Consider the following 72089-nt stretch of genomic DNA (forward strand, 5'->3'; position numbering starts at 1 on the left):
TGTTGTTTCGTATGGATTCCTACTGTGTCCTGCCCATGATTTAAGGGAAAAAAAGGGGGGAAAACTCTTTAATAAAAATATTAAAAAAAAAAAAAAAAACTATAATTCAGACTTGAAAGAAAGTGAAGAAACGGCGCACAACCCCTATTAACTTCACACAACTTCAGCCCCCTCCCTCACGTCTGCTGTAGAAGCCCAAGATAACACACATCCCAGATACACACAGAGCCGCACCTGAACGTTTCACATCTCTATAAAGAACCATTTCAATATTAATTAGGCCTCGCACTTGTTTTACCCATTGTAAGAGCCCCCCCACCTTTACTCTACCTACTGATTACACGTTCATGTCCCCCTACAAAAAATCATTTTTTTTCGTCCTTCCCCCCCAAATTTCGTTGCAGATCCATCTCTAAGTGACATTTAATTCATAGACCTAATAGTAGCTGATAACTTAAAAACATGACTGAACTTCACTATCCTTAATCAAATTAATTAATCATAATTTTAAACTAATAATTACAAAGAAACAATGTTCCAAAACATTGATGTAATAAAATGGAACATTAGTTGAAAACATATAAAACTGTATCAAAGTCAAAAAAGTGGTTCCTTAGACACAGTAAGTCAAATAATCAAATATAGTGATCAAACCACATTACATCATAAAACAAACAGTTATACACTCACCTTTACCAATGCTTTATCAGATGTAGAACAATGATAGTAGCAAAACGATAGCCGTTTGACGGAGCTCTCAATAATACTTCTATCACTGCAACCAAAGAATAATGGCATAGATTTTCTGTCAATACACACTCATATATGTCTCTTCAACCCATCATATTTGTTCCCGCACAATTTCATAATCAAATTAACATTTCATTTGGTTATCCTTTCAATATTTTCAAAGTCACATAATGGTCACCCTTCACCCTCTGCCTTCTCTGGCTGTTACCATGGTAACAGCTCAATCTGCACCTGGCTTAAGGCACAGGTCAAAAGTTCATATCTCAACGTTCTAAATCCAAGCAAAAAGGATAATTTCCCTCCAAACACACCTGCCTATCCACTGTTGTTTTACATTTCTTTTTTTTCCACGACCAATAGAAGATTTGTTTGTAATAAAACTGTAACATACAGCGTAGTCTTGAATCTTGAGGTATATCAATTAACCAATCATGTTCAGTTTTTCATCAACACCAAACCTCACACACTTTTTTATCGTGACTTTTACCATCTACTTACCATTCCACTTCCAGAACCCATTGGAGTACTACTGCATCTACCTTGAAAATGAAGGTTTGGCTTGTAGGACACAGTTATATTCACTGGAGTGAAAAATATGCTGCAAACAGACGAATTTCTAACCTTGATTTACCAAATGTGCAGATTACGTGGATTGGCCAAAGAGGATTAAGAAGTCACCAATTGATACCATTGGTGAAAACTTTTACGCATCTCCCTGAACCTAACCTGATAATTGTGCACTGTGGTGGGAATGATCTAGGCACATTAACAGGTGTAGGTCTAGAAATGCTTCTAAAAGACATCTTTCGTCAATTGATGTCACTTTTTTCTCGAACTGTCATTGTCATTTGAGATGTCATCAGTGATGTCATCAGTGATGTCACTGACCATGTCATGAATGATGTAATATGTGACATGATCAGCAGTGGATTGCGGGTGCGCGATATATAGTTAGTGCAACTAACTATATATGGAATTTCAATGGTTTTGTGTGAGTAAAATAAGGTTTTCTAAATGCTAATTCCTAACTATATATGGTCTATAACCTATGGTTTTTTCAGTGAATTTTCAAGGTTTTGTAAATGCTAATTCCTAACTATATATGGTCTATAACCTCTGGTTTTTTCTGTGAATTTCATTGGTTTTTTAACAGCTAATATCTGTAGCTGTAAAATGTATTCTTCTTTAAATCCAAAAATATATTTTATATGTTTATGAATAATTTTTTTTTTAAATATTTTTTTTTCTTCGTTCCCGCTTCGCGAATCGGGAAGCTTCCCGTTAGCTGACCTTGATGCCGCGAAATAGACCGCGAGCCGGTAAACGTTTCTTTACCGCAAGTGCCGCGTTAGAAAACAACATCGTGACGCCTCCCGTCCGCATGACGTTTCACGTTCTCGCGTGATACGTCATATGACGTGCTACGTTAGCGAACTGGTACGCGAAGCGAGTCGCAAAGCGCAGGTTTCTGGAAGCAAACCGGGAGGCCCTGCAAAGCGCTTAACGTAAACACAGCAAGTCATGTGACTTGGTAATAACACTTTTCATTGGTTCATTTCACTTTTGGTTTCCTAATGATGTAAGACTAGGTCATATAATCTAAAATGAACACTTTTGATTGGTTGAGAACTCTTGTTTTTCCCAAATGATGAAAATCCCTCCTTCTTTCCTCACTCTGACTTTCATCATTGTGAGAGAAAGACCCTTTGTGATCACTGAGCAATGGCTTCTTTAGTAGCTTCAGCTGGTGCTTCCCCACCACCTCCACCACATCCAAGGAAGAGTGGACCACCTGCTCAAGTTATAATTCAACAAGAAGAGGAAGAAGAAGAACAGGACGACGAGCACGAAGAGAGGCAGTTTTTGCCTGAGCAGCCCAGGACGTCTCACCGGAAAGAAAACTTCATTTGGCAATTTTTTAAAATTCCCAAAGGTCAGAAAAAAGTAAATGCAAGATACTTAACTTGCCTTATATGTCAAGATAGACTGTCCAGAGGAACCGAGAAAAAATACAGTTTCGGAAACTACACAATGCATCGCCATATGACTAGGTGGCATCCTAACAACTAAAGTGCTGCACAGTTTCGGAACGACCTAGATAATCTCCCTATTATGGCCAGAAGATCTGTTGTACCGGAAGTAACGGGACCAGAGGGCAGGGAGATGGTGCCAAATATACAAATGAGATTTGGTGAAGTAAAACACATCTGCGTATTTTGCGATGGATTCATTTGCTACGGAGAAAGAAGCATCACTCTGATCAACAGAGCTATTGACTATCATATGCAAGTTTGTACGAAACGCCCAAAATAATAAATACTTCTTTTTTTGTTTTGTTGCTCCTGTTGAGCCCTTTACAATGAATCGTTTTCATTGCCCCCTCCAAGAAAAACCCAAAAGAATATAAAACTGTTCAGAAAAATTCAAAAACAGTAAAAAAATGTTCCGAAAAATAATAAAAAAAATATAAAACAACAAAAACAATAAAAAAAAAAGTTCTTTTCAGAACTACCTCCCCGTTATTAAAAAATTGGTACAATATTTGGAACTGTGCCAACCTCTATTTCTCTTAGTTCGCTTCCCAGTTCGCTCGCCGGTACGCGAACCGAAAGCGAACCAAAAACAGTAAGTATAAGGGAAGGAAACAGACACTTATGTTAAAAGAAAGACAGCTATAGGGGAGTAAACTAGAGATACTATTACCCGTAATCCACTGCTGATGATGTCACATATTACATCATTCATGACATGCTCAGTGACATCATCAGCAGAGGATTGCGGGTTTTTTGGCAACGTGCCTTATCCACGGTTTAATAACGCTGCCTTTTGCTTTATATAAGTTTTCAAATTGTATGAAATATATACCAATAGGTCGTTATGAACCTTTAGGTAGTGCTTTTCTTCATGAGGTCTGGTCGCTTCCATACACATACAGATGTTTCAAAGATGATCAAGAAGTTTATCTGAATGGAGAGGAATGCACTGAGACGCCAGATCATTCACTAATGTGTAGGCACATACAGTTACACGGTTCATGCAACAAACACCGACCAAATATGGCTTGCGTGTTGCAAGGCACGCCAGTTGCTGCTATCATCCCCACGTTCAAGTTGTTGGAAAATGGTAGTTATTTGATGCTCAATAATGAAGATTGTTCTGAGTTAATTAAAAGTATTCCTTTTATCGTAACAGTAAGTGAACGGGTTATTTGCTGCAGAAATGTTCTATTTCCTCCCACACATGAACATAGGGAGTTTTCAATCTGGCCACAAATACCAACCTTGGGACAGATATCAACGGCATGGCAAGAATAAGAGCTCTTTTGTCTCAGAGAGAGGTGGCCTTGAGTTCGGCCCGTGAAACTTTCGTGCTTCACATAGCGAACACCCGTACAGAGGTGCACACCCTTTTCAATTCAGATTTGCCTTTCAATTTCAGCAAGATGGTTCCGACTATCTTTAACGCATCCTCCACAAAGACCCTGGCGCACTTTTTTAAAGTTGTTACCAGTGGTCTCGTGACTTCATTTGAGAAAATCTTTGGAGTCATCCCTGCTTCCTTTCATTCTATTTTCTCCACTCTGGTTCGTGGATTGGCATTTTTACTTGCATTACCAGCGGACGCTCTTGTGCTTTTTTACATTTTTAAATATGGATGTCCCTCCTATGCAACCTCCCACCCTGCAGCTGCTGACACTGTTCCGCAATCGCATGCTAGAATATTATGGCACAATGCCGTTGGCGATATTAAGCACGGCATATGGATTATCTTTTCGATTCTCCTACTTCACCTGTGTCCAGCCTGTATTTCACTGCCTGACCTGTGATTTCGATTGGGCCATTGATTTGTGTCTCTGCGGACCGGTTTCTCCTGACGTCGACTTTAATCAGCTGATGACTCCTATCATTACTCACGAGTTGGTTTGTCCTGGCGAAAGGATTATGGCTGTGGCATTGATGCATGGACTACTTGGTCCCTGGAATTTACTGGCGGCAGCACAGTCTTTCTTGGAACAGAGCTTTCTTGAAAACCCACAGAGCTGTCCTCTGATGGTGATAGAGGATCCGGTGCTGGGAGAGCACATATGTTCTTTTCCGCTTTTAAATTGGATGGCTGAACTGTTTTCGGATGAAGACGTTGACTTCCTATTGGAGGCTGTTGCAGCTTATTTTGCATACACAGTTATGTCATAGACCTTTTTCCTGTTTGATATGCTGAGTACTAGCATTTCATTGACAATTCATTGACTTATTTGTCAAGTTTTTATTATTTACCTTGCCTATTGGCTTAAGACTCGATAAACTACTTGGCTGTTTTATTTTTCTTTAGCATTACATTTTCCTAGTTTTTAATGCTTTACCTTGCGGACCGTCCACATATAAACTTGCAATCTGCTCTCATGAGATGGCACTTCTATTATCTTATTCAGTTCGTTTCCGGATCATGGGGAGGTGTCATCTAGGTCCTGGATATCTTTACACCGTGTTAAGGTAGCATGGGCTCATTACCGGTTTAAACGCCATTTTTCCTTTTTTGCAACTTCTGCACACGACACTTAGTTGTTGCTTTAGCTTTCCACCTAGTAGTTCATCGTGGTTTACATGAGAATAATATGTTATTGCTCTACTATCTGCTTTGCTTGTTAAACTATATCTGTACAGCGAGTGCTAAAGTTTCAAGAACAACACGATACAGAATTGTTATGAGGTCTGATCTCCACGACTTCATACTCATAACATAAGTGCAACTTCTGCCAATTCTGGGCATGAGGCGGGTTTTATATTGCTTTGCCGAACACACATACACAACAGTTGATGCGGTTCACATGAAGAGAGAGCTGGTGTATGCTGATGTGATTCCTTCAAATCTAAGACACTAAAGTATGGGCACGCCCTAAACCAACACAAAGAGACCTTCTTAGCAAATAATATAATATGTGTATTAGGGAGGGTGAGATATAAGCAGCCGCGGGCCGTGGAGGGAGTTACGGTGAGGCAGGGAGGCGGGGAGGGGGAGAAGCAGGGTGGAGCCCTCTCTACCTTGCCCCTCCCCCTCCCCGCCTCCCTGCCCCACCGTAACTCCCTCCACGGCCCGCGGCTGCTTATAAGTGTTGCTAACTCTTATTCATTTACAGCATGTTAACATACTGTCACCATTCGCTTTTTATGTACTAGTAACTATGCTGGTAATTTTGCTACTGATAATATGTGTACTTGTATTCTCCACCCTGCTTCTCCCCCTCCCCGCCTCCCTGCCTCACCGTAACTCCCTCCATTGCCCGCGGCTGCTTATAAGTGTTGCTAACTCTTATTCATTTACAGAATGTTAACATACTATCACCATTCGCTTTTTATGTACTAGTAACTATGCTGGTAATTTTGCTACTGATAATATGTGTACTTGTATTATCTAAGATACTACGCCTGAGAAGACGGCATTAGTAAATAAACATTTCAAATACACATGTGTTCTTCTTAACTCCATGTTCTGGTTTCTAAGAAATATATAACGACCGACTGTTCATGAGTTCCACGTATCCTGAGGTACTATAAGTTCATCTTCTGGATTGTCTAAACATTGAGAGTTTGTTATATCCAATGTGACACTGTACCTAGCTTGCTAAGGAGTTTTTGATTACTAACGTGAGTTTTGGGACACCCTAATTCGCCGAGGTTCCAATCCTCTGTCCACAGTTCTGTGTGAGAACAGAAACCCTGCGACAGGGGCACCCCCGACCCTTGCTGGAGCTTCATCACACTTGCGATACAACTCCAGCAATGCGCCACCTTTACGGCACAGATACATCACGCATCTGTGCTGTTTTTGCCCCATGATGCGCCGCATTGTAAATGCAGCACACCATAGGTGACGGAACAGCGGCACAGAATGACTAACACATCCCTGGTGATGCGCCAGTCATCATAAATGTATCCCTATGCTTCTTATCTTGTTAGAGATGAACCGCCATATGTATCATCAAAGTTTTTGCATTTCCTAAATAGCGAACTTTAAGGAATAAATAGCGATTCTTTACCATTCCTAGTTTGCGATTAGCTATTTGCTAATTACAAATTACCCATTCATTTCCTTCATTTCCATAGGGCGGTTGGACTCACTTTTAGCTCGAACGGCTGAATGGATTTCCACGAAACTTGGCAAAATTGTAGGGACTGGTAGCCCGATGTGCCTTTGCTATGTTTCAAGATATATGCTCCAGTGGTTTTTACGAAAATTAACTTTGAAAAATATATATTGGGCTACATTGGCCTATATATATGTTGGAGCCCAAATGTAGCCCAATGTAGCCCAATGAAGCCCAATGTAGCCCAATGTAGCCCAAAGATGGCCACCAGACACACAAAAAAACAAATGTAGCCCAAATATCAGCCAGATGTAGCCCAACTATAGCCCAGTGACAGAATGACCAATCAGCTTCGCAAACCTCCGTTACGCGAAGCGGAGCGCTGTTACAGATATATATCTTTTTTTGAACGTTAATTTCTCAAAATCTACTGGAGCACATATATTGAGACCTAGCAAAGGCACATCGGGCTACCAGTCCCTAATATTTTGCCAAGTTTCGTGCAAATCCATTCAGCCGTTCGATTATTATTATTATTATTTTTTTTTGCCCGCGGGGCCCTTTTAAAACCTCCACATCAAACCTAGGGGGTCAGCGACAATGTTCTATGCCCCCTTATGGTCATTTGCCCCTTCGCTTTGGCCTCCTCTTGTCTCTCGATCCTACCGAGAGACAAGATGGCGGCCGCTACGGACTGTTTGGAATGTTGACAGACGCCGGAGAACCAATCAGCTTCGCTTCACAAAGCTCCGTTGCGCGAAAAGTACGCGTCCTGGGCCGCTGCCTGGTCCGCTGTTATAGATATATATCTTTTTTTAAACGTTAATTTCTCAAAATCCACTGGAGCACATATATTGAGACCTACAAAAGGCACATCGGGCTACCAGTCCCTACAATTTTGCCAAGTTTCGTGCAAATCCATTCAGCCGTTCGGGCTAAAAGTGAGGCCAACCGCCCTATGGAAATTAACATGGTAAAAACGCGTTTTGGGACCCCCCTTTTTTCTTGGCCCCCCCTTGACAAACCCCCCCCAAAATTTTCAGGGGCTGCTCAGAAACAAAATGTGCCATTTTCCTGAAAATTTCAGCCAATTCCGTCCGCAAACGCCAAAGTTATTAGACATAGAATTTTCAAAAATCCCATAGGGAAAAAATCCTAACTATATATACCTACTGGCGACCGCCAGTAGGTAATATATATATATATATATATATATATATATATATATATATATATATATATTACCTACTGGCGGTCGCCAGTAGGTATATATAGTTAGGATTTTTTCTCTATGGGTTTTTTGAAAATTCTATGTCTAATAACTTTGGCGTTTGTGGACGGAATTGGCTGAAATTTTCAGGAAAATGGCACATTTTGTTTCTGAGCAGCCCCTGAAAATTTTGGGGGGGGTTCGTCAAGGGGGGGCCGAGAAAAAAGGGGGGTCCCAAAACGCGTTTTTACCATGTTAATTTCCATAGGGCGGTTGGCCTCACTTTTAGCCCGAACGGCTGAATGGATTTGCACGAAACTTGGCAAAATTGTAGGGACTGGTAGCCCGATGTGCCTTTTGTAGGTCTCAATATATGTGCTCCAGTGGATTTTGAGAAATTAACGTTTAAAAAAAGATATATATCTGTAACAGCGGACCGGGCAGCGCTCTGGTTCGCGGACTTTTCGCGCAACGGAGCTTTGTGAAGCGAAGCTGATTGGTTCTCCGGCGTCTGTCAACATTCCAAACAGTCCGTAGCGGCCGCCATCTTGTCTCTCGGTAGGATCGAGAGACAAGAGGAGGTCAAAACAAAGGGCGAAATAACTATAAGGGGGCATAGTAGATCCTCGCTGACCCCCTAGGTTTGATGTGGAGGTTTTAAAAGGGCCCCGCGGGGCAAACAAAAATAATAATAATAATAATCGAACGGCTGAATGGATTTGCACGAAACTTGGCAAAATATTAGGGACTGGTAGCCCGATGTGCCTTTGCTAGGTCTCAATATATGTGCTCCAGTGGATTTTGAGAAATTAACGTTCAAAAAAAGATATATATCTGTAACAGCGCTCCGCTTCGCGTAACGGAGGTTTGCGAAGCTGATTGGTCATTCTGTCACTGGGCTATAGTTGGGCTACATCTGGCTGATATTTGGGCTACATTTGTTTTTTTGTGTGTCTGGCGGCCATCTTTGGGCTACATTGGGCTACATTGGGCTTCATTGGGCTACATTCGGCTAATTAGCAAATAGCTCATCGCAAACTAGGAATGGTAAAGAATCGCTATTTATTCCTATTTAGGAAATGCAAAAAACTTTGATGATACATATGGCGGTTCATCTCTAACAAGATAAGAAGCATAGGGATACATTTATGATGACTGGCGCATCACCAGGGATGTGTTAGTCATTCTGTGCCGCTGTTCCGTCACCTATGGTGTGCTGCATTTACAATGCGGCGCATCATGGGGCAAAAACAGCACAGATGCGTGATGTATCTGTGCCGTAAAGGTGGCGCATTGCTGGAGTTGTATCGCAAGTGTGATGAAGCTCCAGCAAGGGTCGGGGGTGCCCCTGTCGCAGGGTTTCTGTTCTCACACAGAACTGTGGACAGAGGATTGGAACCTCGGCGAATGCATTGCTGGAGTTGTATCGCAAGTGTGATGAAGCTCCAGCAAGGGTCGGGGGTGCCCCTGTCGCAGGGTTTCTGTTCTCACACAGAACTGTGGACAGAGGATTGGAACCTCGGCGAATTAGGGTGTCCCAAAACTCACGTTAGTAATCAAAAACTCCTTAGCAAGCTAGGTACAGTGTCACATTGGATATAACAAACTCTCAATGTTTAGACAATCCAGAATATGAACTTATAGTACCTCAGGATACGTGGAACTCATGAACAGTCGGTCGTTATAGATTTCTTAGAAACCAGAACATGGAGTTAAGAAGAACAGATGTGTATTTGAAATGTTTATTTACTAATGCCGTCTTCTCAGGCGTAGTACCTTAGATAATAAAAGTACACATATTATCAGTAGCAAAATTACCAGCATAGTTACTAGTACATAAAAAGCGAATGGTGACAGTATGTTAACATGCTGTAAATGAATAAGAGTTAGCAACACTTATAAGCAGCCGCGGGCCGTGGAGGGAGTTACGGTGGGGCAGGGAGGCGGGGAGGGGGAGGGGCAAGGTAGAGAGGGCTCCACCCTGCTTCTCCCCCTCCCCGCCTCCCTGCCCCATCGTAACTCCCTCCACGGCCCGCGGCTGCTTATATCTCACCCTCCCTAATACACATATTATATTATTTGCTAAGAAGGTCTCTTTGTGTTGGTTTAGGGCGTGCCCATACTTTAGTGTCTTAGATTTGAAGGAATCACATCAGCATACACCAGCTCTCTCTTCATGTGAACCGCATCAACTGTTGTGTATGTGTGTTCGGCAAAGCAATATAAAACCCGCCTCATGCCCAGAATTGGCAGAAGTTGCACTTATGTTATGAGTATGAAGTCGTGGAGATCAGACCTCATAACAATTCTGTATCGTGTTGTTCTTGAAACTTTAGCACTCGCTGTACAGATATAGTTTAACAAGTAAAGCAGATAGTAGACCAATAACATATTATTCTCATGTAAACCACGATGAACTACTAGGTGGAAAGCTAAAGCAACAACTAAGTGTCGTGTGCAGAAGTTGCAAAAAAGGAAAAATGGCGTTTAAACCGGTAATGAGCCCATGCTAACTTAACACGGTGTAAAGATATCCAGGACCTAGATGACACCTCCTCATGATCCGGAAACGAACTGAATAAGATAATAGAAGTGCCATCTCATGAGAGCAGATTGCAAGTTTATATGTGGACGGTCCGCAAGGTAAAGCATTAAAAACTAGGAAAATTTAATGCTAAAGAAAAATAAAACAGCCAAGTACTTTATCGAGTCTTAAGCCAATAGGCAAGGTAAATAATAAAAACTTGACAAATAAGTCAATGAATTGTCAATGAAATGCTAGTACTCAGCATATCAAACATGAAAAAGGTCTATGACATAACTGTGTATGCAAAATAAGCTGCAACAGCCTCCAATAGGAAGTCACCGTCTTCATCCGAAAACAGTTCAGCCATCCAATTTAAAAGCGGAAAAGAACATACGTGCTCTCCCAGCACCGGATCCTCTATCACCATCAGAGGACAGCTCGGTGGGTTTTCAAGAAAGCTCTGTTCCAAGAAAGACTGTGCTGCCGCCAGTAAATTCCAGGGACCAAGTAGTCCATGCATCAATGCCACAGCCATAATCCTTTCGCCAGGACAAACCAACTCGTGAGTAATGATAGGAGTCATCAGCTGATTAAAGTCGACGTCAGGAGAAACCGGTCCGCAGAGACACAAATCAATGGCCCAATCGAAATCACAGGTCAGGCAGTGAAATACAGGCTGGACACAGGTGAAGTAGGAGAATCGAAAAGATAATCCATATGCCGTGCTTAATATCGCCAACGGCATTGTGCCATAATATTCTAGCATGCGATTGCGGAACAGTGTCAGCAGCTGCAGGGTGGGAGGTTGCATAGGAGGGACATCCATATTTAAAAATGTAAAAAAGCACAAGAGCGTCCGCTGGTAATGCAAGTAAAAATGCCAATCCACGAACCAGAGTGCAGAAAATAGAATGAAAGGAAGCAGGGATGACTCCAAAGATTTTCTCAAATGAAGTCACGAGACCACTGGTAACAACTTTAAAAAAGTGCGCCAGGGACTTTGTGGAGGATGCGTTAAAGATAGTCGGAAACATGTTGCTGAAATTGAAAGGCAAATGTTAATTGAAAAAGGTTTTGCACCTCTGTATGGGTGTTCGCTATGTGAAGTACGAAAGTTTCACGGGCCGAACTCAAGGCCACCTCTCTCTGAGACAAAAGAGCTCTTATTCTTGCCATGCCGTTGAAACGTGTCTCAAGGTTGGTATTTGTGGCCAGATTGAAAACTCCCTATGTTCATGTGTGGGAGGAAATAGAACATTTCTGCAGCAAATAACCCGTTCACTTACTGTTACGATAAAAGGAATACTTTTAATTAACTCAGAACAATCTTCATTATTGAGCATCAAATAACTACCATTTTCCAACAACTTGAACGTGGGGATGATAGCAGGAACTGGCGTGCCTTGCAACACGCAAGCCATATTTGGTCGGTGTTTGTTGCATGAACCGTGTAACTGTATGTGCCTACACATTAGTGAATGATCTGGCGTCTCAGTGCATTCCTCTCCATTCAGATAAACTTCTTGATCATCTTTGAAACATCTGTATGTGTATGGAAGCGACCAGACCTCATGAAGAAAAGCACTACCTAAAGGTTCATAACGACCTATTGGTATATATTTCATACAATTTGAAAACTTATATAAAGCAAAAGGCAGCGTTATTAAACCGTGGATAAGGCATGTTGCCAAAAAACCCGCAATCCTCTGCTGATGATGTCACTGAGCATGTCATGAATGATGTAATATGTGACATCATCAGCAGTGGATTACGGGTAATGGTATCTCTAGTTTACTCCCTTATAGCTGTCTTTCTTTTAACATAAGTGTCTGTTTCCTTCCCTTATACTTACTGTTTTTGGTTCGCTTCCGGTTCGCGTACCGGCGAGCGAACTGGGAAGCGAACTAAGAGAAATAGAGGTTGGCACAGTTCCAAATATTGTACCAATTTTTTAATAACGGGGAGGTAGTTCTGAAAAGAACTTTTTTTTTTATTTTTCTGAACATTTTTTTACTGTTTTTGAATTTTTCGGAACAGTTTTATATTTTTTTGGGTTTTTCTTGGAGGGGGCAATGAAAACGATTCATTGTAAAGGGCTCAACAGGAGCAACAAAACAAAAAAAAGAAGTATTTATTATTTTGGGCGTTTCGGACAAACTTGCATATGATAGTCAATAGCTCTGTTGATCAGAGTGATGCTTTTTTCTCCGTAGGAAATGAATCCATCGCAAAATGCGCAGATGTGTTTTACATCACCAAATCTCATTTGTATATTTGGCACCATCTCCCTGCCCTCTGGTCCCGTTACTTCCGGTACAACAGATCTTCTGGCCATAATAGGGAGATTATCTAGGTCGTTCCGAAACTGTGCAGCACTGTAGTTGTTAGGATGCCACCTAGTCATATGGCGATGCATTGTGTAGTTTCCGAAGCTGTATTTTTTGTCGGTTCCTCTGGACAGTCTATCTTGACATATAAGGCAAAATACGTATCTTGCATTTACCTTTTTCTGACCTTTGGGAATTTTAAAGAATTGCCAAATGAAGTTTTCTTTCCGGCGAGACGTCCTGGGCTGCTCAGGCAAAAACTGCCTCTCTTCGTGCTCTTCCTCCTGGTCTTGTTCTTCTTCTTCTTGCTGAATTATAACTTCAGCAGGTGGTCCTCTCTTCCTTGGAGGTGGTGGAGGTGGTGGGGAAGCACCAGCTGAAGCTACTAAAGAAGCCATTGCTCAGTTATCACAAAGGGTCTTTCTCTCACAATGATGAAAGTCAGAGTGAGGAAAGAAGGAGGGATTTTCATCATTTGGGAAAAACAAGAGTTCTTAACCAATGAAAAGTGTTCATTTTAGATTATATGACCTAGTCTTACATCATTAGGAAACCAAAAGTGAAATGAACCAATGAAAAGTGTTATTACCAAGTCACATGACCTGCTGTGTTTACATTAAGCGCTTTGCAGGGCCTCCCGGTTTGCTTCCAGAAACCTGCGCTTTGCGACTCGCTTCGCGTACCAGTTCGCTAACGTAGCACATCATATGACGTATCACGCGACAACGTGAAACGTCATGCGGACGGGAGGCGTCACGATGTTGTTTTCTAACGCGGCAGTTGCGGTAAAGAAACGTTTACCGGCTCGCGGTCTATTTCGCGGCATCAAGGTCAGCTAACGGGAAGCTTCCCGATTCGCGAAGCGGGAACGAAGAAAAAAAATATTTAAAAAAAAAAATTATTCATAAACATATAAAATATATTTTGGGATTTAAAGAAGAATACATTTTACAGCTACAGATATTAGCTGTTAAAAAACCAATGAAATTCACTGAAAAAACCATAGGTTATAGACCATATATAGTTAGGAATTAGCATTTACAAAACCTTGAAAATTCACTGAAAAAACCATAGGTTATAGACCATATATAGTTAGGAATTAGCATTTAGAAAACCTTATTTTACTCACACAAAACCATTGAAATTCCATATATAGTTAGTTGCACTAACTATATATCGCGCACCCGCAATCCACTGCTGATCATGTCACATATTACATCATTCATGACATGGTCAGTGACATCACTGATGACATCACTGATGACATCTCAAATGACATCACTGATGACATCACTGATGACATCTCATTTGACATCATTCTTGTGCTAATACGATAAACCTCTTCAGACTCTAATATAACCTTAGATACACTCAGTGTATACAGACACTCACACACTGCCACTCATCCATGGAGTTACTCACACACCCAGTCAGTCATGCAAAGAAACAATCTCACCTCCATTTCTTCAACTATACAGTTAAACACACCTTACTTATTGAAACATATACTAACACATATTTACTCTCTTATACAATCCCTGATACAAGTTCACAATGATCGATACAACCACTCACTCATTCAGTGGCTCTCATGCACAGTTATTTATATATGCCAACTCTCACATGTACTGTGTTTTACATATGTACTTACTATGACATGTAGCATTGAGATATCCATTCACTCATCAATACACTCATGCACACAGTCAACTGCCCATGTAGCTGTTTCCACATGCACTCTTGAACTCATACACCTAGTGAATAAACTGCTCACACATCTATGCATAGAGTCACACACCTTCCAGCCACCCCCACACAAACTCAATCTCCCATAGAAATACTTGGGCAACCAATTAATAACACATATAGCCTCTCGTATAGCTAATGATCAACACATGCAGCAGTTTACAGAACAACAGACATAATGATGCACAAATTAAGACAGTTTAGTCACTAACCCATGCATTCAGTGAGACACATTTAATCACTCACTCATACAGTCAGTCATGCACCTACTAAATCCTTCATCCAGACACTTATACATCCACTCAAGACATATTTTAACTTTACAGAAAAATACAGTGACTGGATGTTGTCATCAGTGATGTCATCAGTGATGTCATTTGAGATGTCATCAGTGATGTCATCAGTGATGTCACTGACCATGTCATGAATGATGTAATATGTGACATGATCAGCAGTGGATTGCGGGTGCGCGATATATAGTTAGTGCAACTAACTATATATGGAATTTCAATGGTTTTGTGTGAGTAAAATAAGGTTTTGTAAATGCTATTTCCTAACTATATATGGTCTATAACCTATGGTTTTTTCAGTGAATATATATATATATACCAGCTCCGAATTCCCAAAAAATACCCAGCTGGGTTTCAGGAAACAGCACTCTCAAGCACGGCAGTAAATTAGCAGGGGGTTTTATTATTCAGAATAGACGCGTTTCGGGAGAGCACTCCCTTCGTCGGTATTCACATCTGAAAAACTGTATGCAGAGCCATTATCTATGTTTGTCACAACATTAAACACAAACAAGGGACTAAACCATAAGCGCGTCATTATGCGCCATCTTTGAATGTGCAAATACATAGGCTACAAAACATTGCTGACAGATTGATTACACCACTAATCCAGCCGTGTATCGGCACAGTCGTTATCTTAATGATCACCCACATTGTGTAGATATTCGGAGACAATTTATATCCGAACTTTGTGGCTAAGATAACATAAAACACAAATCCAGCCCCTAAATCAGGTCACCTATTGGACATGAAAGCATCGGGCAAATCTTGCCGTGGATCGGCAATGGCAGCCCCTTAGGACTGCTACAATGAAGGTGTGACAAACTATACAGCAATACACAGAGCAAATATCGCTAGGGGCAGCATCTTCAGCCCTAAACCCAACGTCTCTAAAATACATTTCATCTCAAAAACATGATTTCAAATTTCTTTCATTGTCAAAACACTGCAATCCATCTTATCAACCCAAGTGAGAGACCAGTTCTTCTCCCATATTCAAACCTTTGGGCGCCCTCGTCTTTAGATCTATGATATATCGGGACTCGAGTCTCCTTAATGCGAGCAATCTATTTCCCCCTCTCGGATTCTCTTCTACTCGGTCCAGGCAAAAATACCTCAGAAGGTTCCTGTCACTATTGTGTCTGATGGAAAAGTGGCCGGCCACTGGATATGAAAAATCCTTATTAGTAATGGCCCGCATGTGTTCCAATACCCTCAACTTAACAGGATTGATAGTGCTACCTACATACCTTAACATGCGGGGGCATAATAGGCAGTAGACTGCATGGTCAGAATGGCAAGACATACATTTACTAATCTTCTTCCCTTCTTTGCAGCCAGGGACCTCATAGCTCAATGTCCTTTTGCTTGATGAACAGGCCTTACATTTCCCGCAAGGAAAAAAGCCTTTCGCATCCTTCAATGTGCCCCGTTGTTTTTCAATAGGTTGTAAATAGCTATGAACTATTTGGTCACGTAATGATCTCGCCTTCCTGTATGTTATTAGAGGTGTGTTGGGGATATCAGACCCGATAATTTGGTCTGATTTTAAGATATGCCAATGTTTAGACAGGATTGATCGTAATTTATAGGAATCCGCAGCATAAGGTGTTATCATGCGGAATTTTCCTTCTGTGGTAGGACCTGGTTTCTTAAGAAAAAGACTAGTGCGGGGTATATTCCTAACCTTATTCAGAGTCTCTTTGAGAAGATTAGGATTATATCCTCTCGTCACGAATCTCTCCATACATTCAATGGCTGCCTTCTCAAAATGCTCATTCTGACTACAATTGCGCTTGAGCCGCAAAAATTCCCCGTACGGAATATTGTTAATGAGTTTGCAGGGATGGTTACTGGACGCGTGTAAAACGCTATTTCCAGCAGTGGGTTTGCGGTACAATTGCGTGCAAATGCGCCCATCACTGATACTCACTTCCAGGTCCAAATAATTGACCTTTTCCTTACTGATTTCACCAGTGAATCTCAGATGATGTTCGTTGTCATTGAGAATTTGAATGTACTGATTAGCTTCCTCAATCGATTCGTTCCACACAAGGAACAGGTCATCTATGTACCTGCTCCATAACACCACTTTGGTGTTCCAGGTGGTAAGCCTGGGGGCCCAGGCTACCTGCTCCTCCCACCAGCCCACAAATAAATTCGCGTAGCTGGGAGCGAAGCAGGAACCCATGGCCGTACCAGACAGTTGGCGATACATAGTATCCTGAAAGAGAAAAATATTGTTGTGTAAACAAAATGCAATTAATTCTAGCAGCATCCTGTTATGCATCGCATATTTAAGCTCTCTCTTGTTAAGGAAGTACTCCACTGTGTGAAGGCCCTGGTCATGATCTATACAGGTATATAAACTTGTTATATCCAGGGTATATATATGTATTCACTGAAAAAAACATAGGTTTCACACATGTTATAGTTAGCTGGACATTTCACTCATACAAAACCATTGAAATTCCCCAGTTATAGTTAGTTCAGCTAACTATAACTCGCGCGTCCGCAATGCATTGCTGATGATGTCCCATATTACATCACTCATGATATGGTCAGTGACATCACTCATGACATCACAGATGACATCTCAAATGACATCACTGATGACATCACTGATGACATCATCCAGTGAATGTGTGTCTTTCTGAAAATTAAATATTTTTTATATATGTATATTTCAAGGTCGATAGAAGAATAAATGGGTAAATAAGTGCATAAATTGATGTTTTTTTTGGAAAAATGATTGTATAACTGACTGATTAACCTCTTCAACGCTATAACGGGTCCCGGCCGTCATGAGTCACGGTGGGCGTGTGCTGATGACGGCTGGGAGCCGTCACGAACGCGCCCGCGATTAGAATCTTCAGCACTGCGGCGGAATCCCCGCCGCAGTGATGAGGTTAAGTGTATCTTAGTGAATACATGGTTTAGCGAGTAATGTTTAAATATGTAAATATCTGTATCACTCTCTCACTTTGTGTATAAGTGGCTGCATGGTTTGGTGAGTAGCTACATGAGTGTCTACATGGGTTATTAGTTGGTTTTTTGAGTATGAGTATGATATTAGACATCATCAGCAGTGCATTGCGGGGGCAGGAGTTATAGTTAGCTGAACTAACTATAACAGGGGAATTTCTATGGTTTTGTATGAATGAAATAGCCGACTAATTATAACGTGCCTTAAACCTATGGTTTTTTCAGTGAATATATATATATATATATATATATATATTCACTGAAAAAACCATAGGTTATACACCATATATAGTTAGGAATTAGCATTTACAAAACCTTATTTTACTCACACAAAACCATTGAAATTCGCATATATAGTTAGTTGCACTAACTATATATCGCGCACCCGCAATCCACTGCTGATCATGTCACATATTACATCATTCATGACATGGTCAGTGACATCACTGATGACATCACTGATGACATCTCAAATGACATCACTGATGACATCACTGATGACATCTCAAATGACATCACTGATGACATCACTGATGACTACTTCCAGTGACTGTATGTTTCTGTAAAGTTAAAATATGTCTTACATATTGAAGAATGAGTGGATTTATACGTGTCTGGATGAAGGATTTAGTAGGTGCATGACTGACTGTATGAGTGAGTGATTAAATGTGTCTCACTGAGTGCATGGGTTAGTGACTAAACTGTCTTAATTTGTGCATCATTATGTCTGTTGTTCTGTAAACTGCTGCATGTGTTGATCAGTAGCTATATGAGTAACTATATGGGTTATTGATTGGTTGCCCAAGTATTTGTATGGGAGACTGAGTGTGTGTGTGGGTGGCTGGGAGGTGTATGACTCTGTGCATAGATGTGTGAGCAGTTGATTCACTAGATGTATGGGTTCAAAAGTGCATGTGGAAACAGCTGTATGGGCGGTTGATTGTGTGCATGAGTGTATTGGTGAGTGAATGGATATCTCAGTGCTACATGTCAAAGTAAGTACATATGTAAAACACAGTACATGTGAGAGTTGACATATATAAATAACTGTGCATAAGAGCCAATGAATGTGTGAGTGACTGTATGGATCATTGTGAACTTGTATCCGGGATTGGATAAGAGAGTAAATAAGTGTTAGTATATGTTTGAATAAGTAAGGTGTGTATAACTGTATAGTTGAGAAAATGGAGGTGTGATTGATTCTTTGCATGACTGACTAGGTGTGTGTGTAACTTCATGGATGAGTGACAGTCTGTGAGTGTCTGTTTACACTGAGTGTATCTAAGGTTATATTAGAGTCTGAAGAGGTTCATCATATTATCACATGAATGATGTCATCAGTGATGTGATCAGTAATGTCAACTGAGATGTCATCAGTGATGTCATCAGTGATGTCATTTGAGATGTCATCAGTGATGTCATCAGTGATGTCATCAGTGATGTCATTTGAGATGTCATCAGTGATGTCACTGACCATGTCATGAATGATGTAATATGTGACATGATCAGCAGTGGATTGCGGGTGCGCGATATATAGTTAGTGCAACTAACTATATATGCGAATTTCAATGGTTTTGTGTGAGTAAAATAAGGTTTTGTAAATGCTAATTCCTAACTATATATGGTGTATAACCTATGGTTTTTTCAGTGAATTTTCAAGGTTTTGTAAATGCTAATTCCTAACTATATATGGTCTATAACCTATGGTTTTTTCAGTGAATTTCAATGGTTTTATAATAGCAAATATCAAAAGCTTTAAAATGTATTCTTCTTTAAATCGAAAAATATATTTTATATGTTTTTAATATAATTTTTTTATGTATATATATATTTTTTTATAATTTTTTTTTGTTTCGCTACATGTCTGCGCACCGGGTAGCTTCCCGTTAGCTCAATTTGGTGCCGCGACCCGGTCCGCCAACCGGTAAACGTTCCGTTTGTGCAACTGCCGCGTTAGAAAACAACATCGTGATGCGTCGCGTAAGCGCGACGCATCGCGTTGTCGCGTAATGCGTCTTATGACGCGCCGCGTTAGGGTACCCGGAAGTGCTCCGGAGCGCGAACCGAGGCGCGAAGCGCAGCTCCCCGGAAGAGATCCGGGGCGCGTCGCGTAAGCGCGACGTATCGCGTTGCTGCGTAATGCTTCTTATGACGCGCCGCGTTAGCGCACCCGGAAGTGCTCCGGAGCGCGAACCGAGGCGCGAAGCGCAGCCCCCCGGAAGCGATCCGGGGCGCGGCGCGGAGCACGTAACGTAAGCGTAACAGGTCATGTGACTTGTTAATAAAACTTTCTATTGGTTCATTTCACTTTTGGTTTCCTAATGATGTACGGCTAGGTCATGTGACCTAAAAATAACACTTTTCATTGGTTTAGAACATGTTTTTTTCCCAAATGATGAAAGCCCCCACCTTCTTTCCTCACTCTGACTTTCAACTTTGTGAGAGGAAGACCTATTTTGATTAATAAGAAATGGCTTCATTAGTAGCTGCAGCTGGTGCACCCCCACCACCACCACCACCTCCTAGGAAGGAAGGACCACCTCCTCAGGTCATCCTTAATCAAGAGGAGGAAGAAGAGGAAGAAGAGGAAGAGGAGCAAGAGAGGAGACAGTTTTTGCCTGAAGAGCCAAGGAGGTCCCATGTGAAGGATAGTTATATCTGGCAATTCTATACATTTCCCCGGGGCCAAAAAAAAGTAAATGCCAGCTACGTCACATGTCTGAGCTGTGACAAAGCTCTGTCCAGAGGGACTGATAAAAAATACAGCTTTGGGAATTATACCATGCATCGGCACATGGAGAGGTGGCACCCTATAAATTATAGTGCTGCGCAGGTACGTGACCTGCAGGAAAACCCCCCTCCTGTGGCCAGTACATCAACCGAAGAGGCAGTGACGGGACCAGAGGCGAGGGAGACGGTCCCAAACATTCAGATGAACTTCGGGGTTGTGAAGCAAGTCTGCATTTTTTGCGGCAAATTAATTTGCTATAGGGAGAGTAGCATAAATCTTATCAACAGAGCTATTGAAAATCATAAATGTCCAAAATGCCCCAGAAAGTAAATTTTTTTTTGTTGCTCCCGTTGAGCCCTTTATAATGAATGATTTTCGTTCCCCCCCCCAAAAAAACAAAAAAATATAAAACCGTTCAAAAAATACAAAATCAGAACTCCTCAAAAGTAACTTACTTTCCATGACGTCGAAGGATGTCCTATGAACAGCTTATACTCTGTTGTGCTGTTATTATTTTCTGCCCGCCACTTTCTGAAAGAAAAGCTCCATCGTTTTGACAAATATGTTACATACAATAAATGACTTCTCGCTCTCTACCGCACTTCTCCTCAAGGCCAAATAGTGTAAGAGCCATTTATAACTCTTGGAATTCTTCTAAGCAAATCCCGTCATTTTCTTTTTCCACAACTTTCAGAAAGAAAACGTTCAAGATCACTTTCACAATCCTGTACTAGTAATATCTCACCCTTCTTGCTCACTCATGTTCCACATTTCCTATGACACTGATACTGCTTACTATGAGGCACACTTACACTACCTCTATGACTACTACAATTATTTAATTCTCTTGATCACTGTTAATCACAAAGCAATTTAAAACAGTACATAAAATTATATCAACTCCTAGAATCATTATAGGCCAGTTACCTACCCTAAATTATCTCTTCTGAAAACACAAACTAAGAATATTTTAAGTCAAAAGGCAACATTGTTTCTTAGTCAAATGGGAATCATTTCCGAAACACCAGCTTTTTTTACATTTTAAATAAGCTGTGTAATAAGCGGATGTTGTCAAAGGACCATCATGTCATATAATAGCTGCAGTTACAAATGTTCTTCCTAAAATCAACGACTGTGTAGCCACAACATTTGTAATGAAAGTTGAAAACTTACTTTCATCAGGTTTATATAGTTGGAATTTTAAAATGACATTATAACTAAAAGTTTGTACAAATAATATGGACAGCATTGCAGACTTACATTACCTCTACTCCATGTTTTGATTGGCTGCTTGAATTAGCTTATTAAAAGAAACAGTTTTTCTGAACTCATTCAAAGTGCAGTTATTTTTCCATGACGTCAAGTGTTATGGTAAGAACACCGTTTGCTTTGGGAAATACTCTGTTGTCCTTTAACTAATCCGTGCACAGCACTTTCTGTAAGAAAACCTTCTTTTTTTTCAGGAACTACTTAAAACTCAAAAATAACTTTTCACTCTGTACTACACTTATCCTCAAGGCCAAATAGTGTAGGAGCCATTAGAACATCTTGAAATTCCTCAGAGCAAGTCCCGAGATTCCTTCCCTAAAATTTTGGTTGTAAAAACACCAGGTAAGAATTTTTAAGGTCAAAAGGCAATCTTTTTTTGAAAGTTGAAACAGAATCATTGCATAATGACCAGCCGTTTCCAGACTTCAAATAAGCTGTGTAATGTCCTGATGTTGTTGAAGGACCGTCATGATATATAATTGCTGCAGTTACAAAAGTCCTTCCTGATATTGACAACTGCGAAGCCACAAAACTTTTAATTAAAGTTGTCAATTTTGTTTCATCAGGCCTACATCGTTGGAACATTAAAATGACATACTGGCCATATGTTCGTATAAATAATGTGGACAGCATTGCAGACTTACATTGGCTACACTCCATGTTTTGATCGGCTGCTTTTACTAGCTTATTAAAGGACACTGATTTACTGTCTGGCAAAGTTAAATATATAAATCTTTCTGAGTCTACACTAGTAGTACTTGATACCCTACAGTTCTCGCAGTCATGCTGCCATTGATAAGAAAGGCCAAACAGATGATCTACATCTACACCTTCATCTTGCAATACATCAAGCATATACATTAAAAACTCCTGACAATCTTGCTGAATATTTTGAGAGAATTGCGTTTGACCTGAAAATTTGTCTAACAGATTTAGAATTTCAGACACACTTTCTATTTTTGTTCTATCAGTGCTACATTTCTCTAACACAGAATTCAATAAACAGCAAAAACTTTGATCCGAATTGATCACAATCTGTTTTTTTAAAGTTTCTAGAGAAAAGACAACATTAACCACTACATTAGCATAGCAGTTGACACCAGAACTATTTTCAAATTGAAAACCAACAACAGAACAACAGAATCCATTTTCTTTCTGCTTATAATTTCGGGTTCATCGAATTTTCGTCTTTTTGCTACAACCTCCCTACTATTGGTCACATTTCTTCGTTTCCGGCCTACCATACGTTTCTCAAACAAAGGATATTGAGGCAAATGTGGCGCATATTCTCTTCTTAACCTATTGTATTCCATAACACAATCTAGATCCGCACAAATGTTTGTGACATCACACTCAATCAAGTACAATCCCGATAAAGTTCTGACTCGTGACAATGCCACATATGCCATACCCTCCTTGAACACAGAACTGCCAATATTCACCAATGCACTGTCTACACTTAAACCTTGCGATTTATGGATTGTCACCGCATATGCCAAGCAAACAGGAAACTGCTTACGGCGAACATATAAGTCTTTTACAAGAAAAAACCTAGCAGAGCAACGACCAATTAGCTGTACTTCCTCAATGCCATCAAATGTAATTTTTAAAAATTCAATTCCATCTCTATTTCTGTATTTCTCAAAATCAACAACATTACCCATTGATCCATTCACCAGACCTCTTTCAACATGTAAATTCCTTCTCAAAATGATACGGCAATTTAAGCACACATTCAGAGTCTTTTCAAAACCAGCAGTTTTAGATATAGTCTTCTCTAATGAATCCAATTTAGATTTCAAATTCTCAGACAAAATATTTGTTGCTCCCATATGCTCTATTATGTCAATAGCTTCCAGTTTCACAATCTCTTGGTTTTCTAAATTCAACATTTTGTTGTTGAAGATGGCACATTCTGCAAGAGTTGGCATCAAACATATTCCAGATTTCTTCTCAGTAATTTTCCGAAAAATATTCTCTGGCAGAACGTCTTCTTCTGGATACAAATTTGACAGTAATCGTGCATGTAAAGCTTCTTTCCCATGCTCGGTCACTTTTCCGATTCTAACATCTTGTAGAATATTCTTATAATCTTCATCCTTTGCTTGACGCATATTTTCACGCAGTTCAGCATAATTGAAGTTTAACCATATATTAACGTTGCCAATGCTCCCTAGGCACTTCCTGGTATCTTCATGTGTAAGTAGTTTAAACACTGGTTGTCCTTTCACTGGTGTCAGCTGCAGAAGATCACCGAAAACAATGATGTGTTTGCCACCAAATAACACATCATACTCTGTTTTAAGAACTTCGTGCATTCTCAAATTCACAAAGGCAAGCATGACATTGGAAACCATGCTTACTTCGTCAATGATAAGAAGTTTAATTTTCCGCAAGACTCTTGAAACTTCACAACAAGCATCTCCAGATAACTTGTGGTATTGTAATTTGTTATCATGCTCCACTGGCAGCATCAGTAGACGATGCAAAGTAATACCTTTAATGTTATGTGCTGCCAGTCCAGTTGGAGCGGTGACAACACAAGCCAGCGATGACTCAGTCCTTTTCTGCAAATAACATGAAATTGCTTTAATGAGGAAACTTTTTCCAGTTCCTGCTTCTCCACTCACGTACAGTCGGACAGGCTTCAACGACGTACATGAGCACTCTTTCTTCTCATGACTTAATCCATGATCAATTTGGTTGGTAACTTCGTCATATATTTTCCTCTGCTCAACGTTGAGTTGTCTTTCCAAATCTTCTAAGTTAACCGCATCCTCCTGAGCATGTGCCATGGCTCTTTCCACTTCAATCATGGCAGTGGCAGCTTCATTTTCGATAACTGGTCCTCCTAGTGGATCCTGACTCAATGAAACAGAACTCTGACTGTCCTGAGAACTGTCTCTAGCAATCTCGGCTGCAATTGTTGCTTCCTGCTCGATTTCCGCATTCAACATTTCTAGATATTTTGGAAAAACAGGATATTCTATGGTCTCCTTGGCTGCATTGAAAGAGTCTTCGTACCAGAGGAAATCTCCAAGCAGTTCCTCTTCTGCACGCCAAGGCTTGAAAAGTTGCAAAAGAGCTAAATAGAAAAACTCTTTTCTTTCAGGAGATTCACCACTCAATTTTCGATGATATACCAATTGGCATTTTCTTTGCTTGACCAGACATCCCTCACTTCCAATTACAGCATACACTCCTTTATCAATATCTTCTTTGATGTTCCTCTTGAATATGTAATTTTGTAGAACCTCATACAGACAAACATTCTCCAGGTGACTGCTTCTATTTGGATAATATGTATCCAACATGTTGGTCTTCAAAATATCTGTACTGTTTGGCTCCTTTTCCGCCAAATACTCAATTTCCCGTACAGGTTTCAGAACTCGATTACGTGTTGCAGAAAGACCAAGACTCGCCCAAATGATACTCCTAGATTTGGCATAGAGACTTGCTGAAGATAACCGGTCAGAACATTTGTAAGCTCCGATTTCTCGATGCGACAACATCTTCAGACTGAAACTGTACAACTTCTTACTGAGGCTCTTTTCATGGGAAATGTCCTCCCACATATCCTTCAATTCTGTCTTTTCTTTTTTTGTGATGTAAGATGTCACATACCGGGCCTCAGCCATACAGTTATCAGCCACAAACTGGATATCCATGTTAGCATTCCACATGGACAAAATCACTGGGTTGTAGTCGTTGATGTACTTGGACTCTTCGTTTCTTTTCAAATTGTATGTATTTTTGGGTGATTTCCTCGTCACATTATGTCGCAGCAAAGACATCAAACTGTTCAATCTTCCTTTAGAAATCACCGGTCGTGGAAAGCCGAAACGACATTTTGTGTAGAACTTGTCCTTGTTTCTGAATTTACGACGACAGTACTTTCCACAACGATGGCTTTGAAAGCGTAAAACTTGTTCTCTTAGGCTTTTGTCTTCCTTTGTCTTTGGAACAGCACATGTAGAATACTGTTCTATGAAACTCATCACTAAGTCATCCGGATCTGTTCCAAATTTGGGTGCATCTTTGATCCATAGCAGCATATGTATATGAGGAGCACCTCTTGCTTGATACTCCTTTCTCCAGAAGAAATCCAACACCTCTCCAAGAGGTGGATTTTTCTTGTTCATGATGAAAGACATCATAGCTTCAAATCTATGATTGAAGTACCTGCATACATTCACTGGATCCAAAGAGCACAGTTCTCCGGGTGTCTTGAATTCGATATTTTCAATGTTTCCATTTGCCTCTCGTAGAAATTCAAGTAAGTCTTCCCAGCCATACTCGGCACAGCTGAGAGTGAGGAACCATGTGGGAGTTCCTAAGTTCCTCAGCATACATTTTAAATCTCCATGTCGATGGTACCAGTACTCATTAGTACCACGCTGACATGCCATGAGATTAATCAGGTGAGAATCCAAAATACTGTCTTGCACATTGACTTTATCCATAAAGTCCCTTGCCGAGATATTTTGCATCTGTACACCACTTTTCAAGATGTGGTTCACTGCATATGACAGTCCAGACAGATCACTTTCAAACAGTAGATGAAACAAATAGGGAATGCATTGACGAAACCTAGGATCTTCTGCATATAATCGTAAAGTCCGGTATTCAGAAGCAGGAATTTGATCAGGTCGCTCATCATATCTTCCTCCTTGACCTGTTGGAAATAGCTGTGGGAAACACCGAGCTTCCAAACTTTCCTCCCAAACACTAATGGGACTCCCTTTGGCTTGTTTCATTTGAAACAACTCAATAGCATTCCCCATGACTTCCTTGGAATGCAAAGGATGAACACTATAATGTTCATATATTTCTTCATTTTTAGAGGCTTCTACTTTCTCAATTTGTCCAGCACACAAATCGCTGTCCTCTTCTTTACTTACTTCCTCTTCTGCAACACATACATTGTTGTAGTACTCATTGTTTTTCATCAAATACAATGTTGCCTTTTTGACTTTCCTAACATCCACTAAATCTTGCCAGATTTTCTTACTCTTTGTCGGAACCCCATTAACTAAGATAACCAGAGGTTCCTCTTCCACTTGCTCTACTCCAATTGTATTAATGTGTTTCTTCAAATCTAGAGGCAAATAAACAACTCTTCCCTTTAATCCTCTCTGTAAATCTGATGGAGGCAATTTCCCTGTCTTTGGCTCCATTCGTACAATAGCCTGAAAGGGATGGACACTTTGAATCAAAATCGAATCATAAGTATTTAAATCCTTCAATTCAGAAGGAATGTCAACCAATTCCAGATTATTATGAACCGCTCTAGCAGGCATCCGGTTTTGATTTAATTTGTTACAACAATAAGTACACACACGTTGATCCGATCCCAAATCAAAACAATTTTCTACCATCAAGTATGTTGCGAAATCCTTCCATTCACTATTATTTTCCCTTTCACTTTTTGCATATAAATCCACTAACTTAGTCTGATTCTTATAATAAGTGCGTCAACAACACACACAAGTGAAATTAGGCTTCTCACTTGATTTCACCTGAAACGTGGCAAATTTCTTCTGAAAATTATCTGTACTGGAAATCTGTACACTCTCTTCCACATTACCTTCTTCTTCTGGGTCAATTTCAACATTCTCCTCTTTACTTGCAAAGTAACAAAACTCAATTTCTTCACAAATATTCTTCACATCTACTTCAGAACCATGCAAAAGAGCACTGCTTAATTGTTTAAGCTTAATTGCTGGACTCTTAGCAAAATACAACATTCTCACTAATTTCCTCACTTTATTATGATGGACTGCTAGCATCCTGAAATGATGAAAAACACTCTGGCATACTCTCCTGGAAAGACAAGCCAGTGAATGACCATGTAAACCTGTCACTTCTCTCACTCTGCATGGATCTAATTCCTGCAACAACTTCATTTTCTGTTTTAAACTTTTCTTATTAAATGTCCATACAAAATCACAAAGCAAATTGATGGAATCCTGTCGCACACTGCAAATACTATTACATTTCCAGGTGTACACTGGACCCTTAGGACGTCTCCCTAAAACTTCATCACCTAACACCTCTTCTGCCTCTGTTGACACAAGTTTTTCTTTTTCAACTGGACAACCGTCTTTCACCTCATATGCTCGACCACTGGTGTCAACTGCATGCACCAAATCATTGTCCTGGAAGTAACTCTCCTCATTGAAAAATGCCTCACAACTTGAACTATGCATCCATTCTCCTGAAAATACTTCACAAAAATGTGTACGATTAACTATTCTCTTCCATCTACTATTTGTTTTGAATTCATAAATTGCCTTGTTTAGTTTCCTAATTCTATTGATTACCAAAATAAATAACTTTCGCTTCATTTCCAAAGCTTGATCAATAATTTTCTCAACATTTTTTTGTTTTTTTATAAAAAAACAGTTTCTGTTGACCTTTCTTTACATTTGTCAAAAAAATTTACAATTATCCTGTTGCGGAACATTCGTGTACGAATGTCCCTAAATTGATTGTGCCTTCTACCGGCACTCACAGCTTTTTCTCCTGCTCTACCACTAACTTTATTAAGGGGCCTTTCCTTCCTGTTTAAATTGACTCTCTTCTTCTGGACTAAAACATGTTCTGTAGTGATACTTTTTTTTCTGGAAATGTTTCTTAGGAAAGATTTCGTTGTCTTACCCGGAGTTTTTTGCTGACTTGACGAGTTTTTATTGTAGAGGACTGCTGCAAGCATGTACTAAGCTGCTGTGTTTGACGTTTTGTAGCCTTTCTCCTCCTTTGCCTCGAAGGCATGTTTTAATTTTTAAATGATCTGCAGTTGAATCTGTGGTAAAATATAATAAAAAATTTTATTAACCACTATTACCAAACAGTAAATCAATAACAGTCGTCAAAAAATTAACACACTAGTTGTCAAGTCTACATACAATAATTTTTAGTGCATTCACAAATTTAAAACTCACAAATAGTAGCAAAGAAATGGAATGCTTCTACATTTGACCTGTGCTCTTTTATATGTGAATCTGAACTAATTTTATTAGCATATTTCACTATTTTATTAAAGACACTTCACACAAGCTGTTTTTGAAGTTGTATTTAATTTTAAATAAAACGGTTAACATGGTTACTTTTCATTTCCAGTAACTTAAATTTATTTTTAAAAGTCTTGATAGTTGAATAGGCTCGAGCAGGTCAGCTGCCCACCCTATGTCATACAATTCTGACAAATCAGCATCCTCATCATATTCTTCATCATCCACAGGATATAAATCATCCAAGGGATCTACTTCCACTGACGTTTCAATGACAAGTTCAATGATAAGATCGAGATCAACAGATTGCTCATTATCACTCATGGTTGATGTTGTCGTTATCTTTAAAGAAAGAGAACAACAATGAGATGTTGCAGAGTAAGAGACAAATCTCAGAGACTATAATAGTAAAATTGTTTAACAAGAGTAACATTTTGCAGATATTATTTAGCCATGTCCAGCGATGCTGAGGAGGTGAGGCCTATGTCCAAGTTTTCAGTGAACAGGACTCATCTCTTCTTAACCTTGGATAAGCCTCACCGACTCTGTGTCCCCTGCTCATACTTAAATGTAAAGGGGCAGATTTATGTTAACTGGCGCATCCCCAGGGATGCACCAGTTAACGTGCGCCGCTGCTCTGCCACCCATGGTGTGCCGCATTTACAATGCGGAGCACCATGGGGGAAAAACGTCGCAAACGCGACATGACTCCTGCAATGCACAGAGGCAAGCCACACATTGCATGGTGCGTCACTCCTTATGCCTGTTTCAAACAGGCGTAAGGATTTGATTCAGCAATGCCATAAAGCTGACTCAGTGAAATCTTGTAAATTTCACTGTGTTAGTTTTACAGGGCTTTCATGCAAGTGAACGCCCACCCTGCAACAAAACGCCCACATGAAACCTGACGCAGGTTTCATGTGGCGCAGGACTTTACAGCGTGACACATCTGCCTAGATGCATCAAATTGTAAATATGTCGCAACATAGCGCATCTTTTGCGCCGCCGCTGCATCACAAAAGTGACGCAACGGCGGCGCAAAAGAGGCGCACGGCCATCATAAATCTGCCCCTAACATTTTAAATGATTGGTTCAGGATGCCGATAAGGTGTGGCCTATCCAAAGGTTTGTTTGAGGTGAGGCCTACTCAGGGTTGCAGATGAAATTTAGGCTTGTTGAAGAGTACAGAGGTGATAATACATGTGCAGGCCTACCAATGAAGTGAGTCATGTCCACTGCACTCTTGAACAAAGGCCAGACCTCCTCTGTCTCCCTGGACAGGCCTAAACCTCATCTGCACAATGTGATTCTTAATGTTAGGAAACACAGGTGATGTAATTGAAAAACGTGCAAATTTTTTTGCTCATTTCACAATCACATCACCTGTGTTTCCTTTGCTTAGGTATCTCATTGTGCAGATGTAGTCTAGCATATCAAAGAGTACGCAGAAGCTGAACACTGTATGCAACAACTTTGACACTTACAGAAGCCTCAGCTTCTCCATGCCCCCTACACAGTCCTAAATGTATACAGTTTAAACTGACGGTATCTTGTTGCAGATGAATTGAGGCCTATCTTGCAACATGGTGCATCTTTTGCACCACTGCTGCGTCACAAAAGTGACGCAACAGCGGCGCAAAAGAGGCGCACGGCCATCATAAATCTGCCCCTAACATTTTAAATGATTGATTCAGGATGCCGATAAGGTGTGGCCTATCCAGAGGTTTGTTTGAGGTTAGGCCTACTCAGGGTTGCAGATGAAATTTAGGCTTGTTGAAGAGTACAGAGGAGATAATACATGTGCAGGCCTACCAACGAAGTGAGTCATGTCCACTGCACTCTTGAACAAAGGCCAGACCTCCTCTGTCTCCCTGGACAGGCCTAAACCTCATCTGCACAATGTGATTCATAATTTTAGGAAACACAGGTGATATAATTGAAAAACGTGCAAATATTTTTGCTCATTTCACAATCACATCACCTGTATTTCCTCAGCTTAGGTATCTCATTGTGCAGATGTAGTCTAGCATATCCAAGAGTACGCAGAAGATGAGGACTGTATGCAACAGAGCAATGTACATTACTCACCTCCCTTGACACTTACTGAAGCCTCAGTTTCTCCATGCCTCCTACATAGTTCTAAATGTATATCATTATCATCATAGTGTCTATCATACTCTAGAAGTACATATTGTGAAACATAAATGTCTTAAATTAACGATTTTTTAACCAACAAACAAGCAAATTATTCTGCCAGATTGATGGTGAGAAGTGATATATTTATTTAAAGAAGCAGACACCTTTTTGTCATTGTCATAAATGTAAAAAGCATTCCTTTTCTTTATGAACCATTTTCATGTCATAGTTTGAAAACACAGCACAACTCCTATGTACAAGTACACCCTGTCAGTACTTAAATTTGCCAAGCACACATGCGGGCGTATTTACAAGAGCCTTGCACCACGGAGAAATGACTTAAATTTACCAAGCACTCATGAGGGCTTATTTACAAGGACCTTGCACCACCTTTAAAGTCACTTTTAACATGGGGAAAATTACGTGAATGTAGCTCATAAGCTTTGTAAATTTGTCCCCATGTTGACTATGAAACTCTTGCAGAACATATTGTGAAACCTAAATAACTTCAAGAAACGAGTTTTTAAACCGACAAACAAGCAAATTATTTTCCCATATTCATGGTGGGAAGTGAAATATTCATTTAAAGAAGCAGACACCTTTTTGTCCTTCTCATAAATGTAAAAAGGATTTCTTTTTTTAAAAAAACGATTTTCTGATCATAATTTGAAAACACACCACAGCTCCTATGTACAAACACACCCTGTCAGTACTTAAATTTGCCAAGCACACATGGGGGCGTATTTACAAGGACCTTGCACCACGGGGAAATGACTTAAATTTGCAAAGCACTCATGAGGGCGTATTTACAAGGACCTTGCACCACCTTTAAAGTCACTTTTACCATGGGGAAAATGACGTGAATGTGGCTCATAAGCTTTGTAAATTTGCCCCCATGTTGACTATGAAACTCTTGCAGAACATATTGTGAAACCTTAATGACTTCAAGAAACGTGTTTTTAAACCGGCAAACAAGGAAATTATTCTCCCATATTCATGGTGGAAAGTGAAATATGTATTTAAAGAAGCAGTCACCATTTTGACCTTCTCATAAATGTAAAAAGCATTTTTTTAAAAAAAAAAACGATTTTCTGGTCATAATTTGAAAACACAACACAGCTCCTATGTACAAGCACACCCTGTCAGTACTTAAATTTGCCAAGCACACATGGGGGCGTATTTACAAGGACCTTGCACCACGGGGAAATGAGTAACATTTGCAAAGCACTCATGAGGGCGTATTTACAAGGACCTTGCACCACCTTTAAAGTCACTTTTAACATGGAGAAAATAACGTGAACATGGCTCAAAGGCCTTGTAAATATGGCCCATGCTGACTATGAAACTCTATCAGTACATATGAAGTAACCTAAATGATTTCAAGAAACGTTCTTAAACACATCAAGTAACCAAATTATTCACCCAGATTCATGGTGAATTGACTTAAAATGCCCTAACAGACATGGGGGCGTATTTACTAGGCCCTTGCACCACTTTTGCGTCACTATTAACATGGGGAAAATGACGTGAAAGTGACTCAAAGGCCTTGTAAATATGCCCCAAGCAGGCTATGAAACTCTAGCAGTGCATATCAAGAAACCTAAATGATTTCAAGAAACGTTCTTAAACACATCAAGTAAGTAAATTATTCACCCAGATTCATGGTGAAGTGACTTAAAATGCCCTAACACACATGAGGGCATATTTTACAAGGCCCTTGCACCACTTTTGCGTCACTTTTAACATAGGGAAAATAACATGAAAGTGGCTCAAACATGAGAGTGTATTTACAAGGCCCTTTCATCACTTTAGCGTCACCTTTAACATGGGGAAAATAACGTGAAAGTGGCTCAAAGTCCTTCTAAATATGCCCCATGCTGGCTATGGAACTCTAGCAGCACATATCAAGAAACCTAATTGATTTCAAGAAACGTTCTTAAACACATCAAGTAAGTAAATTATTCACCCAGATTCATTGTGAAGTGACTTAAAATGCCCTAACACACATGAAAGCGTATTTTTAAGGCCCTTGCACCACTTTTGCGTCACTTTTAACATGGCTATGAAACTCAAAGAAACAAAATCTATTTGTAAAACACTTGACACAAAGCAACATTTTAAATACACAACTTTCTTCATAATTTTCTCCCTAAAGCATACTATTCTCTATCTAAATTAAATGAATCTTTTCTCACCTTAGCAAATACTTTTTGAGTTTCAAAACAGTCTCAGACACACACCAATTTTTCTTTAGCAGAGCAAAGGGTATGCACTCCAGAGGCTGCAACCCACAAAGGCACAGAAATGCTGTAATTCATCACACATATCTCTATATGCCACCCAATCAAAACTCTTCCCTCACTTTTTTCAAATCAACACCCTTCCCCCCTCTGCCCTTTCTGCCTTTTTTCCATAGCAACCACCTCCTGTAAGACCTCTCATGTTTAAAAGTTCACACAACAATGTTTCAATTGAACTCTGAACTCTCAGTACACCTGCGTATCCAGTGCAATCTTTCATAAAATGATTTTTTCTTGACCATTCAAATTACATCTTTCAAAGAACTCATCCATGCACCCTAACTTTCTGTTTTCAGCAATCAAAATCCACCAATCACTGCTACTGAATCATTAGCACAGAAACTCCACAGTTTTTTCATTACAAACTCCTACTGTTTCAACTGCCATTTCATTGCCACACTTCATCTGACTGCAGCAGAACCTCCTCTCACCATGTTTTCTGTCTGGATTGATGGACATAGTTACATCCACTGGGCTCAAAGGTATGCTGATAACAGAAATTTACACAACCTCAATTTACAAAATGTGGAAATCAACTGGATTGGCCACAGAGGATTAAGATGTCACCAATTGATACCATTGGTGAAAACCTTTTTGCATTTGCCAAAACCTGACCTGTTAATCGTGCACTGTGGAGGAAATGACTTGGGCACTTTGACTGGGGTAGGTCTGGAAATGCTTTTAAAGGACACCTTTGAGCAATTGATGGCACTTTTTCCTCAAACTGCCTTGGTATATTCAAATATATGCATATATATCAAAAAAAAAACAATTCCGATTTTCGCGGGGGGGGGGGACGAGCGCCCGGTACGCGCACCGGGGAGCGTACCAGGGAGCGTACCGTGGAGATAAAAGAATGACAGACTTTTTTTTTTTTTTAAATGGCATTTTTTTTATAAATTGGAGGTAGTTCTGAAAATAACTTTTTTTTTGTTTTTGTTGTTTTATATTTTTTTATACTTTTTAAAACGATTTTATATTTTTGGGGGATTTTTTTCAGGGGAAAAACAAAAACAGGGATTCCAAAACTGCTCAACAGGAGCAAAAAAATGTGAAAATTTAGGGACGGGGAGGGCAGCGGTGTTCCTGTTTCTTTATAGCAATGAGTTCAACACTCTGCTCCCCATAGCAGAGCAGTTCGTCACACTGCGTGCACAGAAATTTGATGCCTGCAAACACCGGCTGTATGTTAGGGATTATTCTTCCACGTGGTGGTCCCGAAGGTGTTGCTCCACCAGTGGAGGTGCTGCCGCCATCTGTTGGTAAATTCCGTGCCAGCTCCCTCACACTCTCCCTGGCAAAGTTGATTGGGTGTCTTCTCTTGACATGCCTAATTAAATTGACATTTCCAAAGCTATATTTTTTTAGAGGATTGCCTCTGGATAAAATACTGCCACATATTTTGCAGGTTACTTTTGCAGCATTAACTTTTTTTTGTCCTTCAGGGATGTCATAAAATTTCCAGGTGAAGTAGTTCTTTTTTTTCTGGTGAGGAGTGTCCTCAGGCAAAAAATCTTCTGAATCACTGATGGATGACTCCCTTGCAGCCATTCCTGTAGATAAGGAAAATTAGGAAAAGAAGACAATACACAGAACAGCTCTTGCTCTCTCCAAGTACAAAGCAATAGTGAGAGAAATGGGTGGGTTTCTCAAAATTCTGAAAAAAAAAAGTTCTGAACCAATGAAAAGTGTTATTTTGAAGTCACATTGCTTGACGCGCTTACGCTACGCGCCCTGGGGCGCGTCCCGGGGCGCGTAGCGTAAGCGCGTCGGGGGGCTTACGTTGCGCGATCATATGCGCTTCCGGGTGCGCTTACGTGGTGCGTCATAAGACGCATCTCGCGGCTACGCGATACGTGTCTTATGACGCAAGGCGTGGCAGCTACGCGATACGTCACAATGTTGTTTTCGTTCGCGGCAATAGCGCTATCGGGACGCTCACCAGTACGCGCCCCGGGGCACGCCGTAACATTGCGCTTACCCGTGCGTTCACCGGTACGCGCCCCGGGAGCGCCCCGGGGTGAAAAAAAAAAAAATAATAATAAAAATTGACATAATTATACAATATAAAATTTGCTTTAAAATTTATTATTTTTTATAACTATAAAGATTTGCTATTAAAAAACCATTGAAATTCACTGAAAAAACCATAGGTTTCACACAAGTAATAGTTAGGAATTAGCATTTAAAAAACCTATTAAATTCACTGAAAAAAACCATAGGTTTCACACCAGTTATAGTTAGCTGAACATTTTACTCGCATAAAACCATTGAAATTCCCACGTTATAGTTAGTTGGACTCACTATAACTTGCGCGTGCAATGCACTGCTGATGACGTCACATATTACATCACTCGTGACATGGTCAGTGACATCACTCATGACATCACTGATGACACCATCCTTGTGACAGAGTGACAGACCTCCTTTCACTGTAATTTAACCCTGGAAACACATATTCCAAAATAGAAACTAACATTTTACCGCTCAGCCCTCCACAGGGCTTGGTCGCCCCACTCACTGCTGCCGCCCCTGCCTGCCTTTGCCGCCTCCTGCCTGCAGATTCCTTCGCTCGCTGCCCGCTGCTCCTGGGAATTTCCCGCTGCTCCTGGGAATTTTCCGCTGCTCCTGGGAATTTCCCGCTGCCCGCTGCTTCTTGGAATTTCCCGCCGCTGCCTCCCTGCGGCCCAGCCCCTCTGTGATTCCATTCGCCGCCCCGCTCCCGCCACCCAGCTGCTCCTCCCTCCCGGCTCCTTACTTATGACGCCCCCACAGCGACCGCGCAGCGGACGCGCGCAGCGGGAGCGCCGATTGAGCGCCGAAGGTGCGCCAAAGGTAAGCCCGTCTGCGCCCGTCCGCGCCGGGCCCGTGCCCAGCGCCAGGACCCCTGGCCCTCCCCGCCGAGGCAAGACGACCCGACTGACCTACGACGCCGCCACTCTCAATGCACTCAATGCCGGCCGGACCCACGCCTGCTGCCGAGCCACCCCGAGACGCACCCACGGACCCTTCACCTGCTGCACCTGCAAGTTCACCTGCCTCCGAACCTGCCCCGCACCCGCCAAGACAAACACCAGCAGCAACCACCTCAAGTGCATCCTGATCAACACCCGCTCCGTCCACAGACACGCCGTGTAACTCTTGAACCTCCTTGAAGCTACATCACCGGACGTCGCCTTCCTCACGGAAACCTGGATGAACGCCTCCTCTGCACCCGACATCGCCATCGCCATCCCGGACGGGTACAAGATCATCAGGAGGGACCGCATCAACCAGACCGGAGGTGGCATCGCCATCGTCCACAGGAACACCATCCGCATCACGACCGACGCCAACGACTCCTTCGCCGCAGCCGAACATCTCCACTTCCAGATTCACACCGACCCAAAGACGACCCTCAGAGGCACCCTTGTCTACAGACCCCCGGGACCACGCACACAATTCAGCGAAGACATCACAGACTTCATCAGCCCGCACGCCCTCCCCTCCACTGACTACATCCTCCTCGGGACCTCAACTTCCACCTGGAGAACAACAAGGACCGCAACACCACCGCCCTGCTGGAAAACCTCGCCAACCTCGGACTCAAGCAACTGGTCAACACCCCCACCCACTACGCCGGCCACACGCTTAATCCCGTCTTCTCTTCCAGCAAGTACATCACCTTCAGCCACGCCACCGGACTCCACTGGACCGACCACAGCTGCGTCCACTTCAGCTTCAAAAGATCCACGACCCACCACCACCCGCAACAGGTACCTCACAGGAATTGGAGCAAGATCACCGCAGACCAGCTCACCACCTCCCTCAGCCAGAGCCCACCCGCCAACACAACGGACCCCAAAGAAGCCGCCCGCAACTTCACACAGTGGCTGACCGCCTGCGCCGATGACCTCGCGCCACTAAAGACCCCTCCCAGCAGACCCAGAAGCAAGAAGGCATCCTGGTTCACCGACGACCTCAAGGACTCCAAGAAGACCTGCCGCACCCTCGAGAAAGCCTGGCTCCTCGACCGGACCACCGACAACATGACCGCCCTCAAACACGCTACCCGCAAGCACCACCAGCTCATCCGCACCACCAAGAAGAAATCCCTGAAGGAACGACTGGACAACAACGCCCACGACAGCAAAGAGCTCTTCACTATCGTCAAGGAGTTCTCCAACCCCAGCACCGACACCAACGGCATCACTCCGTCACAAGACCTCTGCGACTCCCTCGCCTCGTTCTTCCACCGCAAGATCGCCGACATCCACAACAGCTTCGGCCCCCCACCCACGCACCCAACCGTCGAACCAACGCCCCCCACCGCCACCCTTCGCACCTGGACCACGGTGACCACCGAAGACACAGCCCGCACGATGAACACCATCCACTCTGGATCACCGACCGACCCCTGCCCACACCACATCTTCAACAAGGCCGACTCCACCATCGCACCCCAACTCCGGAACATCATCAACGCCTCCTTCAACACCACCACCTTCCCGGAGAGCTGGAAGCACGCCGAGATCAGCGCCCTCCTGAAGAAACCTACAGCGGACCCCACCGATCTCAAAAACTTCCGCCCCATCTCGCTCCTCCCTTTTCCTGCTAAAGTCATCGAGAAGATCGTCAACAGACAGCTGACCGCCTTCCTCGAGACGAACGGATCCCTCGACCCCTCGCAGTCCGGCTTCAGAGCCAACCACAGCACCGAGACCGCCCTCATCGCAGCCACCGACGACATCCGGACCCTGCTCGACAAGGGGGAAACAGTGGCCCTCATCCTCCTGGACCTCTCCGCTGCGTTCGACACGGTCTGCCACCGCACCCTAGTCCAGCGCCTCAGCAACATCGGCATCCAAGAGAAGGCACTGGAGTGGATCATCTCTTTCCTCGCCGGAAGAACACAAAGAGTCCGCCTCCCCCCGTTTCGCTCCGAGGCCACCGAAGTCATCTGCGGCGTCCCGCAAGGATCTTCACTCAGCCCCACCCTCTTCAACATCTACATGAAACCTCTCGCAGCCATCGCACACCAGCACAACCTCAACATCATCTCTTATGCCGACGACACCCAGCTGATCCTCTCCCTCACCAGAGACCCCAACACCGCCAGAACCTGCCTACATGAAGGGATGAAAGACATCGCCGAGTGGATGAAGGACAGCCGCCTGAAACTGAACTCGGACAAGACGGAAGTCCTCATCCTGGGATCTTCGCCCTCCGCCTGGGACGACTCCTGGTGGCCTCCAGCCCTTGGCACCGCACCCAAGCCAACCGACCACGCACGCAACCTGGGCTTCATCCTGGACCCCTCCCTCTCGATGACCAGACAATTCAACGCCGTCTCCTCATCGTGCTTCAACACCCTGCGTATGCTTCGCAAGATCTTCCGCTGGATCCCGACAGAGACCAGGAAGACTGTCACCCAGGCACTCGTCACCAGCCGACTGGACTACGGAAACGCCCTCTACGCCGGAACCACAGCCAAGCTACAGAAAAGACTCCAGCGCATCCAGAACGCCTCCGCCCGACTCATCCTGGATGTCCCCCGACGCAGCCACATCTCCAGCCACCTGAGGAACCTGCACTGGCTCCCCGTCGACAAGAGGATCACGTTCCGGCTCCTCACCCACGCACACAAGTCTCTCCATGACCTGGGCCCCAAGTACTTCAACGACCGCCTGACCTTCTACACGCCCACCCGCCAGCTACGGTCCACCAGCCTCGCCCTCGCAGCCGTACCACGCATCCGAAGAGCCACCTTCTCTTACCTGGCTGCCAAGACTTGGAACTCCCTCCCCATCCACCTTCGGCTGACCCAGGACCATCTCGCCTTCAGGAAACAACTCAAGACCTGGCTGTTCGAGCAGTAGCATACCCCTCCCCCCAAGCGCCTTGAGACCCTCCCGGGTGAGTAGTGCGCTATACAAATGGCATGATTGATTGATTGATTGAACATTTTCAAAAAAATGGAGATACCCATACCAGTTACGACAACCAATTCAATAATTCCACCATCTATATACACATCCACTCATTGACCAACAGTTCTATTTAGTCACTCATACATATACTCACTCATCATATGTAGTGATACACCTATACATCCTGTTACACACCGACAGTCATCGAACAGATACTCTCACACATACTCACACATGCAAAAAAACTATTGAACATCCATTTATTTGCATATACAGCTATACACACACTACCACCTTACTTCTAAGGAAACTTACACATACTTACTCTCTTAAACAATAATTTATAGAAAAATATACTTCTTTAAACAGGAGCTCTTACAATCCCTCACTCTCACATATACTCACTTATATACATCAATATTCACATATATTAGATTAAGTCATATGTAGTTACTGATAAAGACACTAGTGAGACAGTCATTCACTCACTAACACACACATATACACACTCATCCACCCATACAGTCCTGCACATATGCTGTCTTCAAAACACATACAAGCAGAGAGTCAGTCGCTCATGCATCTATGTGCTAAGTAATACCCCCACCAAACCATATAGACACTCATAATGATACTAAAAAAACATCTAATAACCCATATACACACACATGTAGCTAATCACCAACCCATGCAGCCACTTATACACAAAGTGAAATACTAATACATATATTTGAATATTTAAATATTACTTGTTAATAGATGTATTCACTAAGATACACTTAATAAGCCAGTTAACCAATCATTTTTTTTTTAAAACATCCATGTAAACTCTTATTTAAACATTTATTCTTCCAGCAACTTTTACATATACATATATAACACATATTTTTTTTTTTAAATACACACATTCACTGGATGGTGTCATCAGTGATGTCATGAGTGATGTCACTGACCATGTCATGAGTGATGTAATATGTGACGTCATCAGCAGTGCATTGCACGCGCATGTTATAGTGAGTCCAACTAACTATAACGTGGGAATTTCAATGGTTTTATGCGAGTAAAATGTTCAGCTAACTATAACTGGTGTGAAACCTATGGTTTTCTCAGTGAATATATATATACATACATACATACATATATATATATATTGTATTTTTTTCTCCAAACGACCTGTTTGCATAAAGTCCGTGGCCCGTGGACACAGATGGCGAGAGAAACGCCGAGCAGGTCCCTCGGCAATTTTGTAAATCCACAGCAGCTTTCTTCAAAGAAAGTACTCACACTCAGAGTATGCCACAGTTTATTTAGCAAAGAGTGCGATTACTTTCTTTGAAGAAAGCTGCTGTGGATTTTCATATATATATATATATATATATATATATAATTTTTTTTTTTTGAAGAGCAATGCGCCAAGCGCTTTAGGGAGGGCTCACCACGACACACCTGGACCCTCCGGTCTCTGCTTGCCTGCCGAGAATCTCACAGCCTCACTCCACATGGTTTAAAAGAAGTCCGACACGTTTCGGGGCAGACACGCCCCTTCTTCATGGATGCTTCACAGAGGCACAGTACCTCACCCAGCTGATTTAAATTAAGCATGGGCGTAAAATCCGTTACGCTCGCGGATTTTTCGTATTTTCGGAGAATCCGCAATCCGCGAACTCTCGCGGATGCGGCGAGAATACGCAAAATCCGCGCGAAGCGGATTTTTTGTTTGTGTTCGCACTGCTCGCGCTGCTCGCGGTCCGCGGCGCGGGCAGGAACAATCTCGCACTAGCGAAAGTACAAAAATTAGTAAAGGAAGTGGCCCAGTCTCCAACTTCCTGTTCCTGTCCAGCAAGCTCCTCCCATAGGGGTGGGTGAAGGAAGTGCCCCAGTCTCCAACTTCCTGTTCCTGTCCAGTAAGCTCCTCCATTTCCTGGCCACTTTGATTTCGATCTTGACTGGGAAGGATTACTTTTTGTGGTTGCTGCTGGATATTTGGATTTGAGGCCTTTTGGATTACTTTTGGATTCGAAATTTGATTTCACAAAGAAGTAAGTTGATGTTGTTTGTTTGTGGTGATTTTTGTGTGTGTTGCTTTTTTTTCGACTTTTTGGGGGGAAAATCTGCAAGTTCGCGAGCTGAGGATGTTTTTGCTTGTGTTCGCACTGCTCGTGTCCCGCGCAGCAACAATCTCGCACTCGCGAAATTGTAAAAATTACAATTCTGCTGCACATGAATAGAAAACCACCAGGCTTATTTATGGGTGCATGCATGATACAACTGTTTTGTTGATTTTTTTTTTAACATGATTCTGGCCAGGGCATGGATGGCATTGGATTGTGCTGATTTTTGAGTGTTTTGGGGCTTTTTGGGGTGGTGTTGGGGGCTTGCTATGTGGGTGGGGGCCATTTTATTGTCTGGTCCCGTGTGGGTGGGGGTCTAGGGGCCATTTGTAAGCCAGTTTGTGTGCTTTGTGCCATAGGCCTGCACCCACTGTGCTCTGATGTCATCCATTATGCCCAGGGGGGCCCAGAATCGGTCTGTTCGCGGTTTTTGCGGGTTTTTGCCACGTTCGCACCGTGAAGCAACAATCTCGCACTCGCGAAATTGTAAAAATTGCAATTTTGCACCGGAAAACCACCAGCAGGCAGCATAAGCCTTCTGAAAATGGATGGATGGCATTGGATTGTGGTGATTTGATTTGTGTTGTGTTTTTTGACTTTTTGGAGTAGGGGTTGGGTGCTGGCTATGTTGGTGGTGGCCATTTTGAGGCATGGTCCTGGCCATGTGGATGGGGGGGTCAAGCGGCCATTTTGAATGCAGGCAGTGAGCTTTGAGACATAGGCCTGCACCCATTGTGCCTTGCTTTCACCCATTGTGCCCAGGCGGAGTCAGGGGTACATGAAAGTACAACCCTCTGTGTGTTTGCTCTCTTGGATCAATGTTAAATTCCTGTTTCCTAAAAATTTAGCAAATCCTAATTTTGAAATTTCCATATTGTGTGGTGGTGTGCATTGTGCACGTGTGTATTCATAAATGCCTACTTGCAAACTGTTTATTCAAGCGCTACATATGCAACATTTATATTTACTGATGTTCCTCTGTCTTCGTTTGCGTTTAGGTGCACAAAACTCCGCATCATCGTTGAGCATCAGTGCCAGGAAGAAGTGCTGCTGCGGCCTGTTGTTCCGACATCTGAAGAAGATGGCTCCAAAAAGAGGTGCCCGTAGGTCCTCTTGCAATAAAGATGTCTCTACTAAGGAGAAGAAGAAGCAAGTGGCACCACTTACCAAGGAGACTGGTGGCTCAAACAATACATTTTTTGGGCAACAACAACAAAAAAAACAAAGGCCCACCATGAGTGCTGCACAGGTAGCCTGTTTAGTTGTTGAATCACCAACGACCAGTGATGTTGGTTCCTCGCAAGAAAGTAGCAGCACACCATCAACACAGGTTGTAACTCATCTCACAAGTACTATTCAACAACCAAAGCCGCAACAACAACTGCATGGGCTACTAGTACAAGCAGAAGTACATGCGCAAGGAGCTGTCCAAGAAGGAGCTGTCCGAGAAGGAGCTGTCCGAGAAGGAGCTGTCCGAGAAGGAGCTGTCCGAGAAGGAGCTGTCCGAGAAGGAGAAGGCCGAGAAGGAGAAGGCCGAGAAGGAGCTGGCCGAGAAGGAGAAGGCCGAGAAGGAGAAGGCCGAGAAGGAGAAGGCCGAGAAGGAGAAGGCCGAGAAGGAGAAGGCCGAGAAGGAGAAGGCCGAGAAGGAGAGGTCCATGGAGACTTGCAAGTAGAGGTCAGAGAAGATGCCCATGTAGCGGCGCATGGAGCGGTGCAAGTGCCCACAATGGTTGTTCTTCCAGAAGTAGGGGCACAGGAGGAAATTGACTTTGGAGCCGGGGTATCATGTCAGGAAGACGAAGCCACTCCTCCTGATGATTCATTTTCTCCCAGCTCCCCAGCAAGGAAAAGATCAAGGAGGGTGTGTAGAAGTTCCTCTTCAAGCCCCGCTCCATCAGATGATGATCTGGATCTAGATTGGCAACCATCTCTGACGTCTGAGAGGGAGGCACACCATGAGCTGCGAAAGGTATCACATGTTAAAAGGAAGGGCCCCGGAAAGCTCATACTTATGGATCCGAACGTCCGACTTGATGAAGTGGTGCATTCTGATGTTGTTGAAGAGGATGACAGCAATGATCTATTCATCACACATGTCAGTCCAGCCACACCGGCCATGCAGCAGACAGACATTTACACCCTATCCCGACGTCATGCTGAGCGTGACCCTGGCGACGTGCCACTGGTAGCACCACCAACGCAGTCAAGTAGTACCACAAGTTCAACAAAACCTACAGCTCCCATATTTTCTCCCCAGAGGGGGACTCCATGCAGCTCGACTCCCTCAAGTAAGGTTGCTGCAATAATTGCACAACCCAGTAGATGTCTGCAAGGCTCATCCACCACTGCTTCATCTGGCATTGGCAGCAGTATCACCTCGTGCGGCAAAACCAGAAGTTTCCAGTCCCCAGTTTGGAACTTTTTTAGTGTCCATGAAAAATATGATAACATAGCCGTTTGTTGCATTTGTAAGACTAGCGTTAGCCGTGGTAAGACTGGTACCAACTATGGAACCGGAGGCCAGATAGGTCATCTTGAAAGAAAGCACGCTGTCGAATGGTTTCCGCACCTAGCAAACGTCAAGGGAAAGCGATCCCAAAGGGCAAGTGGCCAAAATATACCCATAGTAGGTGTTTCATCTGAAGATGATGGGGAGGTAGAAGAAGCGTCAGACATGTGTCCAGTTGCACCCAGTACCCCTGGCAGCACCACACCCTCCGTAACACATAGCAGGCACACTGAGAGTCTGGGAGACACACCAATGCGGAAAATGTCAACACTGATCAGAAGTGGGTCGAAGAAGGCATCAGCATCATCCCGTAAATTTGTCCAGCGCACCATTTCAGCCATGTTCTCCTCAGATGCGCAATTTCAACGCAACCACCCAACTGTACGCCTCTATAACACTAAACTGGCAAAAATGCTAGCGGTGGACCTTCTCCCTTTTTCGTTTGTCGAAGGTGTGGGTTTCCTTGAACTCGTGGCAACATTGGCCCCTAAATGGAAGGTTCCTAGCCGGTACTATTTTGCCAGGGTTGCTGTTCCAGCACTACACAAAGAGGTGCTTGAGTTGGTGGGGGCAGCTTTGCAGAAGAGTGCTGTTCACACTATACACCTGACAACAGACATGTGGACCAGTTGCCAAGCCCTTGATTACATGTGCATCACTGCACACTGGGTCTCTTTTTCAGGGGTTATAAAACAGATAAATGCAGGTGGTGACTTGATCGAGATTTTTAAGGGTGCTCGTAAACATGCAACATTAGCCATGTTTGGCATGGAGAAAAGTTATACTGCAGTCAACATTTTGGCTGACTTTAACAAAAAGGTCTTGCAATGGCTGCGCCCAAGACATTGCAAGGTTGGTTATGTTTCTACAGATAATGGCAGCAATGTAGTTAGGGCCATGGCGGACGGTTTCTATTTCAGAGTGCCGTGTTTGGCGCACTGTATCAACCTTGTTGTGCAAAATTTTTTGAAAAAAGAACTTGCAGTCGACAAAACACTGACCATCTGCAGAAGAATATGCACACATTTCAACCATTCTTTTAAGGCCCGGAAGGAGCTGAGGCGCAAGCAAAATTAACGTAGAATGCCAGTGAAAGCACTTATCCAGGAGGTGGCAACACGTTGGAACTCAACCTTCTACATGCTTGAGCGTCTGCATGAGCTGTTTCCAGTAGTCAATGAGTATTTCTACAACCTGGGTGGTGATACGACAGAAATGATGCTAGCGGTGGAGCAATGGCAGCTAGTTAAAAGCCTGACAGACATGCTTCGGCCTTTTGAGGTCTTCACGCGTGACGTCAGCAGGGAGGACTGTTCTTTGAGCAAAGCTATCCCACTGTTGCTGAAGCTCGAGCACCAAGTCAAGGTGGTGTCTTCACAATTAGAGGACGTTGGAAAGAACGAAGCACACGAGTTGGCGCAGAGATTATTACAATGCCTAGTTAGCAATGAACGGCTTGTAAATATCAAGAAACAACAGCACTACATTTGTGCTACTATTCTGGATCCACGTTACAAAAAGCCATTGTTTGGCAAAGTAATAATTCCTTTTGAAACATCGGATGTTACAGAGTACAAAGGTTGGCTAGCTCAGTCAGCCATTCGTTTTGAAAGAGAGCGGAAGGAAACTGTAGGAGAAGACAGTACTACTAGTGAATCAGCAGGCCATCAGGCGTCCCAAAAAAGCCCGTCTGCATCTGTGCCTGTGGCAGAAGTGAGTGACTTTCCCTCTGAGCCGTTAACCACACCAGCAACCGTATCATCTACACCAGGCGCATGCGATATGTCTGAAGCGAGTTGGCTAACTCAGCTAGGGTTTCCTGGTCCTAGAAAGGACACAGAAGTGCAAAGTACAGGAATCCGAGAGGATATTCTTTCAATGGTGCAGGCCTATCTGGATCACTCAACAGAGGTCAATATTACTGAGGACCCATTGGCGTATTGGCATGGGAAAAGAAAAATATGGCGAGAGCTCACCAACTTGGCTATCAATTACTTGTCTTGCCCACTCGCAAGCGTGTCCTCAGAACGTGTTTTTAGTTCTGCTGGTGGCATTGTGACTTGCAAAAGGTCCCGCCTCTTGCCCGCAAATGTGGAGCGGCTCACCTTGATAAAGATGAACCAGCACTTCATACCACCAGATTACAGAGTACGAGAATGCACGCAGGAAGAAGAGGACACCGCCCTACCTGAGGAAAGTTCTCCTCAGTTACCAGAAGTAACCCCGACTGATGATTTAGCAGAGTATGAGGACGAGTTCTGCTTCCCTGACAGCGAGTTCTGAAAATGACTCAATCATTCATTAATTGTAAATAGTCCTCCTTATTCACTTTTATTTCTGTGTGTCTGTCTTTCTTTAGCAAGTGCTTCATCACATTCCCAACAAAACTGTAATCAACCAATAAAACAACAAGCCCATCAACAGAACTGTCTTGATTTTGATGCCGCAGCATTCCTCAGGTTCACAACAGTTAGTTGACAAGAACTCAGTCCTGGTCGTCTATCCTGAGTCCTCCTCCTCCAGACTCACCCTATCCATTACCCATAATGCTGATGCCTGGATTCTGCACAATGAAGAAACTTACGTTGACGAGTCCCCTAACGCCTTAGGACACTGTGAATTACAGGTGGAGCCAGCCCTGGCCTCAAACACAAATTACAGGTAAGATAAGCGTTTGGATGGGAGGTAGTATAATGGAGTGTTCGGAGAGGCGAGAGAGTGACAGTGGTACTGGTAGTAAAGTCCTAGGGCTCTTGAATTAACAAACTCTGTGACAGGCATTTACTTTGGAAAACATTTGGCCTATTGCACGTGAACGTTTAGGCGTTATCATTGCTCGCTTGCCTGTCTTAGGGGTGCTGTCTGTGGGGCTTCTAGGTTTTTGTGGTGTGTGAGCACCGCTGCCACATTTCTAATGTTGATTGCTTTTGTTTTGCAGAAAATCCACGCCGGGAAACTCCAGTTGTGGCCCTGCTGCAGAACGCTTTAGGACTCTGTGAATTCCAGGTGGAGCCAGCCCTCAAACACAAATTACAGGTAAGATAAGCGTTTGGATGGGAGGTAGTATAATGGAGTATTCGGAGAGGCGAGAGAGTGACAGTGGTACTAGCAGCAAAGTCCTAGGGCTCAAGAATTATCAAACTCTGTGACAGGCATTTACTTAGGAAAACATTTGGCCTATTGCACGTGAACCAACACGATGACAGTGATCAGTTAAATGAAATTACTGCAAAACCACCACCCACCCAGCTCAAAAGTAGTAAAAAAACAGGTATGCTCAGATAAAGTTTGAAAAAGTATATTTATATCCCTAACAAAATAATCTCCCGCAAGACCCTCCCTAACCCCAACAAATAAATAGTCCTCAAAAGTCCCCAAAAAACCCAACTCCCAATTCCCACCCCCCAAAAGTCTCAAAAAAAGGGGCAAGGGACACTCTAGGGATGCAAGCTGTTAAGTTTGGCCTCCAGGGCATCATATTTTTCTTGGAGGATGGCTTGATCTAGGCGGAGGCCCTCCACCACATTCTGATATTTGTGCCATTTCTGGACCTCCGCCTCTAGGTCTGACACTCTGCGGAGTGCACGGCGCAAGCGACCTTTAACAGTGCTGCGAGGTGCAGCTTTTGCTGCTCGGCGGTGGCGTCTTCCGGCACGGCTCCGGTTCGCTGGAGCACTGTGCTTACCGGCAGAACGTGGGGTAACAGAGGAGGATGTAGACGATGTTAAGTTTGATGCACTTGAGTGCGTGTCATCCCCCTCGAGTTCCACCAGTCGCCGATATTCGGCAACAGTTGCTTCCAGCCTCCGTTGCCGGGCCAGTACAGCCAGCATACTCCTCGTTGGTTTGGAGGTTTTAGTATTGCCAACTATATGAAGAAAGAAAGACATAATCTGTAAGCAATGCTCTTTAAGAATATGATTAACACAAAATGATTCAGCAGGAAGTTGTGTCACAGTACAACTAGCAACTAGCCAGGGCAGTACAAAACTATTCAGGCCAGTATCATGGGCGTCCGCAGGGAGGGGCGCTTGAATCACCATTTCCCTTCCCACAACTCACTTGTATCCTTGGTTTGGTGCTCTTTCATATGAAAGAGATCTGGCAGAAGTGAGTGATTTTTCCTCTGAGCCGTTAACCACACCAGCAACCGTATCATCTGCACCAGGCCCAGGCGATATGTCTGTTTCCCTCCCTCTCTCTCTCTCTCTCTCTCTCTCTCTCTGTCTCCCTCTTTCTGTCTCCCTTTGTCTCCCTCTACCTCGCTGTCTCTCTCTCTCTGTCTCCCTCCCTCACCCTCCCTCTGGCTCCCTCCCTCTCTCTCTCTCCTTCTGTCTTCCTCTCTCTCTGTCTCTGCCTCTATCTGTCTTTCGGTCCCAGCCTGCTGTAATTACCATATTGTAATTTGTCACTGGGCCACCACTGGATACACATCATATCCTATCTAAGAGTCAGATAGTACCATGATCCAGCTTACCTGTACTCGCCACCGCCACTGTCTCCTTCCTCACAGTCTGTACTTCTTCTTGGTCCGACTCCTCTAGCGCCGCCTCCTCCCCAGATTGACCCTCGGACTCCGAGTCAATGATGACCACCACATCCGAGCTGGCCCCGCCACCAGATGTTCCACCTACAAAGTAGATTTAAGAATGTTAGATTACACCACTCCACTAGTATTTGGTCTATGAATGAAAAAATGTGAAAACAACTGAAAAATTAATTGACTGTCTACTCTAGTCTAAAGTAAATGTCCCTCCTTCCAGGGAAAGCTGTTGTCTTGCTTAATTTTTTTGTCACAATTGTTGAATGCTTGCTTAATTTTAACACACACTATTTTTCTCTGAACAGACAGAAACTGGACTTCTAAGGACAAGAGGAACATCAACTTGAAACCAGGTGAAAGCTCGGCTCGACCACAAGAAATGTGTACCAATCCAGTACTCATCAACTCAGCACCAAGCACTTTTCCATTTCCAATTAACTTTATTTTAATATATGTGTTTACTTAAACTTTTAATAAAGCTTTTAAACTTGAATTGACTCTGTAGTTTTTCCTCCAGAGAGTCCAGACTAGAGTGACTGAGCGAAAAGTTTTGCAATTTTTGGAAGGAGGAATCTGTGCTGCTGACACTACCAGGTTTATTTATACAGTGTGCCAAACACGCCACTCTGAAATATTATTACTCTGGTCTTTGGTGTCCATAGTTCGGTTTGTGGAGAATTGTCCCTGCAACAGTAGGATTATTGATTTTGCTCCTATCTAAACACTATTTCGAAACAATTAAATTAGGAATGCTTGGACAACAATAGGTCCTCTATATTTAAATGAAAACTTACTGGGGCCAGCAAAGGAGCACTCGCCGCCCTGGCCTGCATCCTCCTCCTTTGGAGCCACTGCTGCATCAGATTTTTCGGTCCGCTTGCCCCTGGGCGGACCTGACGTACAACATGAAAGAAATAACAGAAAACATTGATGATTGCTGCTTGCCGATGTCCTTGTCAACCAAATCAAACATTTAGAAAGAACAAGAACCTACTATTTCATCCAAAAAGAGGGCTACAAAGGAAGGACTGCACCTGAGCCTCTACTCTAGGGGCAGATTTACAAGCCCCTTGCAGCTCTTTTGCTCCATTCTTGCGTCAATTTTGTGACGCAGCGCCACAACAAGAGAGGCGCCATGGTGTGGCGTATATTAACAACGTGACGCATATGGGAGATGCATCCCATTCTAAAACCCTGCGCCATTAGGGAGCATTCCATCGCAAGGGAGGGCGTTCCTGCGCAGGAAAGCATGCTAAAAGTGGTTATGGGGAATATATAAAATTTCAATCAGTCATTTAGGACAATGATGCGTCACTGAAACCCTGCGCCTGCATGAAGCAGACTAACGGCTTGACGCAGCATTGCTGGAGCAGCGCCATCGTTGCAACGCAACTCCATCAATGAGCCGCCTTTACGCCACCGATGCGTAACGTTTCGGTGACGTTTTGGGACCATGGTGTGCCGCATTGTAAATACGGCGCACCATGGGTGGTGCTGGCGTGCCGCACACTTTGCAGGGATGCGCAGGTAATTGCTAATCTGACACTTAGGGGCATACTTACGAGTTCTGAGCTGGACACCTCCAGATGTGCACCAGAACAAATGCGTAACGCAAAACTAACCTTGCGTCACGGCAGATGCGCCGCTATTACAATGCGGCAAACCCTGGCGCAAGGGTAGGCAGATGCGTGACGCATCTCGTGACGAAATAGGGGCGCATCTCTAGAGTCACGTCGCGGGCGCGATGCAACTATAGCAGTGCTCAGGGCTGCCCAATAATACTCAAATACCACATCAGTCCTTACGCCTGCTTCAAGCAAGCAGGCATAAAGAATTGACATAGCAGCGTCACGGAAGTGCCTGCGTTAAATCTTGTAGATTTCACGCAGGCACTTTTGCGAGGCACACATCTGCCTGACCGGCACCCCCCACCCCCCCCCTGCGTGGGAACGCACCCATTGTGGCGCAGGCCCAGGCCTTCACGTGGCACATCTCCTTAGATGCATCACGTTGTACATGACTCGCAGGGATGCGCCACGTTTACGTCGCAGTGCGTCAGGTAAGGCAGTGTAAACGTGGAACAAGGGGCTTGTAAATCTGCCCCTTTGTGTCTAGCATTACGCAGTTCTGTAAAATACACTCATACATTACTCAGCCCAATTAAATGAACACAAAATAGAAAACAAATAAGCAGTGGCACCGGCACAGAGAAGGAGAACAGTGCACCTGAAATGCACAGAAGATTTTGAAATAGTAATTTACCTCTCCTATCAATGTAATCACCAGCAGCATTATTGCTCTTTGTAAAAAAGTTAAAGCAAACATTTGCAATATAACACAGCCACATAGAGCAGGAGAAAAAACAGAGTAGTGAGTAATGAAAAAATTGCTACTACTACTCACCAAGCCCGGGGACCTCCACTCCCAGCACGTCTAGCAGGTCACGCTCTCGGTCCAGGATGTCGGTCCAGCGGTGGGTCACCTGATTGTAGGTGCGCTGGACCCCCGTGATCTTAAAAAGGGCCCGGCACACCTGCCCCCACCGCTTCCGTCGCTCCTGGCTGTTGGTGTAACCAGCAGCGATCCTGCCGCCTGCCGCGATGGTCCTGGGGAGACGGCGCTGCACATAAAAAACAAGTGCGCCCACCTCCTCAGGGCTGAAGATCTCCCGGGGCACCACCATTTCGGCCCTCAAGCGACCACACGGGAGCCGGGCACGGGCTGCGGTGCCCGTCTTGGGCAGCTTGACAGCTGTCTTGACCATGTTCTGGGCAGGTGTTAGCAGTAAAGAAGAGAAAAAATGAAAAAGAATAAGAGTAGGGAAGAAGGAAATAAAAGTTTAAAAAAGTAGTTCAAAAGTAAACAAAAGTAGCCTAAAACACAAAAATATAGATCTAGAAAAATAGAGGGATAGAAAATAAGTTAAATAGATCAACAAAATATTAAAACAAGCAAAGGATGGCAGAGATATAGAGAGGATAGAAACACCATACCCAGACACATAGGAATGAATGAAAAACAAGATGGCGGCCCGATCACGTGCGCGTAAGTAAGTTCGCACGCGATTTCTCTCGCGAACTCGTGCGAACTTGTATTCGCAAGGCGCGAGTCGCGCGAGATTACACTTAGCGGGAGGAAACGGAAATACGTCACGCAAACAAAATGGCGGCGCCCATACTCAACCTTGGGGTAACTCGCACGAGTTCGCGGCCTCCACGGGCCAGTTCGCACTACGACGCGCCCCGCGAATAGGGCGAAATTACCGAAAAACGAGTTTTGCAAAAGCAAAACGAATGAGCAGGTGCAAAAGTTCGAGCTCATCATTTGTAACCATTTACCTGTAGTGCTTCCTGAAGGGGCCCTCCAGAATCCGGTTGCCTACTTGCAACTATTGTGTGACCCTGCTCTGACACTCACAGAATAGTTACAAGTATGCCATTGCATCCTGTTAAAAAAAATTATTTACATTGCATTTGCAACAAAAAGGAAAGGGAGCAGACAAGCAGGTGCCAGCCTTCATTAATGTCAGTTGGGGCAGGGCAGGTGTTGTTGTTTGCAAAACTTAAAGCACTTAGCAGGTGTTTGTTCACTCAGTGGTCAATCAGAGGGTGTTGTGATGACACTGAGGGTGGCATGGGTGTGCCAGCCAGAGGGTGGCATGGGTGAACCAGAGTGCCAGTGTTGACAGAGGATGGCAGTGCTTTGCTTTGCCCCAATAATGTACACTGGTGAACTAGAGGGTGATATGATGACACAGAGGGTGACATGGGTGAGCCAGAGGGTGGCATGGGTGACCAAAGAGAGTGCCAGTGGTGACAGAGGGTGGCAGTGATGAAGAAAGCTTAGCAAACAGGCTGGGCACGTAGAAACAACAAGTTCGCAAAACTGGCGACCCGACAAGTAAGTTCGCAATTTGCGAAATTGTACAAAACCCTCGCGAACTTGCAGAAACCCGTGCGAACACACGCCCCCCCCAAAAATACGCAAATCCGCGAGAATTCGCGGATTTCGCGTATTTTCGCAATCCGCGAATACGCAAATCCGCAAATTCGCGGATTGCGAATCCGCAAAATCCGCCCATGCTTAATTTAAATGCAGTTTATTTAATTCTAGTCCGCCCTAAGTGGGTGTGGCTTACGCAGCTGGGTTGCCAGGAATGCTGGTAACTGTAGTTATCAGGTGAGTTTATCAATAGTCCTTAAGTAGGTTGTGCTCCCATGTGTTGCATATGTCATCTTGATTTCATTTCCTTAAGTAGGAGCTTGGGGGGCAGGTTGTGAGATGGTAGTTTCATCACGATGTGTCGCGCTGGCATGCAAGGATAATGTATCCTCACCACAGTCCTCGCCGGGTGCAGTATTCCTGTTCGCCTGACGACGTGGAGCCCCTCCCTCGGTTATGGCAGACCGTGAATAATTTTGAAGAGCAACGCGCCAAGCGCTTTAGGGAGGGCTCACCACGACACACCTGGACCCTCCGGTCTCTGCTTGCCTGCCGAGAATCTCACAGTCTCCCTCCACACGGTTTAAAAGAAGTCCGACGCATTTCGGGGCAGACACGCCCCTTCTTCATGGATGCTTCACAGAGGCACAGTAACTCACCCAGCTGATTTAAATGCAGTTTATTTAAGTCTAGTCCGCCCTAAGTGGGTGTGGCTTACGAAGCAGGGTTGCCAGGAATGCTGGTAACTGTAGTTATCAGGTGAGTTTATCAATAGTCCTTAAGTAGGTTGTGCTCAGATGTGTTGCATTTGTCATCTTAATTTCATTTCCTTAAGTAGGAGCTTGGGGGCCAGGTTGTGAGATTGTAGTTTCATCACGATGTGTCGCGCTGGCATGCAAGGATAATGTATCCTCACCACAGTCCTCGCCGGGTGCAGTATTCCTGTTCGCCTGACGACGTGGAGCCCCTCCCTCGGTTAAGGCAGACAGTGAATAATTTTGAAGAGCAATGCGCCAAGCGCTTTAGGGAGGGCTCACCACGACACACCTGGACCCTCCGGTCTCTGCTTGCGCGCCAAGAATCTCACAGCCTCCCTCCACACGGTTTAAAAGAAGTCCGACGCGTTTCAGGGCAGACAAGCCCCTTCTTCATGGACGCTTCACAGAGGCACAGTAACTCACCCGGCTGATTTTAATGCAGTTTATTTAAGTCTAATCCGCCATAAGTGGGTGTGGCTTACGAAGTTGGGTTGCCAGGAATGCTGGTAACTGTAGTTATCAGGTGAGTTTATCAATAGTCCTTAAGTAGGTTGTGCTCCCATGTGTTGCTTTTGTCATCTTGATTTCATTTCCTTTAGTAGGAGCTTGGGGGGCAGGTTGTGAGATTGTAGTTTCATCATGATGTGTCGCGCTGGCATTCAAGGATAATGTATCCTCACCACAGTCCTCGCCGGGTGCAGTATTCCTGTTCGCCTGACGACGTGGAGCCCCTCCCTCGGTTAAGGCAGACCGTGAATAATTTTGAAGAGCAATGCGCCAAGCGCTTTAGGGAGGGCTCACCACGACACACCTGGACCCTCCGGTCTCTGCTTGCCTGCCCAGAATCCCACAGCCTCCCTCCACAAGGTTTAAAAGAAGTCCGACGCGTTTACATATATATTTTCCACGCTCCCCAAAAGAAAGAAGGTGAGCCTCACTCGTAGCATTACTTGTTGTTCAGTTTTTCATTTTATTTGTGGTGTTTTCAGCATGGCATTACTGATGCGTTTTGTTCTACCTAGAACTTTTACAAAGGTGGCCAGACACCTAAGCACACCAACTGCTTCCCACAAATAATGTCCGCTTTAATTTAAATCCTCCAGTGGATGCTTTTATAGATGCATTGTGGGACATGTGGTTCCGCTTCTCGGTGCGTGAGTTTCCCTCCAGTGTGCACAGTGTCAATATCGTTCCAAACAGTAAGTCGCTACTCCCCCAGCAGTCCCATTTTCAGAGGTTGCAGGGGATCCAATACCGGGGAAAGTCTCCGGCGGCACCGCATTGCCCTATGAACGTTTTCACGAGCTGCAAACAGTGGTATGAGGCAGGCAATGGTGGAGCTCTTGTGGTGGTGAGTCGCTCGTCGGCGGTGTAGGAGAGTAGGGTCTGCTGCTATCCTATGGTCACCCCAAATTTTTGCTTTTTGCTTCACTGGTTTATGACTCAATGTGGCTGTGGGCCTGCTAATCAGACCCACAGCCTGCTGTTCTCTCTCTAAATTAATGCCAATGCACATTGGGTGCATTACGAGATTGGAACTGGTTCACCTTATTGGCCCCTGTAACAGTGTACCCCAGGTACCTAGGGCATAGGTGCTTCCAAGGCCTACCAGGGGCTGCAGCACGTATTGTGCCACCCCTGGCCTGGCCTCCATATTTGACACAACTGGCTGATCACTCAGCTGGGGTAAGTCGGTGTAATCACCTCTTACTGAGGTATAGTATCTCTATATCTAACCTAAAATGGACACATATGTTCCTATCAGCCACTCCTATGGAAGGCCTCATCAATCCTGGAGGCAGAGCGCTTGGAAATATGTGAGATGGTGCTCTAGCATGAGCTGAGCCTGTCTGCAGCTTTCGGAACCACGTCCTTTAGCTGTTCCATGATACTGCCACACCATATACTCTTAAGTGCATTATGAACCTCGCGGTTAAATGCTATCTTTGGTTTGGCTTTATCAAAACATGTCGAGTAAGGTGTCATACGAATTGGAATACTACCCCCTTGCCAGTTCTGGCGACGGGGGTAGCATTCCACCCTTCTAGAGGGACACGACATGTACCTAACCTGAACCCCGGTTAAAGTTAAACATGAGCCTCAGCATCACAAAATGGATGCTGCCACCTCAGACACAAGTCTGACCTCCTGCTGCTGGGAGTCCTGCCAGCGAGGGAGGCCTAGACAAAGGGTTTCCTGCCTTGGGAGGTGCTAGCACCACCCCAGACAGGATTTTGTGTATTGGGTAGGACAGGGCTGAATAGAATCAGACATGCCTGGGGCACACAAGGTGTCCCTGTGCATAAGTCAGTTCAAACCAGTGCTGGGGCTCTCCAGCCCCAGTCTTGGCGCGAAGCTGGACAAAGGAAAGGGGGTGTAACCACCCCCCTTCGTGGTCCCACCCAGAGGAGGGACCTAGCTGGTAATCCGGCCCCTAGATTTGGAATAAGAGTAGGAGCTGTGTCCCAAGACTTCAGATCATCCTGAACTCGACTTGAAACTAAGAAGAAAACTGGACTTCGACATTCTGCTGCACAGAAGACTGAAGAGAATCTCCCTTGTGGCCAAGGAGTGACCACCCTGTGAATACAGGCACCAACCAGCAACTCGACGTCTGCTTTGCCGCCGCCTCCCGCCGGAGCCCGAGCCCAGAGCCCGACAAGACCTAGATTCCCAGACATCTCACAGCCCGATTCACAGTCCCTGAAAAGAAGAGACCCGTGGAGGCATCGAGAGATGTGGGACCGGCCATCTTGGAAGACCCCCGAGAAGCTGATTGCGCAGCACCCGAGGAACCCTCGATGCTGTGCCTTGGGGTTTGAGAAGCCCCACCACCGAGCCGCATCTGCACCGAAGATCAGCCCCCCCCGCATCTCCACGATCTGCGTGGGGCCCTTTTGCACTTTGCCACTCGATGCGTCATCCCGGTCACTTGCCACGCGGCTAGTGGCCATCTTGGCGATGAAATCTACAATCTAAACCGCTGGTCTGGTTGCTCCAGACTGGCCCTCGCTCCTGTAAAAAGGAGCAACACCTCTGACCTTGCTGGTCTGACAACTAAGCTTTCTTCACTTCCTGCGTGGCTTGCATTATGTTATGTTAAATGTTAAAATGTCTTATACCGCGCACGTTCACCGAACGGTTTCTTGGCGCTCATAACAGATAAGGCGGTCACGGCCAAGGGTATCATTCATATGCTGCTACGAAAAGGAACGTCTTCAATGTCCTACGAAAGCTTTCATAGGAAAGATAGTGATGAAAAGAGGAAGGAAGAGAATTCCAAAAAGTGGGGGCTAGGAAAGAAAAACGGAGACCACCGTGTTTCTTGCGTTGAATTTGGGGAATGCTCAAGAGGTTATCAGCAGAGGAACGAAGATTGCGAGTTGGTATATACCGCTTGAGGTTGGAAGAGATGAACGCAGGTGCAAGATTGTGAAGGGCTTTAAAGATAGTGCATCCAAGTTTAAAAGTGCAACGTTTAGCCACCGGGAGCCAATTAAGACTCCGAAGTAAAGGTGAAACGTACTGGTGCTTTGGCTGATGGAATACTAGGCGGGCGGCCTGATTTTGGATCAGTTGTAGCCTCTGGAGTTGAGAAGAGGGAATCCCTACATATAGGATGTTAGCGAAGTCGATCCTAGAGATGACAAGAGCAAGGATGACTAAGATGAGGGCATCTCTGGTGAGGAATCTACAGATCTTACGAATCCTACGCAGATGGAAGAAGCAGGACGATGTTACCGCCGAGATCTGAGCCTTCATAGATAAATCTCCAGAGATGACAACACCGAGGCTTTTCACAGTATTGACAGGACGAGGGGGGCCCCAAGTGATTGGGGCCAGAAGCTGTCGTTCCAAGGATTGGCCAGCCCGCCCACCAGCACAAGTTCAGTCTTTGTGGGATTTAGCTTGAGCTGGCTGTGGGCCATCCAATCAGAGATGCCTAGCATGGTAGTTTGGAAATCTGTGAGGGAGGTGGGGGAGGAATCAATAGGGAAAATCAACTGCAGATCGTCTGCGTAATTATAAATTGTTGCAGGGGATGTGCGAAGGGAAACCATGAGGGGCTGCATGTATAAGTTAAACAGGAGGGGGGATAATGCTGAGCCCTGGGGAACCCCACAGGAAAGGAAGGAAGAGGAGGCACAGAAAGTAGAGAGTTGAACAGCTTGAGAACGCTTGTCCAAGAAAGAGCGGATCCAGTCCAGGGCCGCGCCCTGGATGCCGGCGTTTCCGACACGGCCGATCAGTATAGAGTGATCGACCGTGTCAAAAGCCGCCGACAGATCCAGTAGGACAAGGGCTTGATGGATATTGTTGTCGGCGCCAGTTCTCAGAGTGTCCAAAATGGCGGTAATAACCGCCGCGGTCGAAAGCCAGCCTGGTGGGGGTCCAGAAAGGAAGAACTCTCAATGAATGCACCCAAACAGCGAGTAACATAAGTTTCCAAGATTTTTCCCAGATAAGGGAGAAGGGATATAGGCCTGTAGTTACTCATGACCGAGGGGTCAGCGTTGGCTTTTTTTAGAATAGGTAGCACCACTGCCTGTTTGAAGGAGTCAGGGACTACTCCAGTGGCCAACGAGGTGTTAAGGAGGGTCAAGGCAGGGGCAGGACAGGCCAAAAAAATATCTCGGAGATCTGGGGGGGGCAACAATCCTTAGGGGACCCAGAACTGACTTTGTACAAGAGTCTCTGGAACTCGATAATAGAAATAGGGGGAAAAGAATCCAGAAGCTGCGGGTTTTTGGGGGGTAACGGAAAAGAGAGGGAGGATGGGGGCAGAGGGATATTTTTTTTGATGGTGGCAATTTTGTCCTGAAAGAAAGTATTTATTGCATCACAAAGATCCTGGGTAGGCGTGGGGGGGAGAGTAACCCGGTCAGGGAGGGAGAGCTCATTGACAATAAAGAAAATGTCTTTTGTCTTGGCGGCGGACTCCATTATTTTACGGGAAAAATAATCCGTTTTGGCCTTGAGGATAGAGGCTTTATAAGTTTTTAGGAGGTTCATGAATTGCAGCTTGAGAAGGGGATTGTAATTTTGGCGCCATCGGCGCTCCGCCTGGCAAAGAGCCAGTTTGTCGCATTTTAGCTGATCCGTGAACCATCGCTGGGCGTCATGAGGGCGCATTGCTTTTATGGATTTTAAAGGAGCTAGAGAGTTGCAAGCCGATAGCAGCCAATGTTCAAGGGAAGAAGCTTGATGAGTGGCTGAACCCGAAAGCAAAGGGGCTGTGGATGCCAGCAAGGAGTGAAGTTCAGGTAGATTCACTTTCTTCCAGTTGCGAGCTAGGACGTTCATTGTAGGGGGGGCGCGGCGAGAAATCGATAAGTCAACAGTAAAAGATATAAAGTAGTGATCTGACCAAGAGCATGGAGTTACCCGGGGGGGGCGAAATATCTAGATTGGCCGTCCAGACCTGGTCCAGAATGTGCCCCTTGCAGTGAGTAGGTGTCGAAATGAGTTGCCGGCAATTCATACTTTTTAGAAGATCTGAGAACTCTTCCGATAGGCGGCTTTCCCGTGTGTCGTAGGGCCAGTAATTAAAATCGCCAATGATAATGACTTTAGCGTTATTAATAATTAGTTCGGAAGTGAGAACCCCAATCTGTTGCGGGAAGAAGGGCATATGGTGAGGGGGGACCTAGAAGAACAAAGTTTAATTGCAAGAAGCCATCAGCTAGAGCCTTTGTGGGACAGCTCAGGATCGACACCTCAACGTCCTAGACCTCTTCGTGTCCACGTGGCTGCGGAGACAAGCTGCACCTCATCGCCTGTTTCCATCCTGGTTCCACGCCAGTCACTGGCTAGTGACTTCTGAACATTGGCCCCTCTGCTTTCAGGTCTTCACATCTTCGATCCACCCTCGGATCACACCGGACACTTCTCGCCTGGACGCCTGCAGCATCTTCATCCTCAGGCACTATCAGACTGCATGACGAAACCCGACACACTTTGGCACCAGTGCACCCGCTTCCTGTGGGTGAGGTAACTTGCTAACGCCGGTGTTCTTACACTGGTACACCTCTCTAGTGCCTAACTCTAAAGTTTGGAAGTCCTAGTCCGGTCGGAAGACTCCTTTTGCAGTAACTTTGTAACTTTTACGCACCATTGTCTTTGCATTGGTGCATGCGTGCACTTTCAGCACTGCACCCGAGTCCCACGGGCCTTTCCTGACTTCTTCACTGTTAGTCGCGAACAGCTCCAGCGATTCCCCAGGCCCTAGGCCTATTTCCTTTCCCATTGGTGGAGGTTGGTATGGAGTTTGTGAGTGATATCATACATGCAGCTCCATTACTACTTTGGTCTAAAGTTTGGCAATCTGAGGAATTGAAATTAACAAAAAATATTTTAAAAGACTGCCTCAAACTTGACCATTATAAAGAGATTCCATGGCTTCGATATGTTAGGGATACCCTTTATAAGATTGGGTTAGGTAATATGTTTGAAAACCCTGACATGATCAGTAAGGATGCAAAGCTAACTATTAAAAGTGCCTATGGTTCTAATTTGGGTACCTTAAGGAACAGTAAACATACATTGTGTGTCAGGGGCAAATTGTTGCGACCTTTTTATCTTTCATATATCACCAATACGCAATGGCGTTTTTATTTGACAAGGTTTCGCATTAGCACTCTACACTTCCTTTTTGCATTTCCAAAGCAAGGGGGGTGGTGCGAGAAACTACCATTTTGCCCCTGTAATGATAAGGTTTCGCAAAATACCCTGCACCTTATTCTTTTTTTTGCTCTATATAAGGTCCCAAGAAACATTTTTATTAGACCATTATTATTATCCTTCGGATCACGTTATTATAAAGAGAGTTATGAATATTTACTATCTTTGTCAAACCCTAACATCTGTAATGCCGTACTTAATTTCATTAGATCAGCTCTTGTTATTAGAAATCGATACTGAAATATGTTGTGGGTTAAAAATCCCATAAAATGTATTTATGTTGGTTTGATGATACATTTGATTCAGTTTCTTATGCCAAGATTCTAATGTATTGAAAACCAGAAGTATGTAAAATGTATTGTGTGTTTTTTTTTTTAATAACTTGTGCTTTTTATTTTTGTTGTATACTTTTATGATTCCTTTGTGGAACCGAAATAAAGTTATTTGAAATGAAATGACTTCTTTACTGTTAGTCCCGAACAGCTCCAGCGATTCCCCAGGCCCTAGGCCTATTTCCTTTTCCATTGGTGGTTCTTATACCACTATTTTAGTATATGGTTTGAGTGGCCCCTAGGGCTCATCCATATTGTGCAACTTTTGTGTATTTAAACTGTGTTTTGTTTTAACGCATTTGCTTCTGTGCTCATAAAGAGTATAGGGGATATTTGTAGTAAATAAATATATATATATATTTTCAATATATATCTGTGTGGTGTCCTTTCATTTGGTATTCAAGGGGATTGTGTATGGTAAAACAGCTTGCTTCACATGCCTTTACAGAGTTTAGCCTAAGACTGCTTTGTCCACGCTACTAGGATAGCTGGTCTATAAGGTTGACTTACAACCAATCATCATAAGGGTTGCTTGGCATGGTACAAGGTGATCTCTAGAACTAGTGAGCATCATATACCAGGCCAACTTCTCACATTGGTGAGCAGCGGTTGGGATTTGAGCTTGCTGTTGTTTTACCATTACAATCTTTGAGAGTATCATTTGAAAGATCATACAGGTACCTGTTAGGTACATATAAAACAAGACTAGTATACTTAAGTTCTACTGAACTTAGTTGTTGTAGAGGATAGGGAGTAGCACACCCTGACTACAACTACTAGATAGGTTTAGTAGGTAAACACCAGTGTAGGTAGATTGCAACATATCCACCCACACTAGAGCAATGTCTGGAGCAGAGGGGTCCACTGGACCTATCCCTGTTGAGAGTGACCCTCCAAGGGCACCATCCAAATTTGCTATGCTTAACTTTAAAGAAATGAGGCAGCTGTGTACCTTATACAGTCTCAAGACGGGTCCAGCCCCTACCACAGCACACCTCAGAGAGCTTTTAGACCAGTCTGAAGCTCTAAAGACCTCCAAACCAGGCCCCTCAGGGAATGGAGATGGAGGCTCTCCCACTGAAGATGATAACACTGACACCCCTGTCCCTATCATTCAGATAGATGAGGAAAACCAGGGCACTGGAGATACTCAGCCCGAGGATGAGGAAGAAGAGGAAAAGGAGGAGGAAGGAAGTGATTCTGATGATGGTAGAAATAGCCAGGTGTTAGTCAGTAGGCTTAACCAGGCTAACTTAAGCCTATTTGGGACTGAAAGTGGGTCCAACCCATTCAGACCCCCAAGTGGACTTAACCAGGAGCAAAGGAGGAGGAGGAATCACTCAGGTGAGTCCAATACCTCCCAAGCTTCTAGAGGTTCTCATGGTCACTCCAGAAGGGGGTTGACTAGCCCTCAGAGAAGGGAGCATGAGGCCAAAATGAGAGAGGCTGAGCTTAGGATCCAGAAGCAAGAATTAGAAGTTGCCCTGGCCAAAGAGAAACTTGCTAGAGCAAGACAGCCTAGAGAGAGTGGATTAGGATCCACTGGTGGCAGCACTACCCCTAAGGATAAAGACAGGTCCTATGACAATAGAAACCTGAGTAAGATTGTGCCCCCCTACAAAGCTGGGGATTATATCCACAAATGGATGACTGCACTTGAGAGAGCCTGAAGAGTACAGCAGATCCCTCAGGAGCAGTGGGCAGCAATCTTGGGGCTCTCCTTTGAAGGTAGAGGCCGAGACAGACTCCTCACAGTTAGTGATGGGGATTCTAGAAACTACCTGGTCCTGAAGAGTGCTCTGATTGATGGGTTAGGCTTAACCACTGAACAGTACAGGTTAATGTTCAGAGACACCCAGAAGACACAGACTCAGGACTGGTCTGAATTTGTTGAATGTGCCACTATGGCTCTGGAGGGCTGGTTGCTGGGAAGTAAGGTTACAGACTATGAAGGATTGTACAATTTGCTTATGAGAGAACACATTTTAAATAATTGTCAGAACCAGCAGTTGCATCAACATTTGGTTGACTCAGATCTAACCTCTCCCCAAGAATTGGGAAAGAGGGCAGACAAATAGGTTAGAACCAGAGTTAAGCAAAAGAACCAGAACCAGAACCAGGGTGGTGACCAAAAGAAAACAGACCAAAAGGGTGGGGAGCAGAAAGCTAAAGACCAGAAGTCTTCAACAGGGCCCCAAACTAATACTGAGGGTGGGTCCCAAACTTCCAAGAAGAAGAAGAAAGAAGGTCAAAGGAGACCCTGGTGTAGTACTTGTATAAACACCTCTCACTGGACCAGTGAGTGTAAAAAGGGTGGAGCCCCTAACACTGCAGCCCCTAAGGCAATTGCACCCAATAGTACAGTCAGCAGTGTTGGTCCACAAACTAAGGGGGTAGTAGGTATCACCTTGGGAACTGAGGGAGATTCCGGCCTAGTCAGAACCCCTACACCGGCTATTCTGATTTGTGATGTGGAGATTGATTTGTCCACTACTGTCAGTCCCAGTAATCTGGGCAAGTACAGGCAGACGCCTTTGATTAATGAAAAGTGGCTCAAGCATACAGGGTCACCATGGTGACACCTAGCTTTGTGGACCCTGGACAATACCTACCAGGTGATAATTACCTGGTGACCAATGCCAGCAATGTCACTACTACACATAGTGTGGCACATGCTAACTTTTCCTGGGGAGGGGTAACTGTCCTAAAAAGAGTTGTGGTTAGTGCTGATCTCCCTGTAGAATGTTTGTTGGGCAATGACCTGGAGAACTCTCTATGGTCAGAAGTTGAGTACAGGACTCATGCAGAGATGTTAGGGATATCATCACATGTCCTTGCTGTTACCAGGTCACAGGCCAAAAAGTGCCTCACTGAACCTCAGGTCTTGGATCCTGAAACAATGGACCAAGTACCTTCCAAGAAGAAGAACAGGAGGGTAAAGGCTGTGCCTTCCCAACTGCCTACAATTGAGGATAAGCCTTCACAGGAAGATGATCTTGAGATCCCTGAAGGAACTGTCCCTGAAGAGCTTGAACCTGATCTGGTTGAGTTTCTGGGGACAGGGAGACCTTCTAGGGCAGAATTGGGGCAGGCTCAGTTAACATGTCCTTCTCTTGAACCCCTCAGACAGCAGGCTGCTGCTGAGGCTGCTGGGAATGCTCAAGTTACCCATAAAGTATATTGGGGTGATGGGCTCCTTTATTCAGAGGGTAGAGACCCCAAGCCTGGTACAACCAGGAGGTTGGTCATACCTATGCAATTTAGGGGCTTCCTTCTTACCTTGGCCCATGATATTCCCTTAGCAGGACACCTAGGCCAGAATAAGACTTGGGACAGGCTTGTCTCTCACTTTCACTGGCCTCACATGTCTGAAGATACAAAGGAGTTTTGTCGCTCCTGTGTAACCTGCCAAGCCAGTGGCAAAGCAGGTGGAACAACAAAGGCCCCCCTGATACCACTTCCTGTGGTGGGGGTCCCCTTTGAAAGAGTGGGGATTGATATTGTAGGTCCAATGGATCCCCCTACAGCATCTGGGCACAGATTCATACTGGTGGTGGTGGACCATGCCACCAGGTACCCAGAGGCACTTCCACCTAGGACCACAACAGCTCCTGTTGTGGCCAGGGCCTTACTTGGAGTTTTCTCCAGAGTGGGGTTTCCTAAGGATGTAGTATCTGATAGAGGTACCAACTTCATGTCAGGATACTTAACAGCTATGTGGAAGGAATGTGGTGTCAACTACAAGTTCACCACTCCCTATCATCCACAATGCAATGGGATTGTTGAAAGATTTAACAAGACCCTAAAGGGTATGATCAAAGGATTACCAGAAAAGCTCAGGCAAAGATGGGACATCCTTCTACCCTGCTTCTGTTTGCTTACAGAGAGGTCCCACAAAAGGGGGTTGGCTTCAGCCCCTTTGAATTGTTGTTTGGGCACCCTGTAAGAGGACCCCTGTGTTTGGTGAGGGAAGGATGGGAGTTACCTCTCAAAAAGCCCAAGCAAGACATAGTGGACTATGTACTTGGTCTCCGCTCCAGGATGGCTGAGTACATGGAGAAGGCATCTAAAAACCTTGAGGCTAGCCAAGAATTACAGAAAGCTTGGCACGACCAAACGGCTGTCTTGACTGAGTACCAGCCTGGACAGAAAGTATGGGTGTTGGAGCCAGTGGCCCCAGCAGCACTCCAAGACAAATGGTCTGGACCCCATACTATCATTGAAAAGAAGGGAGAGGTTACCTACTTGGTGGACCTAGGAACTCCCAGGAGCCCCCACAGGGTGCTCCATGTTAACAGGCTGAAAGCATATGTTGACAGGGCAGACATGGGCTTGCTCATGGCTACAGATGAGGGGCAGGAGGAAGAGAGTGACCCTCTCCCAGACCTGCTGACTCAGAACCCTGAGGATGGCTCAGTTGATGGTGTGAGCCTCACTCGTAGCATTACTTGTTTTATTTTTTGGGAAATATATTTTTATTGCCGATGTTCTTGTACACATGTATGCCGGTCAACATTACATAAACATCGTTTGGTACTGATGATGCCTTAAAAGTCATAGTACACAGCCATTTAGCCCACAACCCGGAGGTCGGGCGGCAAGAAAACAAAACGTGTTATGCGCGTGTACTCCATGTATTTATAACCACGTCCGGCCATCAAAGAATTCCCACATCCGCTTTCCGTTACTCCCATTACCCTAACATAGAAACCATAACTATCCCTGGAAGCTGATATGGAATGATACATCCCACTATCCCTTGATGTCACTGCTCTCATATTCCGTGCCCTAGCCCTTTTCCTGAAAACGTAGCACAACTGGTACAACATCTAACTTATCATCAAGTGCAATCGCTATCTTATCCGATCCCAAATAGCAGGAATACCTTTCCCTCGTATTCAGCTCCCCCCTCCCTCTCAGTTCCCTCCCCCCATACATGAATGGTGGTGTGGGCGCTCACAAATGTGCTCAGCAATCTCAATGGTGTTACCAATTGGCTAGCAAAACCATATGTTATTTGTATTGATCACAAGGATGGGAAACTCACTCCTCTTCATCCGTTACTTGTTGGTCCTTCAAGGTTTGGACCAGTGCTTCCCATGCTCGAGCTACTTCTATCGTTTTAACATTACCTGAGCGGGTAGCTTGCCGAAGCCTCACTACACTATCACAGCCTGCCCATTTACAGAATTCCCTCCTCCATCGCCCAAACGATGGACCTTCTGTGGCTTTCCAATGCCAGGTAATTTCACGCTTAGCCAACAAAAGCCCCAAATCAATAAATTTACTGGTTACCTTAGTCTTAGCCATATGCGGAAACCAGTGTAGCAAGCAGGTGGCCATGTCATAATCTAATTGTCTGTCTGTGATCGTGTTCAAGAGTTCCCCTACCTCCTCCCAGTAGGCGTCCATTCGGGGACAAAACCACAGCATGTGTTCTAGTTCAACACCCTCCTCCTTACATCTCGTGCACGCTGCAGTTTGGACCTGGAAGTATTTACGGATCTTCCCCGTTGTCAAATAGGCCCTATGCAGCACAAAGTACTGGATTAGCTAGAGACGAGCGTTTCTAGTGCTTTTACATGCCCGTTTAAGAATCTGTTCCCAAGTTGACTCCGGTATCTCCTTACCTATGCTTTCTTCCCATTTCGCTTTAAGAGCATCTAGGGGTCGCATGCCCTCCCGGAGCAGCCTAGAGTGGAGGCAAGTTACAGCTTTGACCGTACCCGCCGCCATCACAATATACTGGCAAGCAAGTGTCATCACCGGTTCCACTTTCCCCGTTTTCCGGTGCTTTTGGATTGCAGTCGTGACCGCAGCATGAATCAGAAAGTCTCCCTCCGGCAGCCCATACAGCTCCTGCAGCATCGGGAAGGGCACCAGCTACTGATTTACATACAGGTCTCCTACCATCTGGATGCCCAACTGTTCCCAATTCGCCAGCTAGGTCCAGTCCCCACCGTGTGGCAGCGCCGTCAACATGCCCAGTGGGATCTCCGGTGCATACGGGCGAGGAGTTCCCGCCTTCCGCTGCATTCTATTCCAACATAGTCTCAGGGTTCTTTCTTCCCCGGTCAGACGCCTCAGGTCAATCTTTTGCTGCAAAACTATATAGGCCTGCACATGTTGTGGGATCCCTTTCCCCCAGACAGTCTCCGGGCCCCGGTATTCCCGTGCTATATTTTGTGTCAAAACTTGTAGTTGGGCTCCCAAATAATAGAGTTCAAAATCCGGCACTGCCAGGCCACCCTCCAGCCTGGGTCTCATCAGTGTCGCCAGAGCTACACGTCATTTACCGCTGCCCCAGATGAAACCCACCATCAGCGATCTTAGTTCCAGAAAGATTCTCGGTGGCAGCCAGATCGGGAGAGTACGAAAATAAAATAATAGCCTGGGGAGTGCCACCATCTTGAGCAACGCTACCCTGCCCATTACCGACAGAGGAAGCGTCGACCAAAACCCCATACAGCTTCGCAAAGCTCTAATACACCTGTGTATGTTGCCCTCCAGCAGATCTTGCTCCGCATGATAGATCCGGACCCCCAGATAAGTGATGCACAACGGTTCCTGTTTAATGGTTCCCAGCTTGGCAGGCAGAGGGAGATTCCGTCGTGTTGGGAAGAGGCAAGTCTTAGTCCAGTTTACCTGAAGACCAGAAAACCCTCCAAAGCTGGACAGCATAGCAATCGCCCCCTGTAGATCCTCATCAACCTCCCGGAGAAAGAGGAGCAGATCATCTGCATACAGAGAAATGTAGTGTACACTGCCCCGATGCACCAGTCCTCCATATAACCGTCCTAACCTTGCCTGTGCCGCCAGGGGTTCAAACGCAAACAGCAGTGGGGACAACAAGCGCCACTGTCTTGTACCCCTCATGATTGGGTATTGCCCAGATATCACCTTGCCTAATTTCACCCTAGCCGCGGGCGAAGAATACAACACCGCTGTCCATTTCACGAATCTGTCACCCAGTCCGAAGCGGATCAGAAATCTACAGAGGAAGGCCCATTCCAGACTGTCAAATGCCTTCTCTATGTCCACCGAGAGCACCGCCGCCATACTCTCGTCGCTCTGATGTTCCGCCATAACCCGAAGAAAGCGGCTAATATTCATAGCCGTGCATCTCTTGGGAATAAAGCCCGCCTGGTCCATATGAACCAGAAAAGTCATGTGTGGCAGTAAACGTGTCGCCAATATGCGACTCAGGATTTTGTAATCTACCGAGAGCATGGATAATGGCCGATATGAGGCCACGTTCAGCTCTGACCGACCTGGCTTCAGGAGAGGGATTATCAAGGCCTCACGCATCGAGCCCGGCAGGTGACCCTTCGCCTCTGCTTCCCGGTATACCTCCAGTAAGGCGGGCGCCAGTTTATCAATATATTGAGCATAGAATTCGATGGGCAGCCCATCGGGTCCCGGCGTCTTGTTCCGGGCCATGTGTTTAATCGCCCCACGTATTTCAGCTAGTGTGATATACTGTCCTAATAGGAAGCATTACTTGTTGTTCAGTTTTTCATTTTGTTTGTGGTGTTTTCAGCATTGCATTCCTGACGCGTTTCCTTCTACCTAGAACTTTTTCAAAGGTGGCCAGACACCTAAGCACACCGACTGCTTCTCACAAATAATGTCCGCTTTAATTTAAATCCTCCAGTGGATGCTTTTATAGATGCATTGTGGGACATGTGGTTCCGCTTCTCGGTGCGTGAGTTTCCCTCCAGTGGGCACAGTGTCAATATCGTTCCAAACAGTAAGTCGCTACTCCCCCAGCAGTCCCATTTTCAGAGGTTGCAGGGCATCCAATACCGGGGAAAGTCTCCGGCGGCACCGCATTGCCCTATGAACGTTTTCACGAGCTGCAAACAGTGGTCCGAGGCAGGCAATGGTGGCGCTCTTGTGGTGGTGAGTCGCTCGTCGGCGGGACCAACCGAAACAACATTTTCCACACTCCCCAAAAGAAAGAAGGTGAGCCTCACTCGTAGCATTACTTGTTGTTCAGTTTTTCATTTTATTCGTGGTGTTTTCAGCATGGCATTCCTGACGAGTTTCGTTCTACCTAGAACTTTTTCAAAGGTGGCCAGACACCTAAGCACACCGACTGATTCCCACAAATAATGTCCGCTTTAATTTAAATCCTCCAGTGGATGCTTTTATAGATGCATTGTGGGACATGTGTTCTGCTTCTTGGTGCGTGAGTTTCCCTCCAGTGGGCACGGTGTCAATATCGTTCCAAACAGTAAGTCGCTACTCCCCCAGCAGTCCTATTTTCAGAGGTTGCAGGGGATTCAATACCGGGGAAAGTCTCTGGCGGCACCGCATTGCCCTATGAACGTTTTCACGAGCTGCAAACAGTGGTACGAGGCAGGCAATGGTGGCGCTCTTGTGCTGGTGAGTCGCTCGTCGGTGGGACCAACCGAAACAACATTTTCCACACTCCCCAAAAGAAAGAAGGTGAGCCTCACTCGTAGCATTACTTGTTGTTCAGTTTTTCATTTTATTCGTGGTGTTTTCAGCATGGCATTCCTGACGAATTTCGTTCTACCTAGAACTTTTTCAAAGGTGGCCAGACACCTAAGCACACCGACTGCTTCCCACAAATAATGTCCGCTTTAATTTAAATCCTCCAGTGGATGCTTTTATAGATGCATTGTGGGACATGTGTTCTGCTTCTTGGTGCGTGAGTTTCCCTCCAGTGGGCACGGTGTCAATATCGTTCCAAACAGTAAGTCGCTACTCCCCCAGCAGTCCCATTTTCAGAGGTTGCAGGGGATTCAATACCGGGGAAAGTCTCTGGCGGCACCGCATTGCCCTATGAACGTTTTCACGAGCTGCAAACAGTGGTCCGAGGCAGGCAATGGTGGCGCTCTTCTGCTGGTGAGTCGCTCGTCGGTGGGACCAACCGAAACAACATTTTCCACACTCCCCAAAAGAAAGAAGGTGAGCCTCACTCGTAGCATTACTTGTTGTTCAGTTTTTCATTTTATTCGTGGTGTTTTCAGCATGGCATTCCTGACAAATTTCGTTCTACCTTGAACTTTTTCAAAGGTGGCCAGACACCTAAGCACACCGACTGCTTTCCACAAATAATGTCCGCTTTAATTTAAATCCTCCAGTGGATGATTTTATAGATGCATTGTGGGACATGTGGTTCCGCTTCTCGGTGTGTGAGTTTCCCTACAGTGGGCACAGTGTCAATATCGTTCCAAACAGTAAGTCGCTACTCCCCCAGCAGTCCCATTTTCAGAGGTTGCAGGGGATCCAATACCGGGAAAGTCTCTGGCGGCACCGCATTGCCCTATGAAAGTTTTCACGAGCTACAAACAGTCGTCCGAGGCAGGCAATGGTGGCGCTCTTGTGGTGGTGAGTCGCTCGTTGGCAGGACCAACCGAAACAACATTTTCGACACTCCCCAAAACAAAGAAGGTGAGCCTCACTCGAAATCCGCAACATTCTATTGGCAATAACTTTGGCGTCGATTGATGATTCTTCTTGGGGGTGATTGGTGAAGCGGGGGAGCGAGAAAAAAGGGGGTCCCAAAATGTGTTTTCCCTATGCAATTTCCCATAGGACTTTTAGCCAGGGCTACAGCTTGAACGGCTGAATGGAATTACACAAATTTGGCAGAGGGGTAGTCCTCAGTTCTGACTTGTGCCTTTGGCATATCTGGTGCAAAAAACACAGTTGATGAACAGAATGTAGAAGAATGTCATACAATAACCCCATCCACCCCAGTACAAGGATCAAGCATCCAAGGACCGGTTTCTGATTGGCATATAGCTAGGTCCAAACTGGAATGGCATGGTGAGCAAGAAAACTATGGATTTAGGCCCAGATCTCTGTACTGGGGTGAATGTATGACATTGTTCTGCATTCTGTCCATCACCTGTTGTTTTTGCATTTGTCACCCCGAGTGGGACGGGTATGCTCAGACGTGAGTCCCGTGCTCTTCATGCCACTGGAATCAAGCTATCCAGGCTGATGAGGGCTGAAAGCCTGAAACCGGTCCTTGGATGCTTGTTTCCAGTCCAGGGAGGACCTGGCTTGGCAGTTCGGGCTGGACTGTTCCCATGAGGCACAGGGTCAAGACTGATTTGCATATAGCTGGGTCCAAACTGGAATGGCTTGGTGAGCAAGAAAACGAAGGATTTAGGCCCAGATCTCTGTACTGGGGTGAATGTATGACATTGTTCTGCATTCTGTCCATCACATGTTGTTTTTGCATTTGTCACCCCGAGTAGGACGGGTATGCTCAGACGTGAGTCCCTTGCTCTCCATGCCACTGGAATCAAGCTATCCAGGCTGATGAGGGCTGAAAGCCTGAAACCGGTCCTTGGATGCTTGTTTCCAGTCCAGGGAGGACCTGGCTTGGCAGTTCGGGCTGGACTGTTCCCATGAGGCACAGGGTCAAGACTGATTTGCATATAGCTGGGTCCAAACTGGAATGGCATGGTGTGCAAGAAAACGATGGATTTAGGCCCAGATCTCTGTACTGGGGTGAATGTATGACATTGTTCTGCATTCTGTCCATCACCTGTTGTTTTTGCATTTGTCACCCCGAGTGGGACGGATATGCTCAGACGTGAGTCCCGTGCTCTCCATGCCACTGGAATCAAGCTATCCAGGCTGATGAGGGCTGAAAGCCTGAAACCGGTCCTTGGATGCTTGTTTCCAGTCCAGGGACGACCTGGCTTGCCAGTTAGGGCTGGACTGTTCACATGAGACACAGGGTCAAGACTGATTTGCATATAGCTGAGTCCAAACTGGAATGGCATGGTGAGCAAGAAAACGATGGATTTAGGCCCAGATCTCTGTACTGGGGTGAATATATGACATTGTTCTGCATTCTGTCCATCACCTGTTGTTTTTGCATTTGTCTCCCTGAGTGGGACGGATATGCTCAGACGTGAGTCCCGTGCTCTCCATGCCACTGGAATCAAGCTATCCAGGCTGATGAGGGCTGAAAGCCTGAAACCGGTCCTTGGATGCTTGTTTCCAGTCCAGGGAGGACCTGGCTTGCCAGTTAGGGCTGGACTGTTCACATGAGACACAGGGTCAAGACTGATTTGCATATAGCTGGGTCCAAACTGGAATGGCATGGTGAGCAAGAAAACAATGGATTTAGGCCCAGATCTCTGTACTGGGGTGAATATATGACATTGTTCTGCATTCTGTCCATCACCTGTTGTTTTTGCATTTGTCTCCCCGAGTGGGACGGGTATGCTCAGACGTGAGTCCCGTGCTCTCCATGCCACTGGAATCAAGCTATCCAGGCTGATGAGGGCTGAAAGCCTGAAACCGGTCCTTGGATGCTTGTTTCCAGTCCAGGGAGGACCTGGCTTGCCAGTTAGGGCTGGACTGTTCACATGAGGCACAGGGTCAAGACTGATTTGCATATAGCTGGGTCCAAACTGGAATGGCATAGTGAGCAAGAAAACGATGGATTTAGCCCCAGATCTGTGTACTGGGGTGAATGTATGACATTGTTCTGCATTCTGTCCATCACCTGTTGTTTTTGCATTTGGCATATCTGGTGTCAATCTGTTTAGTAGTTTCTTTGAAAATTACAGTTAAAGTCATTTATATATCTATTTGCGCAGAGGATCCGCGGATTGTGCGAGGATTGGCCTTGTAGGATACGTGCACTGTCCCGATCAAGCACTCAATTCTAATTGGCTGTCAAGCGGTTGTAAACATTCGAAATCAGGAACTGTTGGCAGCCATTTTGTGCCTCGGTAGAAGCGAGACTGAGAAAGTCATTGAAATATGTGTGGAACATGTGAAAACGGGGTAGGGTATACACACCCTGGCCCTCTAGGCCTGCTCAGGGGGTCAAATAAGGACCCGTAGGGCCAAAAAAGTAAGATAGTATTTTTCTTTTTTTTTTTAAAGTCAAGGGATGTGCGTAGGATGCGCGCATTTCGCCGCCAAATAAAAAGAA

This window comes from Lissotriton helveticus, chromosome 8 (genome assembly GCF_964261635.1).
Source record: "Lissotriton helveticus chromosome 8, aLisHel1.1, whole genome shotgun sequence".
NCBI classification, from domain to species: Eukaryota; Metazoa; Chordata; class Amphibia; order Caudata; family Salamandridae; genus Lissotriton; species Lissotriton helveticus.